Consider the following 71,741-nt stretch of genomic DNA (forward strand, 5'->3'; position numbering starts at 1 on the left):
AGTGGATAGTGAGAGAGAGAGACAGAGAGAAAGGTCTTCCTTTTTGCTGTTGGTTCACCCTCCAATGGCCGCTGCAGCTGGTGCATCTCGCTGATCTGAAGGCAGGAGCCAGGTGCTTCTCCTGGTCTCCCATGCGGGTGCAGGGCCCAAGCACTTGGGCCATCATCCTCCACTGCCTTCCTGGGCCATAGCAGAGAGCTGGCCTGGAAGAGGAGCAACTGGGACAGAATCCGGCGCCCCAACTGGGACTAGAACCCGGGTGCCGGCGCCGCAAGGCGGAGGATTAGCCTGTTAAGCCATGGCGCCGGCCAATATCCATTTCTTACAATGCATGGGCAAATGGTTTTAAAAATATTTTAAACTCTATGCAATATCACAATTTAATATATTTATCTTTAAGCACTTTTAAGAGTATGGAAAATGCAAGACCTAGAATAAGACATAGCCATTATTTCCATCATATTCAGATTAGAAGCTACTAGAATGAATAAGTTGCATAAAGATTTGCAATATTCTGCTTTTGTCCCTGTTATTACTTTGCTACCTATTTAGAATATGGGAAAGCTTAGCATAAGCTATTTTTAATGCAATAAAACTGTAGGTTTTGCTTTCCTTTTGCTCTTATTCAGTTGAGGGCAACTGGTAAATGTTTGCTGGTGCTCATGTTGCAGAAAGCTGGGGCATGGATGGAGGCAACCAGAGTGAGAACTTGGAGTTCCTCCTCCTGGGGATCTCGGAGGTCCCTGCACAGCAGCAGGTCCTGTTTTGGATGTTCCTGTCCATGTACCTGGTCACGGTGGTGGGAAATGCGCTCATCATCCTGGCCATCGTCTCCGACTCCCGCCTGCACACACCCATGTACTTCTTCCTGGCCAACCTCTCCTTCACCGACCTCTTCTTTGTCACCAACACGATCCCCAAGATGCTGGTGAACCTTCAGTCACAGAACAAAGCCATCTCCTACGCAGGGTGTCTGGTGCAGCTCTACTTCCTGGTGTCCTTGGTGGCCCTGGACAACCTCATCCTGGCCGTGATGGCCTATGACCGCTATGTGGCAATCTGCCGCCCCCTCCACTATGTCACAATCATGAACCCTAAGCTCTGCATCTTGCTCCTCACCTTGTGCTGGGTCCTGTCTATCCTCTACGGCCTCACCCACACCCTCCTCATGACCACAGTGACCTTCTGTGGGTCCCGCAAGATCCACTACATCTTCTGTGAGATGTACGTCCTGCTGAGGCTTGCATGTTCTGACATCCAGGTCAATCACACGGTGCTCATTGCCACTGGCTGCTTCATCTTCCTCATCCCCTTAGGGTTCATGATCATGTCCTACATCCGCATCGTCAGAGCCATCCTCAGAATACCTTCAGCCACAGGGAAGTACAAAGCCTTCTCCACCTGTGCTTCCCATTTGGCTGTGGTCTCCCTCTTCTATGGGACGCTTTGCATGGTTTATCTGCAGCCCCTCCACACCTACTCCATGAAGGACTCTGTGGCCACGGTGATGTATGCTGTGGTGACCCCCATGATGAACCCCTTCATCTACAGCCTGAGGAACAAGGACATGCACGGGGCTCTGGGAAGACTCCTCCTTGGAAAGGCCTTTCAGGGATTGAGATGAGGGTAAATTTGGGGTGTTGAAGCAGAGACTTGAAATTTCCTCCACCATGTACAAGGCCAGGGAGAGGATATTGAAGTGATGAGAACATAGATCCAGCTCAGAAGGAGTTTATTGATTGTGGTGAAGAAAAAAACATTTCTGTGTAACCCGATGTTTGCCAGTCATCACCTGCCTTGGCAATAAGTAGGTCTCACTAACATTTGGAATTGAGAACTATGTACTACAGAGGGTGACTGAGAGGATTAAGTGGGATAAGGACTAAGTGGCCTGTTGTAAGCACTGTTGTTATAAGTAGGACTAGTTGGGCAAAAGCAATGAGGCAGGAAACAGCCTAACTTTTATTAAACAAATAATAGAATTATATTTGAGAAATATTGGAAGAAGAAGTAAGCCAAAAACAATCATTTGTGTTTCTACCATTGAAAAACAACTATTATTTGCATTTGGTGCAAATTCTAAACTTTGATTTCTAATAAATATGTTTTTTTTCCAGAATGATTTCTAATTGTTTTGAAACTTGCCATCCAATGTATAATAATCTCTTTCTATGTTCGTATATATTCAGTTACATTGTTAGTTAATGCCTGCACAGTATTTCAGGGTTCAATTCAATGAATATAATATGATTCATTTTATCACAATATTTAGTTATTTCAGTTTTGCCCACTGCTTGCAACATGGCAATAAATGTTTCTGTATGTCTATCAATATCCACTTACCTATTATTTCCCTAGGGGAAATTGGTGAAATGGAATTGCTAGTCCAAAGGTTTTCATTTCCAGTGCCTCCACAAAGTCTGTATCAATCTGTGCCTTCACCCAGAGCCAACATAAGTCATCAGTTTTGCTTTGTTTGGGAATTGCAATAGGCTCAAGCCAAAGTAGCATTGTGCTCATCAGGAACACAGCATTGCTAGAACTGTACTAAAAATGGAGTAGGGCTAGGTTTCTAGTACTAAAAAAAGCAAAGACCCTTAAAAGTGAGCCCCTGTTTCTGACCTGCCAACCTCCGGAGAGCTATGCCTGTGAGAACCAAGCTTCATTCTCTACCCTGGATCTGAGGAAGGCCCTGGAAGGTAGGGGAATGGGCACAAGGTGGGCTCCTACAGTGCAGGGCATTGCTTGCTGTCTGGGTAGGGTGGTGGGATCCCACAGCAGCCAAGGCCCAGCCTACAGGGTCTCATTCCTCCACAACGTGCAGACCATGGGAGTACCTGCTGTGGACCAGGGAAGTGTGAGGATGGCACGGCAGCTGGTGCTTCTCTTTTCTTCTTTGTCTTGTCCCCTTGATGACTATGTCTTTTATTTAAAATTCTGAGTGTGAGTCATGCTTGACGTGGCCTTTTAAATCATGGCAAAGGAACTAGATTTAGTGTTTTTGATGAAAATCTAGCATTGCATTTAAGGTGTGCTAACAGTTTAAAACACACCTGAGATTTAAAAAGCAGTATGGAAAACCAGAATATAAATTGTTTCCTTTAGAATTTCTTGATATTGACTACATGTTGAAATGGTAATATTTTAGATTACTGGATGAAATAAAATAAATCACTAAAATTAATGTCATCTAATTCTTTCTCCTTTCACTGAAGTGGCTGCAGAAAACGTTACACTTGTGGCTCAGATTGAAGTTCTGTTGGATGACATTGCTCTGGGTGATAGCTTCTTCCTCCAGAGCTAATTTATTTTTGCTGTGGCAGGCAGGAAGGATCCGCTCCACGAGGGAGACGATGGAAGCTGGGTTTCATTCTTTGTAGAGGCTGCCTTACTCCCAGAGGGGGCACGTGGGAAGTTCCCATTGGAAGCCTTGTGTACACACTCTGCTTTTCCCTTGGCAGCATCCTAACTCCTGTTTTCTCTCCAGCCTCGTAAGCCTGCTAGAAACACAGCTCACTCTGAGCAGCTCAGCCCTCAGCTGGAATCAGCTAAAGCCTTTTGAGGGGAAGCAGCCTAATTGCCAGCAGCATTTCTTGGGAAATCCTTTCTGTTTTTGGGTTTTGTTCCATCAGGTCATACTTGATAGTTCTTTGGCTCCTATCAGACTTCTGAGGCTAGGTCATTTATCTGCTTGACTGTGAGTAAAAGTCTAGAATGTTCCTTTTCAATTAAGGTTCCTTGAGAGAATTAACCTAACGTCCTAAGAGTTCTAGTCTGTGCTACAGATTAACTTTGGTTCTATACATCTAGTTTCTGGCTAGGTATCCTTCGGAGAATGGAGAAAAGAGTGATTCAAATCATTTCGTGCAGAGGTTAATTCTGTCATGGAAATCCAGTTGAGACATGCTGGTATACTCAACCTTACTAAAGAGGCCTAGGCCACACGCCTTCCTGGATTGTCACTGTGGCCAGGGAAGTAGATATTCTGGTCCTGCACTCTGGAGTCATGGGTAGAACCACACTTCCTGGAATCATCTGGATGCCAAACAGAAATTGTCAGCTGTTAGAAAGGCAGAAATATAAAATACTTGAGTCAGGGCTCCTGGCTCTGGCCTGGTCCAGCCTTAGCTTTCGTGGGCATCTAGGGGAATGAATCCATGGAAAGGAGATTCTGTCTGTCTCTCTCTCCCTTTCTCTCTCTCCCTCTCTCCCCCTACCCCCAAATCATCTCTCAAATCAAAAGAAGATACATAAATGTTTAAAAAAGGAGAGAAAGAGGGAATTAGAAATAAGATCTTAAATGCTCACCCCAAGAAATTATCAAATACAAACAAAAGGTAGACTCCAGTCACTTTTTTTATTTGAAAGGCAGAGTGACAGAGAGATTGTTTACTGTGACATGTAAAGAGTTGGAAGTCATCATTGCCACTCTCATAACAAGAAAAAAGCTGAATAATCTGAAAATCAGGTCACAGGGCCGACTGCTGGCTTGAAAAGTGGAGGGAAAGGTACCGAAAGAATGACAGCTTATCTTGGGCAGAAGCCCACTGCTGTGTCCAGCATGGGAAGGAACATAAGGAATGTAATTGAAGAGTAGCTGGAGAATGAGATCTGTGCTCTGTGCTGTAGTGTAATGGATTAAGCTGACACCTGCAGCGCCTGTATCCCTTATGGATGCTGGTTCAAGTCCTGGCTGCACCACTTCTGATCCAGCATCACAGCTAACATGCCTGGGAAAGCAGTGGAAAGTGGACCAAGTGCTTGGGCCCCTGCACTTGCATGGGAGACCCAGATGAAGCTCCTGGCTCCTTGCTTCGGATGGGCACAGCTCTGGCACTGTGACCAAATGGGGAGTGAACCAGCAGATGGAAGACCTCTCTCTCTCTCTCTGCTCTCCTTTCTGTGTGTAACTGTTTCAAATAAATATTTAAATAAATCTTAAAAAAAAAAAAAGAATGGAAAGAACTGAAAGGCTCGGATCCTATTTGAAATGGAATCTCTAGGGAAACTCAAAGACAACAAGGAGCCAAAAACAAGGACACCAGTGGAACTTTTAGTCTCAGACATCTTCAGCAAACACAGCCTAACTCCTATTCAGAAAAACACAAAACTTCATGATAAAAACCAATTTACCACAGTTCCTTTGATTTAACACATTATGTATAACATCCACAGAGATTTTCAAGGCATGATAAAGGCAAAATAATCCATTCAAAGAGACAAAGTACGACCCAGAACCATTCTCAGATCTGATAGAGGATTTGAAATTATCAGACTGAAAAATTTTTAAAAAATGATTAACTTGATAAGACCTATAATGGAAAAATGTACATGTATGATGCATAATGGGAGCGGAGAGATGGAAACTTTTAAGAAATAATCAAGGGGCCGGTGTTGTGGCACAGTGAGTGAAAGCCCTGGCCTGAAGCACTGACATCCCATATGGGTGCTGGTTCAGGACCCAGCTGCTCCTCTTCCAATGCAGCTCTCTGCTATGGCCTGGGAAAGCAGTAGAAGATGGCCCAAGTCCTTAGGCCCCTGTACCCATGCGGAAAACCCGGAATAAGCTCCTAGCTCCTGCTTCGGATTGGCACAGCTCCAGCCGTTGTGACCATCTGGGGGAGTGAACCAGCAGATGGAAGACCTCTCTCTCTGTCTCTACCTCTCTCTGAAACTCTATCAAATAAATAAAAAATAAATCTTTTTAAAAAAAGAATCAAAAGTAAATTTTAGAACTAAAAATACTGTAACATAAATGAAGAATGCCTCTGATGAGTGTATAAATGGAAGATTTGTGTGCTCCCAAAATTTGCATGCTGAAGCCCAGCCTCCAATGTTGTAAGGAGGTTACTGACCTAATCACGAGTGGAGGAAGTACCCTTATAAAAGGGACTCCAGAAGGAGAGAGCTTCCTTGTTCCTTGGACGAGGTAAGATGCAGTAAAAAGACAGCCATCTATGAACCAAGAAATGGTCTTTAGTCCATGAGAGAGAGAGAGAGAGGCAGAGAGAAAGGTCTTCCTTTGCCGTTGGTTCACCCTCCAATGGCCGCCGTGGCCGGCGTGCTGCGGCTGGCGCACTGCGCTGATCCGAAGGCAGGAGCCAGGTGCTTCTCCTGGTCTCCCATGTGTGGGTACAGGGCCCAAGACTTGGGCCATCCTCCACTGCACTCCCGGACCGCAGCAGAGAGCTGGACTGGAAGAGAGCAACTGGGACAGAATCTGGCACCCCGACTAGGACTAGAACCTGGGGTACTGGTCTTTAGTCCATTTGTTTAGAGAAATTTTTTTATTTCTCTTTTGATTTCTTCATTGACCCACTGTTCGTTCAGGAACATGTTTTTCAGTCTCCATGGGTTTGCATATGTTCTGGTGATTCCTGAGTTGTTGATTACCAATTTCATTCCATTGTGCTCAGAGAAGTAGCATGGTATGATTTTGATTTTTTGCTTTATGGCTTAGCATATGGTCAGTCCTAGAGAAAGTTCCATGGAAAGCTCTGCAGATATCTGTTAGGTCCATTTGGTCTGTAGTATTGATTAACTCTGTTGTTCCCTTGCTGATTTTCTGTCTGGTTGATCTGTCCATTGGTGAAAGTAGGGTATTGAGGTCCCCCATTGTTATTTTATTTGAGTCTATGTCTCCCTTTAAATCCATTAACATTTTTTTAAATAGCTAGGTGCCCTGTGATCAGGTGCATATTTATTATTAGGTGACTATTTATAATCGTCACATCTTCCCATTGAATTGATCCCTTAATCATTATATAGTGTCCTTTGTCTCTTTTAACAGTTTTTTTGTTAAAGTCTATTTTGTCTGATATTAGGATGGCTACAATAGCTCTTTTTTCATTTCTGATAGCATGTATTATCTTTCTCCATCCTTTCATTTTCAGTCTGTATCATTGTTGATAGGATGTGTTTCTTGTAGGTAGCAAATAGATGGGTTTTATTTTTTAATCCATTCAGCCAGCCCGTTTCTTTTAAATGGAGTATTGAGGACATTTACATTCAGGGTGACTATTATTAAGTAACAACTTTGCCCTGCCATATTTCCATTGATATTCCTTTTTTTTTTTTTTAACTTTTGGTTTGCTTTGTACTTTTTTGGGTACATTTTTGGGTAATTTTCTGCCTTCACCTTTTTTTTTGTAGTGATGTTCCTGTTTCTGTGTGTGGCATATCCTTGAGCATCTTTTGTAGGGCTGGGCAAGTAGTAAAAAATTCTTTCAATTTCTGTTTTTTGTGGAAGATCTTTATTTCACCTTCATTCTTAAATAAGAGCTTTGCAGGGTACAATATTCTGTGTTGACAATTTTTTTTTCTGTTAAGACTTGGAATATATCTCGCCATTCTCTCTTAGCCTATGGAGTTTCTGATGAGAAGTGTGCTGTGATTCTAATCGGGGTTCCTCTGAATGTAATCTGGCATTTCTCTCATGTACATTTTAGAATATTTTCTTTATGTTTTACTATGTAGATTTTTACTACAATGTGTCATGGTGAAGATCTTTTCTAGCCATGTGTATAGCGAGTTTTGTGTACTTTCTGTACTTGGATGTCTCTTCCTCCAAATTAGGGAAGGTTTCTGTTACTATTTCATTAAAAAGGCCTTCTAATCCTTTCTCTTTTTCTATGCCTTCAGGAACTCCTAGAACCTGTATTTGGGTCATTTGATAGTATCTTTTAGATCTCCAACAGTGTTTTATAGTTTTCTAATTTATTCTTGTTATTTTTGGTCTGATTGCAAAATTTCCAGAGATTTGTCTTCTAGTTTGGATATTCTTTCACTGACTCTGTTGTTAAATTTTTCCACTGCATTTTTAATTTGATCTATTGAACTATTCATTCCTAGTATTTCATTCTGACTTTTTAATATCTCAATTTCTTGGGAGTGCTTTTCATTTAGATTGTGAATTTGCTTTTGGTTGCTTCTATGTAATCTGACGATTTATTTTCTGAATTCTGTTTCTGGCATATCCTCGATCTCTTCATCTTCACCTTCTATTATTGAGGAGTTGTAGTGTTCCTTTGGGGGACTCAGAGTGTCTTACTTAAATTTCTTCATTTGTTTTTCAGCATTTGTGTAGGTTTTTTTTTTTTTTAATCATCTGATGGCTTTTATCTTTGGTTTGTGTTTGTTGCTTAGTGGGACACCTTTACTTGCAGTGAGTACCAAAAGATGTGTGCTGGCTGTGGCCTGGGTGTTCTGTTCTGTATTCCAGGGTAGCATAAGTATCCAAGGCAAGATCCCCACTGGGCTTGGTAGCTCTCCTCTAGTTATCTGGATGGAGAAGGTTGGTCACTTCTGTTGGTGTGATCCACCCTTCTCCTCACAGCCATGGGTTGCCCTGGAGTTAGTCCCTGATGTGCTCAGTACTCATTCATACTGCTTAATGAACTGCACCTTTGATCTGTGGAGTCTTTTCTGTGAGCACGGTTCCCTCTGTTATGAGCTGCTATAGGTAACTGAGGAGCTGGGGGGTTCAGGGGAAGTGCTCTGTAGTTGCCCAGGGCTTAGCTTCACTTTGTCCTGGATGCAGCTCCCAAGGTGGGTTCTTTCCTCTGGTCAGATCTGTGGATTGCAAGCACACCAAGCCTTCGCCCACTACAACCTAGCTCACTTCTCATTGGTGGATAAGAGAGTCCCATATGCGGGGCTTCCCCTTCCATTGCCAGGAAGCTGGTATGGTATGGAGTGGGACAGAATTCTTCTGAATTGTTGTGGCCCCCACTGCTTGGGTTGGGGGTGAGGTGACCCCCTGTATTGCTGGGTGTGAGCACAGGAGGTGGGGGCAGTAGCCACCAGCCTACATCCAGAAAAAAATCATATGATCCTTGGGGGGGGGGAGGAGGGAAGAGAGGGGAGAGAGGTGTGGCACCTCCTTATTTATTTATTTATTATTTACTTACTCACTTACTGTGGGGAACCGCAGGCTGGCCACCTGTGAGAACCACCTCATCTGCATAGCTTGCAGCAATCCGTCGACCACAAGGCCTACGAAAACAGCCAGGTGAAACAGATGAAACAGAATGGACTCTGCATAAACTAGGAAGAACCAGGTGAAACTGATGAACTTTCAACCTGAGACTATACGCGCCCTTTCATCTGATTGGACGATATCCGCATAAAGGGACATTGGGATGTGGGCGGGCGGGCGCAGCCGCGGCCCCTTCTCTTTTCTCCTCTCCCCACTTTCCTTCTCTCCCCACAAGTAAAAGTTCCTTGAGAACCGATGAACAGTGACCGTGTCGTTGACTACGTTGGACCCTCGCTGGCGAGGGTCCGACAAATGGTGCCATGACTCGGATAGTCAGACTGGTCACTGGAAGCAGGAAAGAAAAAATTAGAACGTGTGGAAAACATGGGAATGTAGGCGGTAAAGTCTAGGATTGGTGCTGGGAAAAAATTAGAACGTGTGGAAAACACGGGAATGTAGGCGGTAAAGTCTAGGGTTGGTGCCGGGAAAAAATTAGAACGTGTGGAAAACACGGGAATGTAGGCGGTAAAGTCTAGGGTTGGTGCCGGGAAAAAATTAGAACGTGTGGAAAACACGGGAATGTAGGCGGTAAAGTCTAGGGTTGGTACCGGGAAAAAAATTAGAACGTGTGGAAAACATGGGAATGTAGGCGGTAAAGTCTAGGATTGGTGCCGGGAAAAAATTAGAACGTGTGGAAAACACGGGAATGTAGGCGGTAAAGTCTAGGGTTGGTACTGCAGAAAACAGGAATTCCTCGACAACCAAGTTGTCTTTTAAAAAAGTAGCGAGGACGCCGGTGAAAGCAGCCGCTGTAAAGCGGTGAGTTAGAACAGGAACAATGGCGTGGGGTCGGAAGACAATTGAGGGCAGCAGAGAAATCGCCTGAAGTCCTTAGGCTATGGCAACTAATCGACCAAGCTAGGAAATAGCAACCCTCTTAGATGAAGGGGCTGACTTACTAGAGGAAACGCAGAGAGAATCTCAATCTGGGAGCCTACACGGAGACAAAGAGGACGGAGACAGAGGACCAACATGGGTCGGGACAGAGATAGGGAGGATGAGAGACCCCTTCTTCACCCCCCTATTCGAACCAAGACTCTCCTCCCTCCGAAGGACTCCTCCATGAGAGAGACAAAAGGCGGGGGCTTCTCCCCGGAACCTCCTCGAGAAAAATTGGCAGGACGAGGCACTCCCCCTAAGTGGGAAGAATATCGCCACATAAATCAGGCTTTCCCTGTGATAGTGGACGCGCAGGGCAACCGGGGATGGGCCCCCCTGGACCATAAATTGTTGAAGGAATTACAACAATCAGTACAACTATGGACCACATGCTAACTTTACTAAAGTGGTCCTAGACAACATAGGCACCAATGGACTAGTCCCAGAGGACTGGAGGAACCTAGCTAAGGCAGTGCTTCGTGGGGGAAGACTTCCTCCTCTGGTCCGCGGCTTACAGAGAGCTCGCGAGGGCTCAGGTCCATGATAACGCTAGGAACGGTCAGCCAGCCTGGAATGAGGATAATGACGAACAGGCTCAGGCTAGTTGCCCTAATGAGGTTTTGATGCAAGTGAGAGAACTAGCTCGGAGGGCGTGGAAGGTCATTCCAAGGAAAAGGGAAATCGGACAGTTTATCCAAGATTACACAAGGCCAGACAGAGCCCTATGCTGATTTTGTGAACAGATTAATGGAGGCTGCTGGCAATATCTTTGAGACCATGGACGAGGCTATGCCTTTAGTCCGAAGGTTAGCCTGTGAACAAGCAAACAAAACCTGCCGTGAGGCTCTAAGACCCTGGCAGCACAAGGACATTCCCACCTTTCTAAAAATTTGTAGGGATGTCATGGATGAAGTAGCCTCAGGAGAGCACGCAGCAGTTGCCAGGGGCAAAATTATACGCGATAACGGGCTAGGACGAAAATGTTTTAAGTGTGGAAAAAAGTCACATGAAAAGGGAATGTACAGAACAGAGGCAATTGGGGCGCCAATCGGGACTGTGCCCTCTGCGGTAAAGGCAACCATTGGGCGAATGAGTGCTATTCTAAGCAAGATAAAGCAGGCAATCTGCTCCTATTGCCCACCAGATCAAGTGGCCAGAATAGTACATTCCAAAAAAAGAGTGGCGGGTCCCCACGCCCAGGGGCCCGAAAACTCAATGGGTGAGAGGACAAACCATGGGAGGAGTAGGACCGTCTCAAAAGGACTGGCAAGCGTTTACTGCACAGAGCTGTGAGCCACCAACTGTTTAGTATTAACACCTCAAATGGGAATCCAGGCAATAGATGTGGAACCTCGGGAGCCCATGGATGATATCCACGGTTTAGGCCTTACTATGGGAAGGGCTACAAATTCATTAAAGGGGTTAGTGGTTATAACGGGGCTTATTCAGTTGCCTTGTTCACAGCTCAAAGTATCGTTCCAATCTACTAAGGGGATAGTGCAGCTGTTGCCATTGCAGCCCATTGCTCAGCTGCTAATAATAAGTCCTGTAAAGGATACTAGAGGTAATCAAGGAAAGCATTTTGCAGCTCACTATGACTCTTGGCGAGCACCCACTATGGGCTAAGGCAATCAAGGAGATGTTAGATACAGGCACAGATCTCCAAACAAGACTGGCCTCCTTCATGGCCCCTCTAGGAAGGAGATAACACCTTGGTAGGATTAGGCACCGCTGTTGCCCAATCCCGAAGCACGCAAGTGCCAGATTGCCTGTGGTGCCTTCTTGATCTTTCCAAAGTACAACCTTATGTGTGTGCTTTCCCTGTAACTTTATGGGAGAAGGAGGTCTTAGAGCAACTTCATGTGCAGACCTGTTGGCAGCTGCGAGAGAAGACACCCTAGAAAGAGTGTTTACCATGCTAACTTCATGCTTGCAGACGGTGGGGTTACAAATTGCACCAGAAAAGATTCAAAAGGGCACGGTGGTCCAGTACCTAGCATTAAGGTTAACACCAACTACTGTGGCCCCTTTAGATTTTGTTATATTTACTGCAGGACTTAAAACCTTAAATGACTTCCAAAAATTATGTGGTAACTTAAACTGGATACGGCCTTATTGTAAACTAACCACTGATGAAATGCTCCCATTGTAAAACATTTTGGAAGGCGATTCACAGCTCGCCTCACCTCGTACAGCTGCAATCTTACAGAAGGTTGAAGAACGCCTTAAAATCACGCAGATGCAAAGACGCCAGAGCTGTTTGCACGAGTCGGTGGACACGTTCTCTGGAAGTGTCAGCCACGGCTCTAAACAAAGAAGGAACTCAACAGGTTATTCAACACTGTCTACAGTCCTTTGCCACTTGCGGGTGCCCAAAATTATCAAAACAGATAACGAGCCGGCGTACACTTCGGCCCGTTTTGCTACATTCTTAAAAGAATTCGGTATAAAGCACGTTACAGGTGTGCCCTACAATCCCCAAGGGCAGGCAATAATTGAACAGACTCAGCTGTACTTAAAAACTTTAATAAAAAGGGGGAATAGAATATGTGGTAGCTAATTGCGATGCATTGGCTATAGCTCTATATACTGTAAGTTTTTTGAATAGGAAAAAGTGTGGCAAAACTCCTGAGTTCATGGTGTTTAGTGACGTACTTGCAGTATTGTTTGAAGAATTGTTTTGTCTTAAGGAGAAAAAAAGACGTTGCATGAGACTTGTACTGCAGCAAATCGGCGAAGTGACCTGAGTTGGATATTTGAAGGTATTTTGAAAGTTATGCTCAAGGCTAACACCTAAGCTTTGTGTAATGTAAATAAGAATGTTTTTGTATGGTTTTCCTTTGTAAATGGCATTAACATTGTTACTTGAGGTCTTGCTTGATCACTTTTGTTGTCCTGAGGACTTGAATTTCAATTTTCCTTACACTTCTCATACAAAAATCATAAATATCTGTAGTGGTCCGACAGGCTATGCTTGCTATGTATCGCTCTGACCCTCAGCAGCAGATACTCCGCGCCATAAATAACAAAAAAGGGGGAGCTGTGGGGAACCGCAGGCTGGCCACCTGTGAGAACCACCTCATCTGCATAGCTTGCAGCAATCTGTCGACCACAAGGCCTACGAAAACAGCCAGGTGAAACAGATGAGACAGAATGGACTCTGCATAAACTAGGAAGAACCAGGTGAAGCTGATGAACTTTCAACCTGAGACTATACGCGCCCTTTCATCTGATTGGACGATATCCGCATAAAGGGACATTGGGATGTGGGCGGGCGGGCGCAGCCGCGGCCCCTCTTTTCTCTCCCTACTTTCCTTCTCTCCCCACAAGTAAAAGTTCCTTGAGAACCGATGAACAGTGACGGTGTCGTGACTACGTTGGACCCTCGCTGGCGAGGGTCTGACAACTTATTTTTTTCCTGCCTCTGCTATCCTGGGGGCTTGCATGGAAATTCAAAAGCAGTTCTCCAAGCTCTCCCTCCCATTGCTATCTTCATTGCCGAGGGCCTGCAGACTCCCCTCTCACCTGGAAGCTGGGGCTGGCATCCTCATCCCTGGGTCCAAGCCTCTGCTGCTTTTTTGATTCTTATTTGCTCTTTCAGCACAGACCTGGAAGTCTATTTTTCTCTCTGGATTTTTCACTGTGGTTTACCAGTGGCTTTATCTTAGATGTGTAGTTTCTCCCCTTTTTAAATATTAATCTTTCCCCACGTGAGTCAGACCATCCTAGTGCTAACCCACCATCTTGGATTACCACAAAAACTTTATATGTGAAGGTGACAGGAAATAACAAACACCTGGCAAGGGCTGGACATGGAATATTCCTTTTTGATCTCAGATGTATTTGTCTACGTTAAGGTGGTTTTTATTTAGGGGGTTCTTTCTCACTCCTAAACATCCCAAGGGATTCTTATGTGGCAGTGGAGAGAAGACACTAACTGACTTGGAGGTGAAGAGCTACCATTGAGTGAATCTTTTCTACCAAGCCCAGGTTTAAAAATTAGCTTTCCACTATCTTGTCTGGAAGGAGTCTCACATCCCCATTAGAAGGATGCATTGCAGTGACATTTTCAGTTACTTAGGCTGTAATTAACCAAATTGCTCTTCTACAAGGGACATTGCTTCCTGGGCAAACAGAGCTTCCAAGGCTGAACTGTACCCAGAAAGAGAACACAGCCAAAACCAGGGCCTGTGCTGTGGTGTAGCAGGTGAAGCAAGAAGCCTGCAGTGCCGGCATCCCATATGGGCTCTGGTTTCAGTCCTGGCTGCTCCTCTTCCAATCCAGCTCTCTGCTTTGGCCTGGGAAAACGGTGAAAGATGGCCCCAATTCCTCGAGACCCTGCACTTGTATGGAGACCCAGGCCCCTGGCTTTGGATCGGCATAGTTCTGGTCATAGCGGCCATTTGGGGGGTGAACCAACAGAAGGAAGATCTTTCTGTCTCTCTCACTGTCTAACTCTGTCAAATAAAAAGAAGAAAACAAAGTAGCCAACCCCAGGGAGCTTGCTCAGCAGCACCTGACTTCACATCCCTATAATTTCTCATTTCTCAATGGCACTTACCATCACGTCATACACTATCTAATGTTGCTTATTCATTTTGTCTACTTGTATAGCATGTGAGTTGCATGTGTGCAGAGACCTTTGCCTGTTTTGTCCACCAAAGCCCTGGAAGACTATTTGGATTATAGAAGTGAGTCAATAAACATTTGTTGAGTGAATAAATGAATGGTATAGGGTTTTCTCATAGGATAAACAAAATACTGGCCTTCTAGCAATAGAATATAGGAAAAAGGGTTATAGACCAGACCATTTTTAAACCACTTACTGTCTTCATGGGAAAATTTTCTCCATTAGGAAAGGCATAAAAGGAGGGACTTTATCACCTTTCAGATCAATGACTTCTTCCCACAAATACCCTCCTTAGAGTGGCCTGAACATCAGTTTCTGAGGCTATAGATTAGCGGGTTCAGCATGGGGTTGATGACAGTGTTGAAAATCCCAACCCCTTTATCCTTATCTGAAGCCACCTCTGAACCAAAGTGGGTGTAGTTGAAGATACCTGTCCCGTAGAAGAGGCAAACCACAGTGAGGTGGGAGCCACAGGTGGAGAAGGCTTTTTTCCTGCCCTCAGCAGAGCGGATTTGTAGGACTGCAACTGCCACGTGGAGGTAGGAGGTAGGAGGTGAGGATGAGAACCACAGGTACGCCTGCCATGAGGATACACATACTAAAGAGCAGCAGCTCGTTGAGTTGGGTGCTGGAGCAGGAGAGCTGAAGAGCTGTGGGAGGTCACAGTAGAAGTGGTTGACCTCTTTGGGACCACAGAAGTTGAGGGTACTTAGGGCCACAGTGTGGGTCAGTGCATTGGAGAAGGCACAAGCCCAGGACACAGCCGCCAACATCCTCTGGACTGTCTGGCTCATGCGGGTGCTGTAGGTGAGGGGCCGGCAGATGGCCAGGAACTGGTCATATGCCATGGCTGTCAACAGGAAGCAGTCCACACCAGCTAAAAAGTGGAAGAAGAGCTGGGAGAGGCAGGCATGGTAGGAAATTGTATGCTTGTGGGACACAAGGCAGCCCAGCATTGGAGGGATGGTGACTGTGATGCACCCAACATCCAGCACTGACAGGTTCCCCAGGAAGAAGTACATGGGGGAGTGGAGTTTGGGTTCCATCAAGATGGCAGCCAGGATGCTGAGGTTGCCCCCGACTGTGACCAGGTAGGCAAAGAGGAAGAAGACAAATAGCACAGACTCTAGCTTTCCAGTTTCCACCAGGCCCAGTAGAATGAACTCTGTAAGAGCTGTGCTATTGGTCCCAGTTTCCAGACCCATGAGTTCCCGTAAGGAAATGAGAGTGTATATAAATCCACTCATTCACTGATTCAAAATGCACATTTTTAGTCTTTGCATGATTTTAGATTCCTCATTGTGAATTCCCAGTATTTTCTTTATTTTTTAAGGAATACAAATTTCATAAATACAGCTTGGGAATACAGTAATTCTTCTCACCATAACAGCCTTTCCACCCAGATTTCCACCCCTCCTCCTCCTTCTCCCCGTGCCAGTCCCATTCTCCATTAAGATTCGTTTTCAGTTAACTTCGTACACAGAAGGCCAACTCTATACTATTTTGCATGCACACACACACACACACGGAGAACTAGTTTTACAGTTAATTCTCATAATGCAACTCACTGAGGACAGAGATCCTGCATGGGGAATTAGTATTCAGGGCCAAGGCTGGGCCGCATCAAAGCCAGTAGCCAGGAGTGTCTTTGGAGTCTCCTATGTCGGTGTAGGAGCCCAGACACTTGGGCCATCTTTGGGCACTGCTTTCTCAAGCTGTTACCAGGGAGCTGGATTGGAAGGAGCAGCTTGGGCTTGAATCAGCACCCACATGGGATGCTGCGCTGGAGGCAATGGCTGTAGCTGCTACACCACAGCACTGGCCACTCGCCTTGCCCTTTGTTAAAATGCCCAATGCCATCACCATCCCTTCCTTCCCATTGTCTCCTAGATAAATTAGAATATTCAGGAAAATAAGATAAAAGTAGACTTTCTCTTTGTAGTAAGATTTAGTTGGAAATTCTTCATTTTTCTCTGAAGATTCAGCTTAAAGCTGACATCAAGACAAAAATTCATATTGTCAGAAGCTAGAAAGTATTTAAATATGTAACTCAGATTTAAAGCTTTCTCGCAATAGTGAAGATCAAGTGCAGGTATGACAAGAATCAGAAATAGACTCAGGATTGTGATGTCGGAAAGGCCAGCCAAGTACAGCTCTCCGGGGTGAGAGGCCATACTACAGAATCCAAAATAAAAATCTCTCATCCAATAAATCCCTAGTATCCTTGCTGTTAACTAAGCTTTTACACTAGGATGTACTTGTTGTGTGTGTTCAAGCCATTGGTAAACAGCAATGAGACTCCATGGAGGAGAACTTGGATGTGGTGATCTCTAAGATGTCCTTAAAATTCAAGGACCATGTGATTTAGGGGAAGGCAGAAGTCATCCTCAGGCCTGCTTAGCACTGAAGAAATTGGTAGATGATGGAAGCTTTGCAAAAATAGCTCTTTACATGGTGTATTAAAGCATAATTGACGCTCCTCATTCTCCCTCTGGGGTCTGTTTTAACAACAGCATCGGATGGCAGCCCTGTGATTTTTCTACCTCCTTGCTCATGCTGTTTTTGCTCTTGCAGTAGCTTCCTTCCAACTCCACATGCCCAAGGATTGCAAGACTTGGCTCAAATGCTGGCAGCTGGATTGAATTTTCCTTGAAACTTTCCTGTCTAAAATAGATCTCTCTTCCCTCCTTTTTCTCTCATCTCCATCCCCCCAAACTCTGACAATACATTATTTGTTGGGAGTCCTCTCTCTAGAGAACTTATGGCCCCTTCTTTTCTGTGGCTTGAGGACAGAAGAAAGTTTGGTTCATTTTTCAGCAGCAGTACTTATCAGAGTACTTCACACACAGCAGTTACTTAGTATTTCTTAAATAAGTGGGTGGCTCAAACACCTGCAGGATTTTGTGGAGGAGCATCAGGGTGAGCTGGACTGGTCTTGGAAGACATTCTTGACACGGGAGCATGAAGTAGAGTTTATGGATTAGTTGATTCTAAGGAGGTGCGGGGTGAAGTGCAACGGCAAGGGTTGCAGGGATGCCTTTGTTTCTTGATGGGACAAGCATGTCATGTAGCAGTCCACATGTAAACTTTTCATGTAAATTATACAAAGGCTAATGCCCTTAGGAGGCCATTCCTCACAGATAGTGGAAGCCACTGCTGTCAAGCCTCAGATTGCCAGAGATGCATCATACTTAAAACCAGAGGTTTCTGGATTGACCACTGACTCCCCAGAGACATCCAGAGTGTCTGACAGGGTCCATGGAGGAGCCTCCTGCATGACCACTCTGAGGCTCTCCCTATGAGCTATGACTCCTCATGCTCTGGAACCCCAAAGGCTCAACAAAGCCTTCAATGCAGCGAAGGTTCCAGGCTCCTGTGAGTGAACTGGATTCAGCAAGTCCCTTCCTACTCGCCTCTGAAAGTAGCCGAGCATGCCTCATCCAAGAGAGAAAAGACCAGCAAAGGAGCCAGGACTTCAGGTTACAGTCTCAGTTCCTTCCCTTAAATGGGTTTTCTGTTTCTGGGGCATCTGTATGCAGTCATGTTTGAGCTGATGACAGTGAAGCCCCTTGGTCTGTTTTGTAGAAGCAGAGAATGGGTCTCTGAGCATACTCAGCCTGGAACGGACATGGAGGGCTGTGAAGTTTCTTCAGGAAACAAGATGAGCTGTGCAGACCCTGTTATCCACTCAGTAGTGAGGGGCTAAATATGTGAGGTGTAAGTGAGGGCAAACCAAGCTGTTATCTTCATTGCAGTGTTATCTCAGATGATTCAGAAATTAGCCCTAAAGCAGAGAGGGATGGGGAGAGAGACATGGCGAAGGGAATGCCACAAGCTCTTCATGCGATGACAACATCTGGTGTTTCGATTTCTCGAGCCCTGGCTCTGTGGGCAGGTAGTGAGAGTGGATGATACAAGCTCTGCTTTAGTGCTGGTGTGATGAGGCATAGAGGACTTGCACATATCCTGAAAGCCGTCTCAGAAGTGAGGTGCAGCTGGGACTAGATATTGGTGTCCTATTGGAGAGACTATCTTTCTCAGACATCAACTCAGGCTATTTGAGCAGAGAGAAGCCAATGTCCAGACTTGCTGTGGGCCTTGGGAGAAGGGCAGGCCCCAGATGGGAGGCAAGATGGAGATGTTTTCTTCATCAGCTTCCTAATGAGTCCTCAGGAACCTTGGTGCTTTCTCTCCTGGGGCCCTGTTAGTAGAAGCCACTGGGACTGTGTCTTGGGGATCCCATAATGACTCTGGAAATGGCAGTAGGAAATCTATGTCATGGTGTAGGATTCCTGGGATGCTGTCTACCAACACGGTTTTCCAAGTCAGGTCATAGAAATTAAGAGCCCCGGGGAAGGCTGAGTGAACAGAAGGTGTAGGGAAGTTGAGGAATGTGTTCCTCCAACTCCTATTCCCGTGAACAGCTAAGTCCCCAACATTCCCTCTCCAAAGAGTGTCCCCTCTTCTACTGCCGGGGAAGTCTGGTGTGGTAGGAAAAGCATCAAAGCATCAGAGACCTGCTCTTCTGATGGGCAAGCTCCTGGACCCCTTAGGGGTCTGTTTCCTTATCTATGCAATGAGCATATTCTCCACCATGGAGGACTGCTGTGAGCATTAAATGAAGTAATATTCATTATGCTATCAGTAAATGTTCCACCGTATATTAGCCTCCCCACTGATAACACTTATGAGTGTTTTTTGTGTCCATGATGATATGCTAAGCAAGCCAAATGACCCTATCAATCCTCACGACAACTCGTTCAAGTAGATGGTAGCAGACGTGGATGTTCTGAGTCTAAGCCTGCCTTCCTATTTCAGCCATGGCTGGAGTGGACACTTTCAGTGGGCTTTCGTAATGTAACAAGTGCAGCCTCTGGTGTCATGAATACTAGGGAAGTTAATTCCATCAGGTTACTAAAGTGAAGATGGCCACTTGACAGTGGAGAATGGGATCCTGTGGATAAAACTCCACCTCCTTTATTCACACAGTTCTGCGACTGTCCTGGGAGGCATTCTATCTGCTCCTGCAAATCGAGTCTTTGCACAGGAAGGACTTTAGTTATTCACTCCTCGGTGAGGGACCTACCTCCCTACTGTGTCTCCCTCTCTTCATAAATCATAGGATTTATAAACCAAAGGGTTCATAAATCCTTTGGACAACCTCCCTAATAAGGAAGCTGTTTCTTGCTCCGAGACAATTTCCTGATTAAAATGCATTCACACAATCTTGTCTCAGGTTCTGCTTTGGTAGGAACCCAGTTAAGACGGTACTGGGACTAGCCCTAGGAAGCATATCTGCCAGATGGAATTTTGAAATTGCACCGTTTACCACTGCTTGGAGTAAGTGGGTTCATGATAATCACTAGCATGTGATAGCATCATGGTTACTAAGACTTGCTAGTGGTAGATAAGGATCAGGTATAGGTGGAAGGCTGAACCCTGGGTTATGTGTTAGCTCTAGTACATTTATGTTATTAGAACCATGGTGATCATAAGAATTGTGAAGTTTCAAGAATAAGGAGAACTTTCTTAATCCTATTTCTTCCAATCTTCCAAAGAAGTTAAGAGGTCCAGAGGGCCAACTACCACTCAGGGTGTGTTGTGACCGCCAGAAAACTTCCATGGCAACATCTAATGAGACATTTGTCTCTTGTAGCCATTAGGCTCCAATTGTTGAGAATCGGGTCAGGGGCTTCATTGTAAGGGTGAGAAAGCTACAGGGAGTCTGAGTATGTAGCTTGGGCGTATTTCCTCTGCTAAACTCGGGGCTCTGATAAGGAAGGAGTGAGGTCCTAAGTCCTGAGATGTGGACGTTTGAGCTGATGAGCATAAGAATCGTAAGTCCCCAGACTCCGCTGTACCTATGGGCAGAGGCATCCCCTCCCCTTGCTACTGGAGAACAATCTCCTTTTGCCTGGGGATCATGACCTCGCCTCACTTGAAGCAGAGTCTCACAAATGATTCCTGTCCACCTTAAGAACTTCCACCTCCCTCAGTGCCTCCAAAATAATTAGGCTCAGTTCTCGGTATAGTCTGGGAAAGGAAATCCCATTCACTTACCAAGAAGCAATTTGTTTACTGCTAAGAGTTCCTTTAACTTGCTGTGCTGAGTAGAACTGTAGACCCCAATTATAATAATGTGTGTGTGTGTGTAAACATATCTAGATTGTTGATCTTTCATGATGTATTCATGTGTAAAAAGCATCACATGTACACTGTAAATACAATCTTTTTTTAATACAACTTTCTAAAATATGTATTTATTATAAAGGCGCAGGTACACAGAGAAAGAATAGGCAGAGAGAGAGAGGGAGAAAGAGAGGTCTTCCATCCGCTGGTTCACACCCCAGTTGGCCACAATGGCCAGAGCTGCGCCTATCTGAAGCCAGGAGCCAGGAGCTTCTTCCAGGTCTCCCATGTGGGTGCAGGGGCCCAAAGGCTTGGGCCATCTTCCACTGCTTTCCCAGGCCATAGCAGAGAGCTGGATTGGAAGTGGAGCAGCTGTGACTCGAATTGGCGCCCATATGGAATGCCGGCACTGCAGGTGTCAGCTTTACCCTTTATGCCACAGCGCCAGCCCCAATAAATACAATTTTTATTTTAAATTTTAGCTCACTAAAGCTGGTAAAAATTCAGTAAAAACACTACAGTTTCTCAACCTGTAGGTTGTAACAAGGTATTTATTTATAACAACCCTTAATAGCAAAGATGTGGGTAAACAGACACTATCATAACTCAGTAAATGCATAAATTAGTGCAAAAGTTTTAGAAAGCAGTAAATGTATGTGGTATATGTATATAACTATCTCAAAATTTATATTTAAATTTTCTTTAACTTATTAAGGTTATTTATAGGAATGTACTATAGGGAGAAAATTACATAGCTTTGGAAAGACAGTTTTGTAAGGGGATTCATCATAACCTTATTTATTACAAAACGCTTGGAAACAATCCAAGTTATGCTGATAGAGGTTTTGGTAAATAAGTTAGTATTTATAATTTTTTAAAGATTTATTTATTTGAAAGAGGGGGAGGGAGGAGAGGGAGAGAAAGGTCTTCCATCTGCTGGTTCACTCCCCAGCAGCCGCAATGGCTGAAGCTGCACAGATCCAAAGCCAGGAGCCAGGAGCTTCCTCTGGGTCTCCCACATGGGTGCAAGGGCCTAAGGACTTGGGCCATCTTCTACTGCTTTCCCAGGCCATAGCAGAGAGCTGGATCAGAAGTGGAGCAGCTGGGTCCTGAACCGGTGCCCATATGGGATGCCAGCGCTTCAGGCCAGGAAGTCAACCCACTGCGCCACAGCGCTGGCCCCAGCATTTATAATTTTAGTGGTATATTGTACCACACTTAGATAAAGCAGAATGTTAGCCTTTGTCATGTAAAATATTGTATAGTGTGTAGAAAAAACTAGATTATATCAGGAGAACCATCCTGCTTTGTAAAGTGTCATAGATATAAAAAAACCTCAGGAACAGATCTGGAGTTCTTAGGAAATGTTCATTTAATAATGGGATTTTGGGTGCAGGGAAGGGATACTGGGTTTTTATTTTATACTTGACAAAACAATGCCTGAATGTTTCTCCTACCAAGTACGACACTTGTGAATACTTTAAGAATGTCTGTATTTGCATTTAGGAGCACAGAGAGGGCGATCCTAATGGAAACACAACCCACCCACTTGCTGAAGAAGCGCTCTGCTCTTGGAGGACAGGGAGAACTCGGGAAGGTGAGTGCTCACAAGTGAGCAAGGCCAAGGAGCTGTGACCTTTTGCGGGGAGTGGGCATTTTTAGTTGTTGGCAGTGTGGTGTGCTCCTCAGGTAGACGGAGTGGTGGAGAGCATAGTGTTCCTGCTCCCAAAGTGCTTTCTTCTGTGTTCAGAGTTGGGACTGGGTCAGACTATTACAAACAGACGTCACTGAATGTGAGGAGCTGTGGGGAGACGCTCTCATCTCAGTCCCTCCTGGCACAGTGGGAACAAGCCCCTCCCCGGTCAGGCATTCTCTAAGATCACAGAGCAGCCTGTGAGTGGGGATGCTGCCTCTGCCACTCACAGCCTTGGTTTTTGTTCGCAAGGAGTCTGCCCTTTGAGGGAAGTGCATTTCCTGTAACCCTGAGACCCCAGAGTGTCAGGAAGGAGACCTCAGGCAGAGCCCCAAAGGCAGGAGTCTGAGGACTCCGGTGACCAATGGGCTGTGAAGAGGGACTCACAGCACGCACATCCCCCTCTCTTCTACTGGTTCTGGGGACTTTCTCCCCTCCCATCATCCCCTAGACAAAGGAAATGGAGGAATCCTTAGATCCCTTCACCTCATGGCACCTTCAGGAAAACAAACTCCATTTTTCCCTTGGTAGGATGGGTGAGGCCCCACAACAGCCACGCACTGATGGGCAGTGACCCCGTGCATGAATTTCACTCTTCTCCCACCCATGCTCATTCAATGCCATTCCACACCCAGTTTTATAACGTTATCGGCATTCCTGAGGCATGCTGTTTGAAACCCCTAATTCTCCCACCTTTCTCATGTCTCTTCCTCTCGTCTTGTATTTTCCTTCACTTCTGTGTGTCCTGTTTACTCCTTTTGCTTACCATCCTGTCCCTTGCATCCCTATAAGCTCATATTTTCTTTCATTGCTCCAATCCAATCCCCTCCCACTCTCATATCTTTGCTTTGCATCCTCATCTCAGCCCATCCTTCCAGACCCTTGGCCCCAAGAGGAAATCTCGGAGAAGCCAAGCTCTAGGTGCAGCCATGGGGCAATTACAGGAATAGCACGGTGGAGTTGCCAGGACACAGGAAGCAGCCTTCCCCAGGTAGGCTGGAGAGATCAAATCAGGACCTGAAGTCTGCATAAACATCAAGATGAAAACATGCTCTGGGTTGGAGCTGTACTCCTGTATTTATAAAGAGGCATTGCCAAAGGCTGAGTGTTTAGAAATAGGACAATGAAAAAGAGAAGAATAGTGAAAGGAGAAAAGAGATTATGGTGTATACTTGGTAAACACATTAGGAAAAGAATGGAAATTCAAGTACATATTACAAAACTTATTTAAAGAAAACTTTATGTGTACAACACCTTTATATACCTGAAGTTAATTAGTATATAGAAGGAAGGAAAGAGGGAGGGAAAGGAGGGGAGAAAGGAGGAGAAAAGATGAGAGAGAGAAGGGTCAGAAATCACTTTCAGGGTCCACATTTATGGGTTTATATTATCTGAGCAAGGATGCATGGGAGAGAAAGGTAAACATCTGAAAGGGAAGGTTATGTGGATTCTCTACATAGAAAATTCTAAGGAGCCAGTTGGAGTACAAATACTTTCAAAGGCTTTATCATGTGTAATGGGAGTGACGCCACCTAAGACAAGAGGACATGGCAGGGGATGGATCCCCTCTGATGTTAAGATGTGACCTAAGCATTAAGGTACTTTTATTTAGTGGGCTCTTTCTCCTAAACATTCCATGGGATTCTTGTGTGGAAGCAGAGAACGATACTAATTGTCTTGGAAATGAAAGGTGAACAGTTGAACGAAATAATCCTACCACACCCATGGCTTAAAAATGAACTTTCCAGGGTTCATTTATGCAGTGCTGTGGCATAGCGAGTAAGCTATTGCCTGCAATGCTGGCATCTCAAATGGATGCCAGTTCAATTCCCGGCTACTCCACTTCCCATTCCGCTCCCTGTTAATGCACCTAGAAATCAGTGGAAAATGTCCCAAGCACTTGGGCCCCTGTACCCACGTTGGAGACCCAGATGGAGTTACAGGCTCATAACTTCAGCTTGGCCCAGCCCCGGCAGTTACGACCACTTGGGAGGTGAACCAGTGGATGGAAGATCTTCCTCTATTGTCTCCCCCTCTCTGATTTTCAAAAGCAAACAAATATTTTTTAAAAAATGAACTTTCCACACTCTGGTCTGGAAGGAATCTCACACCCTCACCAGAAGGAAATCTTGCAGTGATGTTTTTAGCTACTTAGGCTTTGGCTAACCAAATTGCCCCTCTCCTAGGGACACTGGTTCCCAGGGATATAGGGCTGCCAAGGCTGCAACTGTACCCAGAAAGGGGACATAGCCAAAACCAAAGTAGCCACTGGCCTAGACAGCTTTCTCAGCAGCACCTGACTTCACAACCCTCTTTCTGGACTTCTTAATAGCGCTTACCATCACGTCACATACTATCAAATGTTGCTTTTTTTACTAATCCACATTTGTAGCATATGAGCTGCAAGAGACCTTTGTCTATTTTGTCCACCAATGCCATAGAAGGCTACCTGGATCATAGAAGTGACACAATAAATATTTTTTGGGTGAATAAATGAATGAATGCTATAGGGTTTTCTTGCAGGACAAACATAACACTGGCTTTCAGGAATCAGAATATAGGGAAAGTGATTCCAGACCATGTTTTACTGGTTACTGCCTTCATAGGAAATTATCCTCAATTCAGAAAGACATAAAGGAAGGGACCCTTTCACTGCCTCGACACAAATACCCTCCTTAGAGTGGCCTGAACATCAGAGTTTCTGAGGCTGTAGATCAGTGGGTTCAGCATGGGGTTGATGACAGTGTTGAAAATCCCAACCCCTTTATCCTTATCTGAAGCCTCCTCTGAACCAAAGCGGGTGTAGTTGAAGATACCTGTCCCGTAGAAGAGGCAAACCACAGTGAGGTGGGAGCCACACGTGGAGAAGGCTTTTTTCCTGCCCTCAGCAGAGCGGATTTGTAGGACTGCAACTGCCACGTGGAGGTAGGAGGTGAGGATGAGAACCACGGGTACGCCTGCCATGAGGATACACATACTAAAGAGCAGCAGCTCGTTGAGTTGGGTGCTGGAGCAGGAGAGCTGGAAGAGCTGTGGGAGGTCACAGTAGAAGTGGTTGACCTCTTTGGGACCACAGAAGTTGAGGGTGCTTAGGGCCACAGTGTGGGTAAGTGCATTGGAGAAGGCACAAGCCCAGGACACAGCCGCCAACGTCCTCTGGACTGTCTGGCTCATGCGGGTGCTGTAGGTGAGGGGCTGGCAGATGGCCAGGAACCGGTCATATGCCATGGCTGTCAACAGGAAGCAGTCCACACCAGCTAAAAAGTGGAAGAAGAAGAGCTGGGAGAGGCAGGCATGGTAGGAAATTGTACGCTTGTGGGACACAAGGCGGCCCAGCATTGGCGGGACGGTGACTGTGATGCACCCAACATCCAGCACTGACAGGTTCCCCAGGAAGAAGTACATGGGGGAGTGGAGTTTGGGTTCCATCAAGATGGCAGCCAGGATGCTGAGGTTGCCCCCGACTGTGACCAGGTAGGCAAAGAGGAAGAAGACAAATAGCACAGACTCTAGCTTTCCAGTTTCCACCAGGCCCAGTAGAATGAACTCTGTAAGAGCTGTGCCATTGGTCCCAGTTTCCAGACCCATGAGTTCCCGTAAGGAAATGTCCCAGGAGGAGATGTATCAGTTGTCTCATTCACTGATCATTTTCAGTCATTTGTGTTCAAAGCCCTGTTGTGAACGCACAGGTTTCTAGGCAACTGTTTTTCCACTCTCTACGTCACACTTGACTCTTTGACCTCTTCCACCACCTCAGTGTCTCCACCGTGCTCTTAGCCGAAATGTCCGATGCCGTCACCATCCCCTCCCTCTCATCGTCTCTCCTCATCTGCTAGCTAAAAGGTTCAGAATGCTGGGGAAAAGAAAATAAGATAAAAGCCGAGTTTCTCTTTGTAGTAAGATTTAGATGGACTTTCCCCATTTTTCTCTGAGAAACCAACTCAAACTAATCAAGCTTTAAGATAGAAAATTAGTATTTCCAGATAAACTAGAAGGCATTAAAAATATAACCCTGGTTTAAAGGCTTCTAAGAAATAGTGATGGTCAACTAAAGGTATGACAAGAATCGGAAAGATGCCCATGTTCTGATATTAGAAACGCCAGCCAGATACATTTCTCCAAGGCCAGGAGCCATTTCCCAGCATAAAAATAAAAAATCTCATGTTTAGTAAATTGCTAGTGTTCTTGTTGATATTAAGTCATTATGCTAGGATTTCAATAGTAGCTTAATTGAAAGGTATTTATTTTGTTTATATTGTCTGCTACCTCTCTCTAAAGTCAAAGCTGTAAGCATGGCCAGTGTGATGGTTGCTGCTTCGTGCAGGTAGATTCTTCATGGCACCATGACGGGTCTTCCATTCATCCTTGCTCATCAGTAAGATTGACCAATGAGAATCAATTTAAGACACATATTAGATTAAACTAACTCTCTCAGATTTTATATTAATGCCAGATAAACATAACTTATATTTTTATTGCCTGTAGAAGAAGAGAGGTTAGAGCTTTATTAAGAGTAATGTAATGTAGGGAATGGGTGTTTAACCTAGCAGTTAAGACATACAGGTCCCAGTCATGGTACCTGGATTTGATTCCTGGCTTCATCTCCTGGTTCCAGCTTCCTGCCAATGCAGATGCTGGAGGGCAGCAAGTGATGGCTTAAGTAATTGGTTTTTGCCACCCACGTGGAAGACCAGGATTACTTGGACAGCTGCTAGCTTTGGTCCCATCCATATGGACGTCTGGGAAGTGAACCAGCAGATACAAGTGCTCGTTCACTCATTTGCTCTCAAATTAAATAAAAAATAATTTGAAGCATTAGTGTTCTTGTGGAACTATGATCTTCTACATTTTACTTGTTGAGTATTATGATTAGTGAAAAATTAAGCCTGTGAATATTGAATAGATTAAAATTTTATCCTTAAAAAACTGAAGAGGGGAGGGAGGGAAAGGGGTGGGGTAGGGGTGGGGGGTTGTCTTCCTGGAACTGTAGCTATGGAATGGATAAAATCTGTTCTCATTAAACTAATACAAATTTAAAATAAAATAAAATAATGCAAGCAATTTTTAAAAAGATTAATGTAATGGGGAGGTGAGGGGAGAGGCTGTTAAATATATACCATGCTACAGTTAGGAGGAATAAATTCTGGTGTTTATTGCATAGTAGGGTGACTGTATTTAGCAGTCTTGTAGTGTATACAGGGGTACTGCAGAAAGTTTGTGAAAACATGGATTTAAAAGATAAGTTTATCATAATTTACATTTCAAAAACTTTTTGAAGATTCTTTGCACGGATTTTTTGTAGCAAAATAAACTTCCAGTTGTATTTTCCACATACTTTCTGATATACTCTTGTATTTCAAAAAAGGCAAAGGGGAAGATTTTAAATGTTTCTACCAGAGAGAAATGGTAAATGCTTAAGGTAATAGATAATTACTGATTTGGTCATTACATATTTTACACATATATTGAAATATAATATTGTATCCTATAAAATGGATTATTATGTCATTCAGAAATAAAGTATGACTTTAAAAAGAGTAATGCTGAGCCGGCGCCATGGCTCACTAGGCTAATCCTCTGCCTAGCGGCACCGGCACACCGGGTTCTAGTCCCGGTTGGTGCGCCAGATTCTGTCCCAGTTGCCCCTCTTCCAGGCCAGCTCTCTGCTGTGGCCCGGGAATGCAGTGGAGGATGGCCTAGGTCCTTGGGCCCTGCACCCACACCTGGGAGACCAGGAGAAGCACCTGTCCCTGGCTTCGGATCAGCACGATGCACCGGCCAAGGCGGCCATTGGAGGGTGAACCAACAGCAAAAGGAAGACCTTTCTCTGTCTCTCTCTCTCACTGTCCACTCTGCCTGTCAGGAAAAAAAAAAGTAATGCCATTCCTTTGCATATAACAGACTGAAATCAGAAGGTGGAGGCTGGAGTGTGGTAACCAGCAGAAGGGCACAGGTGGTCAGCACTTGAGTTGAGACAGTGAGAGTCGTGGGCAAGAGTGATTAAGAAGATCCCAGAAATCAGGATGCTGTCATTGATGACTGGTACTGCTCTCAGGGAGGCAGGGCCACCAAAAGGTCTTTAAGTCTCCTGTTAATAAAAAGGGAACGTGAGTGCACAGGTCAAGGGCATGGACTTCTCAGGGGTCATTTTGCATCTGAGAAGCAAAGGAGGCAGGACTGAATGGGAAGTCCCAGGCAAGTTGCTCGTGTGATTTGTAGGGAGGCTGTACCAACAGGAGAGCATTGTCTGTAATGTCACAGTGGCCCATCATGGACTACAGAGAAGCAAGAGTCACTCACGCCACCCAGGAATCACACGTGTATCAGTGAGTTTCAGACTTAGTTGTGCATTAAAATTATGGGAACCTAAAAAAATATTGATGCCCAGACACTACTCCTAGGCCCATTAAATCAGAACCTCTGAAGGTGTGCCAGGGCCTTGGTACTTCTCAAAGTACCCACCTACCTACCACAGTCTGAGCTCTACTGAATGAGCACTTCCAACTGCCAGCTCTTTCTTGCTAGTCCCTCAAGTTTAAGGCATCATCTCTGCTCATTGTACCTTTACCCCTAATCTTGAAGGGATAAGACACAAGAGTTTTAAAGATGGCATACAGATATGCTATAGAAATTACAGTTCCAGCTGTAACTCTTGACGCTCTGTTATGTTTTCCATGCCCACAATTATTGGACTCGCCTGGGAAGTACTAAGAAAATGCTGATTCCCAGGTCTCAACAAGAACTCTGACTTAGTTGGTGGCACACAGGGATGAGTGCTTCGTTGCAGCTTCTGGGGGTGGTTCTGATGTCCAGCCAGAAGAAAGCCTTGGTATATCTACAAACTGAGTTACAACAGTGACTTTTTGTTTCCCTAATCGTTGCTCCCCTCCTCAGAGGACATCAAAGGCCATCAGCACTGCTAGGATATGTAGACCCCTTCCACAAAGACTTCTCCATCTATGCTTGCAGTCAAGGCAGCGACTCCAGGCGGACTTGGAGGCTGCAGCATGCAGCATGCATCTCTTTGGACCTTTAGTTACAGCAGGAGGGTGTCTGCAATTGAGCCTGTCTCAAGGACCCAGTGAGGTCTCTGTGATGGGAAACGACCGATTAAGCTGGCCTCAATTCACCAGAGCCGTTAGAGTGAGCAGAGCTAGGGTGATTGAACATGCTGCAGGGAGGCAGTGGGCAGGCAGGAGAGCTGGAGGCTGGGCTGCTGCTCTGAGATGTACCAGAGAGCTGTACTTGTGCCTGCGGCATCTTCTAGTTTGGATGAGTTTTCCTGTGGCACAGTGGGTTTTCCTAGGAAGGTAAATTTGCCTTTCTGGGTGGAACTGGGGACTTTGCACTGCCCTTACTTAGAGACTTTCCCATTCGGTCTGGTACCCTGGGATGACCCTCCACAGTCTCTGTTGTGTGTGTTCAGGCCATTGGGAAGCTGCAGTGGGGAGACTTCCTGGAAGAGAACTTGGATGTGGTGATTTCCAAGATGTCCTAAAAATTCAAGGACCATGTGATTTAGGGGAAGGCAGAAATCATCCTCGGGCCTGATTAGCACTGATGAAAGTGATAACTGATGAACACTTTACAAATTGACAAATCGAAGGCAACACGAGCTCTTCCCATGTTATTCTAAAACATTGCTAGGACTCCCCGTTTTCCCTCTCAGGTAATGTTAACAACACGAGATGGAAATCCGCTGATTTTCTACTTGCAGTAGCTTCCCTCCAACTCTATACACCCAAGTACTTCAAGACTTGGCTCAAATGCTGGCTGCTGAGTTGATTCAAATTTCCTTAAAACTTTCCTAACATAGATCTCCCTCCCTCTCCTTCTGCCTGCCTTCTTTTCTCCATCCCAGGGCCCCACAATGCATTATTTGTTAACATATGACTGTTTATCTTCTACCTGGGTCTAGAGAGTCTTACCTCCCCTGCTTCTCTATGGATTGAGGACGGAATACATGTTTGATTCATTTAAAAATTTTTAAAATTCATTTTAAATTGCTACTTAGAAAGCACCATATACATAGTGAGTACTTAATATTTTGCAAATAAGTAGGTGGTTCAAACATCTGTAGGGTTTTGAGGGAAAGCATCAGTGTGAGCCAGACTGGTCCTGAAGAGATTCAGGATACATAGGAGTATTATGGGCTGGAGTGTATGGAGGAGTGTGATTTAAAAGAGGTGGGGGTAGGTGCAAGGTCTGCAGGGATGTTTTTGTCTGTTGATGGGACAAGCCCATCATGGAGCAGTCCACATGACGACAGACTTCTTTTCACATAAATTTCTCAGAAGAATAAGTGTGTTCCTTACAGACAAGGAGTTCTACAGAGACAAGAGTAGAAGCCACTTCTCCCAATACTCGATTGCCAGAGATGCATCATACTTAAAAACCAGAGACATCCAGAGTCGCTACAGGGCCTGTGGAGGAGTCTTCGTGCATGACCACCCTGAGGCTCCCCCTACCCATCCCTTTTTGTGTCAACGATGAAAAGGCTCAACATGACATTCAATGAAGGGAACGCTTCAGGCTGCCTGATGCAGGGGCTTTTGTGCAGTGAATTGGACTCATCAGGTTCCTCCTGCTCACCCATGACAGTAACAGAGCAGGCCTCGTCCAAGAGAGAGAGACTTGGGCAAAAGAGACTACAAAAGGATCCAGGACTTCTAGGTTATGGTCCCAGCCCATTCCGTTATGTGGTTTTCCCCTTTCTGGGCATCTGTGTAAAATGTTTGAGCTGATAGCAATGAAGCCCCTTCTCTGCTTTGTAAGAGCAGAGGAACGGCCCGTTGTGGTACTCACCTAGGAGTGGACATGGAAGGCAGTGACGTTCCATCGGGAAAGAAGACGGGGAGCTGGACAGACCTAGTTATCCACCCAGAAAGCAGTGAGGGGCTGCATGGCTAAATATAAGGGATATAAGTGAGAGCAAGCCAAGCTGCTATCTCCATTGCAGCGTTCTTCCCTGGGAACTCAGATATTAGCCATCCCAGGAAGGAAGAGAGGGGTGGGGAGAGAAACATGGCAAAGGAAACGTCGCTGGCTCTTCATGCAGATGCCGCAACGTCTGGTGTTTAGATTTCTCCACTGGCTCTGTGGGCAGGTAGTGAGGGCAGATGATACAAGTTCTGCTTTAGTGGCGGCATCACTGAGGCATAGAAGACTTGTCCATATCCTTAAAGCCCTCTCAGATGTAGGAGGTGCAGTGGGACTAGATACCGATGCCCTAGTGGAGAGGTTTTCTTTCTCAGATGTCAACTCGGGGCATTTGAGTGGAGATAAGCCAATTTCTGGACTTGCTGCAGGCCTGGGGAGAAGGGCAGGCCCCAGATGGGAGGGAAGATGGAGATGTTTTCTTCAGGCTCAGCCTCCCAATGAGTCCTCAGGGATGTGGTTCTGGCTCTCTGGATGCCTTGTTAGTAGAAGCCACTGGGACTGTGTCTTGGGGATCCCATAATGACTCTGGGAGTCACAATAGGAAACTTGTGTTATGATGGAGGATTCCTGGGATGCTGTCTACCAACACGACTTTCTAAGTCGGGTCATAGAAACTGAGAGCCCCGGGGAAGGTCACAGCTGAGTGAACAGATGTGGAGCAGTTGAGGAATGTGTTCCTCCAACTCCTATTCCCGTGAACAGCTAAGTCCCCAACATTCCCTCTCCAAAGAGTGTCCCCCTTCTACTGCCAGGGAAGTCTGCTGCAGTAGGAAGAACATCATAGACCTGCTCTTCTGATGGGCAAGCTCCTGGGTCCTTTGGGGCCTCAGTTTCTTTGGTTATGAAATGAACATGTCATCCATCGTGGAGAATTGCTGTTAACATAATATTCATTAAGCTGGAGATGGAGCTGTGGCATAGCAGGTAAAGCCTCTCTCTGCAGCTCTAGCATCCCATATGGGCACTGGTTCAAGTCCCGGCTGCTCCACTTCCGATCCAGTTCCCTGCTAATGTGCCTGAGGAAGCAGTGGAAGATGGCCCATGTACTTGGGCCCCTGCACTCATGTGAAAGACCTGGAAGAAGCTCCTGGCTTCTGGCTTTGGATCTGCACAGCTCTGGCCATTGCAGCCATTTGGGGAGTGGACCAGCATAGGGAAGACCTCTCTCTCTACTTTTGCCTCACTGTAACTCTGCCTTTCAAATAAATAGATCTTTTGAAAAAAAAAAAAGATTGATTAAGCTGTTAGTAAAGATTCAACAAAGTATTAGCCTATCCATTGATAATACTTATGAGTACTTTTAGTGTATGGTGACATGCTAAGTATTTTACAAGCTGAAGGCCCCATCAATCCTCACAACAATTCTATCAGGTAGATTGTAGCAGACATAGATGTTCTCAGGCTGAGCCTGTCTTCTGATTTTAGCCATGACTGGAGTGGATACTTCTCTGTGGGCTCATTGCAAGATAACAAAGTATAGCCTCTTCTCCAGGATCATCTGATGTCATTAATAATAGGGGAATTATTCCATTGGATTCTGTTGAACTACTAAAGTGAAGATGGCAACTTGACAATGGGAGATGGGATGAAGTGGATAAAAGTTCATCTCCTTTCTTCACACAGTACTGGGTGGCATTCTATATGAACTCACACAGTCAAGTCTCTGCAAAGGAAGAAATTAGTAATTCACCCAGACAATCTCCCTTCTTCACCTCACTCTTCATAAATCATTCTTTCTCTAAAATAAGTAACTTCATTCTTTCTCCCTGAGATGACTTCCTGATTAAACCACATACACACAACCTTTGTCTCAGATTCTCCTTTGGTAGAAAACCAGCTAGGGCACTTAGTGCTTGAATCGGCCCTAGGAAGATAGAAAATTCTGAAACTGGATCAATTACCACTGCTTGAAGTAAGTGGGTTGGTGATAACAACTAGCACGTGATAGCATCATGATTACTAAGACTTGCTAGTGGTAGATAAGCATTAGGTATACATGGAAGGTATAACACTGGGTGATGTGTTAACTCTAGTACCTTAATATGAGAACCATGGTCAGTATAAGAATTGTGAACTTTGGGTAGGTCAACCAGACAAATCAACGAAGAAACAACAGAGCTAATCTACATTATTGACTAAAACGATCTAATTGATATTTAAGGAACATTTCATCCCACAGCTGCTGAATACACATTTTCTTCCATCAATGCGTGGAACATTCTGTAGGACAGATAAGCTAGGCCATAAAACAAGTCTCAACAAATTAAAAAAAAAATTAAGTACATCCCATGTATCTTTTCTGATTTCAGTGGAATGAAGCTGGAAATTAACATAAGGAACTCTAGGAAGTACCCAAACACATGCAGACTGAACAGATGCTTCTGAATGAACACTGGATCATAGCAGAAATAAAGAGGGAAATAAAAAAGTTCCTTGAAATGAATAAAAATGGCAACACAACATATCAAAATTTATGGGGTACAGCAAAAGCAATGTTAAGAGGAAAGTTTACAACAATCAGTTCCTACATCAAGCACTTGGAAAGGTATCAATCAGAGGATCTAACCATGCATCTTAATGACCTAGAAAAACATGAACAAACAAAACCCCAAATTAGTAAGAGGAAAGAAATAATAAAAACCAGAGAAGAACTAAACAAAATTGAATTTAAAAATATACAAAAAATTAGTGAAGAGGTGATTTTTGAAAAAATAAGCAAAATTGATAATCATTGGCCCAACTAGCAAAAAAGAGTAGATTATTCAAATTATTAAAATCAAAGATATTACAACTTATACCACAGAAAAGAATCATCAGGAATTATGACAAACAGCTATATGCCAACAAATTGGATGATCTAAAAATATGTGATTAAAAAATGTAGAAAAACACTTCTGACAAATATTTATACAGAATTTAAATAGAAAAGTTCTGTATCTTAAACATAGTTAAAGACAAGTGATAAAGTAGGGAATATATTTTCAACATACATGGCAAGAAGTCATTATCTTAAAACACAGGAGTTTTGGCCGGCGCTGCGGCTCACTAGGCTAATCCTCCACCTGCACCCCAGGTTCTAGTCCCGGTTGGGGCGCCGGATTCTATCCCGGTTGCTCCTCTTCCAGGCCAGCTCTCTGCTGTGGCCCGGGAAGGCAGTGGAGGATGGCCCAAGTCCTTGGGCCCTGCACCCGCATGGGAGACCAGGAGAAGTGCCTGGCTCCTGGCTTCGGATCAGCGAGATGCACCAGCCGCAGCGGCCATTGGAGGGTGAACCAACAGTAAAAGGAAGACCTTTCTCCCTGTCTGTCTCTCTCACTGTCCACTCTGCCTGTCAAAAACAAACAAACAAAAAAAAAACAGGAGTTTCTATCAATCATTAAAAGAAATCTATTTCCATAGGTTAAAAAAAAAAAAAGTTGATCTACAGGAAATTTGCAAAAAAGAAATACAACAAATATATAAAAACAGATCCAATCATGTCCATAAAGAAAAATACCAATTTAAATATAAAATATTTTTAAAATAACTTTTTATTTATATAAGGTGAAGAAAGTTCATGTATTTCCTATATGCATGTATTTCCTATTTCCCTCTTGCCCAAACTCCCACTCTCTCCCCCGATTTCCTTTCCTAATTTTTACAATGACATACTTTCTTTAATTTGACAGGTAGAGTTACAGTGTGTGAAAGAGACAGAGAGAGAAAGGTCTTCCATCCAATGGTTCACCCCAAAATGGCCCCAAAGACTGGAGCAACGCTGATCTGAAGCCAGGAGCCAAGTGCCTCTCCCTGGTTTCCCACGTGGGTAAAGGGGCCAAAGCACTTGGGCCATCCTCCACTGCCCTCCCGGGCCACAGCAGGGAGCTGGACTGGAAGAAGAGCAACCAGGACAGAATCCGGAGCCCATATGGGATGCTGGCACCACAGGTGGAGGATTAACCTAGTGCACCACGGCGTTGGCCCCCAATGACATACTTTCAGTTTATTTTATAATCATAAGCTTAACCCTCTACCGACTGAAGAATTCAAAAAACAGTGTGTGTGTGTGGGGGGGGGGGGGCGGGGGGGAACGCTGTTCCTCAATAGTAAAGACAAGGGCTGTAAACAATAATCAAATCTCAAAATGTCAATTTTGTTCGTACATATTTTTCTTTGTACTCTTAATAGATCAGGGTAGATCTATTTTCAGCTTTCTGAGGTATCTCCATACTGTCTTCCACAATAGCTGTACTAGTTTACATGCTTACCAACAGTGTATTAGGGTACTGTTTTCCCTACATCCTCACCAGCATTTATTTTTTTATTCTTATTGAAAAATTTATTTATTTGAAAGGCAGAGTTACAGAGGAAGAAAGGGAGAGACAGAAATCTTCCATCTGCTGGTTCACTCCCCAAATGGCTACAATGGCCAGAGCTGGGCCTATCTGAAGCCAGGAGCCAGGAGCTTCTTCCAGGTCTCCCATGTGGGTGCAGGAGGCTAAGCACTTGGGCCATCTTCTGCTGCTTTCCCAGGCACATTAGCAGGGAGCTGGAAGTGGAGTAGCAGGGACTCAAACCGGTGCCCATATGAGATGCCTGCACTGCAGGTGGAGGCTTAACCTGCTATGCTACAGTGCCAGCCTCTGTTTTTTGATTTTTGATTTCTGTATAAGAGCCATTCTAACTAGGGTAAAGTGAAACCTAAAAAACAGTTACTTTTAAAGGATGAGATTATTGTGGATATGGTACAGAAAGGTGGTGATGGCATTCTGTACTTTTTTGAAGTTTTACAACATGATGCATTACATGTATAATGAACTTCGAAATAATAGAAGAACATACAGTTTGGATTACAAAGAGAGGGGACAAATTTCGTAGGAAAAACATCAAATTGTTAAAGAATCCCCATGATCCTGGAGGTTGAACAGAGAACTGGTAATCGATGTTCTTGGTCCTTCTCGGTGATGCTGAACCCATTGCTCCATTCTGCCCCTGTGATGATGCAAGACAAAGCCATTCCTTAAGGTCTGAGCTGAGTGGCCAGAGGGATGCCAGGGGCACAGGGATCTTTGGAGGTCAACAAGCTCCATTTTGCTGCAGTGCTACATGCTGGTGTGAGGAAGAAGTGATGGAAGATGTGGTTAAGTCTCTTGGAAAAACCAGGGTTGGGCATTCTTTCCATTCATTCAGACTAGGAGAACCGGAGAACATTAGCAGTGGAAGAGCACTGATGATTGCCTTTTGTCTTCCACCAGGTACAGGCCCAGAGAAGGTAGAGTTTACTGAAGGTCAGAAACAGCGTGGGTGACAGAAGTGATGAGGTGAGAACCACATCACATCGCAGGTCTTCCTCAGTAGTTTTCTTGACTTTGGACCAAACTCATTCTTTGCATTCTTGAAGTTTTTCTGGTGATTCGGAATCAGAAAAGACCCCCCCCCCCCCCCCCCCCGTATATCTTTTGTCACTGTTAGCAGGCATGACACAAAAGGCAGAGTGTAGATTGAACGGTTGGTCATAAACTTCAGTGTAATTTTTAGGTACGTAGCTGTATAAAATACCCAGAAGTCTTTTCCTCTCTTTTGCCCTGTGATGAACTTCCTTCCTGGTATTGCAGGAGCACCTCTGCTTAGAGAAACAGAAAACAAGCACCCTGTGCACTTTTTAGTACTTTAAGAAAAACTTCAAATACTGCTTTCAATAGAGTACATGGACTACAATGATGGCAAAACTGGTCATTACTGGTTGCACAACTGGCTACACTGGTCATTATTACTAGTTACACAGTGGCAAGTCCACACATTGCATGCTTGATCCACTAATTTTATTCCCCGACTCTCCTCCTCTGTTATTTTAAGTGTTAATGCATCTTATCCAGTTCACCCAAGCTTTCTCATTTCCCAACCTGTCCCCATTTCGTCTTCTCTAATATGTCCATCCTTCTCTTTCAACACCTTTGATTGCGATTTTCAGTGTCTCCCTTTTTCCCATCTTTCATTTTCCCACAAATTCTGATCTTTTTTCATTTTCCTCTTTCATATACTTTCTCTTTATCTCTGTCTTACCTCATTATTCCAATATTTTTCATTCCTATAAAATATTATGGATAAGTCAAGTCACAGGTGCAGATCAAAGAACAGTTTTAGGGAAATTCATCAGGAAATATTAATGGCACATTTGAATGGGCAATTAGTCCTAACGGGGAGGCTTGAAGGGAGATGCAAATAGTGAGGACTGGACTAAAGGCTGGTAAATAACAAGCAAGATAAGGCAATGTTCTAAGTCAGGGCCATCTTCTCTTAACTGTTATAGGAAGTTTAGGATAAGACACCACATGTGACAAAATTATAGTTATTTTCTCATTTGTCTACTAAGAGTAAGAACTTAGCGGGATAGTTCATAGTGAGTAAGTAGTCTGGAACTTTCTGAACCATTTAATGTCTGGGTTATAAAGTCTTATCTTTTCAAAAGATTTGAAGCATCTGAGGAATGATTGAGGGAAACTCATTTTTTGTGTCATCAGACACATCGTACGTGTTCGTGGGGTTTTACCATTTAGAACAGGTCTCTGAGCTGAATCTAAGTATCATGATCTCCAGAATTAGAAGACAATACACAATCATACAGCTTCCCATCTGGCCCTACTCCATCCTATGGGATCTTTGTATGATGGGAAGGGATAGAGCTACCTGATTTGATGTTGTTTTGTGCTGCTTTATTGTTAGTCTATAGATGGAAAAATGAAACAATCCTGATTTCTAGACCTGTGTTTTATAAACTGACCAACCATACCTGAACTTGAGGAAAAACATGACCTCTGATAGGGTGGGTTTTCTGGGAGTACTTTTGGGAAAGCAGGTTATAACTAACCAAAGATTCATTCCCTTTGGAACATGATCCTGTAAGCATTCAGATCCCCAGGTCTCACTTACATCCAGAAATGAGAGGACATGTGAAATTGAAGTGTGTCAAAAGGGCTGGCCTACTAGAACCTATCTACCCATTGTTTATAATTGTGCGTGGTATCTTTGGGAAACAGTAACTGTTACCCCTATAAAAGTCCCCATAGTCAAGGAGATGAAAGCAGTTCTGGGCCATCTGTCCTAGTACTTGGCTTTGGAGAATTTTTCCTTTAGTCTAAAAAGACACAGGGAGGAAGGGCCACTTGACACATCCTCAAGTCATTGAGCGCCTCCCCATGAGCACCTTCCAGAGGGCAGCCTGCACGTCGGGGTTCCTGAGGCTGTAGATGAGCGGGTTCAGCATGGGGTTGACGACAGTGTTAAAAATCCCAACAGCTTTATCCTTATCTGAAAGCTTGGTTGAACCTAGTCTCATGTAGTTAAAGATGCCTGAGCCATAGAATATGGCCACTACAGTGAGGTGGGAGCCACACGTAGAGAAGGCCTTCTTCCTGCCCTCAGCAGAGCGGATTCGCAGGACTGCAGCTGCCACATGGACATAGGAGGTGACAATGAGAGCCATAGGGGAACCTGCCATTATGAAACCCACAGCAAAGAGCAGCAACTCATTGAATCGGGTGCTGGAGCAAGAGAGCTGGAAGAGCTGTGGGAGGTCACAGTAGAAGTGGTTGATCACATTGGGACCACAGAAGTTGAGGGTGGATATGGCCACGGTGTGGGTCAGTGCATTGGTGAAGGCACAAGCCCAGGACACAGCCACCAACGTCCTCTGGACTGTCTGGCTCATGCGGGTGCTGTAGGTGAGGGGCCGACAGATGGCCAGGAACCGGTCATATGCCATGGCTGTCAACAGGAAGCAGTCCACACCAACCAGCAGATGGAAGAAGAAGAGCTGGGAGAGGCAGGCTCCGTAGGGGACTGTGCGCTTGTGGGACAGGAGGCGAGCCAACATTGAGGGAACAGTGACGCTGATGCACCCGACATCCAGCACTGACAGGTTCCCCAGGAAGAAGTACATGGGGGTGTGGAGTTTGGGATCCACCAGGACGGCAGCCAGGATGCTGAGGTTGCCCCCAACTGTAATTAGGTAGGCAAAGAGGAAGAGAACAAAGACAACTGGCCACAGCTCTGGAGTCTCCACCAAGCCCAGCAGAATGAACTCAGTAACAGCTGTTCCATTGGCCCCAGATTTTGGCTGCATGAATTCCTTCCAGGAAACATCCAAGGAAGAAAGTGATAAGTTCTGTTAATTTATTTAATCAAAAAGAAAAAATAGGTCTCCTTCTATATGCCCAACCCTCTGCTAATTTGGGTAATGAATTTTCCACTCCTCAGGCCACACTATACTTGTTAAGCCACTTGCTACACTTACCTCAATACCTCTACTTTATTCTCAAGTATAAGGACAAATTTCATAACCATACTGGGACTTCCTCCCTGTTTCCTATCTAAAGAACCATTGTAGATATCATGAAAGACAAAACTCTAGGGAAAAATAAATAAGCAAAAGGTATACTCTGGTTTGTTCACAACACAGGCTGTGAAGTTTCTCTTTTCAATATTCATCCCTTCCCTAGACAGGCAGAACAGTAACCATATGAATTATTTCCTCAAAAGAACTTGAGGCTGTTGTTGTAGTGCAGTGGGTTAAGCCTGCATCCCGTATCAGAGCATAGGTTCAAGCCCCAGCTGCTTTGCTTCTGATCCAGCTCCCTGCTAATGCTCTTGGGGAAGAAGCAGAAGACAGCCCAAGTGCTTGGGCCCCTGCTACCCATGTGGCAGACCCATATGGAATTCCAGGATCCTGGCTTTGGCCTAGCCCAGCACCAGCTGTTGTGGCCATCTGAGGAGTGAACCATCAGATGGAAGACATCTTTCTGTCTCTGAATCGCCCTCTGTCGCTGTGCCTTTAAAACTTGTAAATATCCAAAATCTCTATTATAGATCAGAGGGAGTCAAGAACAGCAGAGAGGGACCGGCACTGTGGCGTAGCAGGACCAGCATTCCATGTGGGCACTGGTTCAAGTCCTGGCTATTCCGCTTCTCCAGTTTTGCAATGAACAAAACTGGTGCTACTTCATATGCAAACAAATATAGAGAAAATGCTTAACAGTTTCTTTCTTACATCAATGCTTTATGATGGTTTTTAATACAATTATATATTATACCTCCATGAAGATGTTCACAAAAGAAATAAAGAGGTTTAATCAGGCTGTTTTTTCATTACCTGATTTGTTATAGGAGTTTAACTTGAAAGTTCTATACAAGTAAAACACACTTTTCTAGCTTTGCTTTTTGTGGCCATTGCTAGAGAGACACTGGCCAAAATGAAGTTCAATCGCTTTGTGACTTCTGACTGAAGCAAGAGTTAAAAAAGGCATCTCAATGCCCCTTTCCACATTGGCACAGGAAGATTTTGTCTTCCCCCTTCTCCAAAGAGCTGAGACAGAACTACAATGTGTGATCCACACCTGTCTGGGAGGATGATGAAGTGCAAGTTGTGTGAGGATACTATAAAGGTCGGCAAATTGACAAAGTAGTCCAGATCTGCCGGAAGAAATATGTCATCTACAGTGAGCAGATGCAACGAAGAAAGGCTAATGGCATAGCTGTCCACAAAGGCATCCACCCCAGCAAAGTGGTTATCACTAGGCTAAAGCCGGACAAAGACCACAGAAAGATCCTCAGACAACCAGATCTCACCAAGCAGGAAAGGAGAGGGGCAAGTTCCAGTTCCCTGCTAATAAGCCTGGGAAAGCAGCAGAAAATGAACCAAGTGCTTGGGCCCCTGCACCCATGTGAGAGACCCAGATGAAGCTCCTGGCTCCCAGCTTTGGTCTGGTCCAGCCCTAGCTGTTGCAGGCCATTTGGGGAGTGAATCAGTAGATGGAAGATCGATCGCTCTAACTCTGCCTTTCAAATAATAATAATAATAGAACAGTGATCAAAGAGGAGGATGCAAGAAGCAAAGAGGAAAACTATGAATATAGAAGAGCTAGACAATGTAATTCTCTAAAGAAAAGGAGCATCTAGTAAGAAAACCAAAAGCCTTTGGTTGCAATGAGGAGACTATGGTACAAAGTGACGCCAAGTTCTGTGATCCCCCAACTGTAACCAAGTAGGCAAAGAGGAATAGAACACAGACAACTGGCCACAGCTCTAGAGTCCCCACTAAGCCCAACAGGATGAACTCGGTAACAGCAGTTCCAGTGGCCCCAGATTTTGGTTGCATGAGTCCCTTCAAAGATCAGAAATGGATAAATGAACAATCAGATATACAGGTATTAGGATTTGCAGGATGTGGATAAGGCATGGAGGTGAGATATAAGGAAAATACACCATAACAGTTACACGGTTACCTGTCTACATTAATTACAGACAAATAAAGGCTAGAGAAATTCATTTCAGATCTCACATCAGTCAGTTTGATTTTATTCTCTTTTAAAATAATGTGCTGGGAATTTTCTTGAAATTGAATCTACTTTTAAAGGATGTATCTATTTGAAAGGCAGAGTGACAGGGAGAAAGAGAAAGCAAGAGTGTTGTGTGTGTGTGTGTGAGAGAGAGAGCGAGCGAGCGAGCTCCCACTTGCTGGTTTACTCCCCAAATGGGCACAAAGGCCAGGGACTGGGCCAGATCAAAGTCTGGAGCCAGGAACTCTACCCGGATCTGCCATGGGAGTATCAGGGGCCCAAGTCCTTGGGCCATCATCTGCTGCTTTCCCAGGTGCATTAGCAGGAAGCTGAATAGAAAGTGGAGCAGCTGGGAGTCTGATTGGGATGCCAACTTTGCAAGTAGCGACCTAACCCGCTGTAACACAATGTCAGCCCTTCTCCTTCCTTAAAGTTGGTATCTTGCTAATATCTAGTTCAGCAAAGACACTTGATTCAAATGTTCAAAAACAAACAACAGGTAACATGGTTATACACCAATAGTAAATTATCTGAAAAATAAGGAAAGTAAACCTATTTCCAGTTGTTACAAAGAATAAATTTAACTACAGAGGTGAAAGACATCTGCAATGAAAACTCTACAACCCTAATGAAAGAAATTGAAGAGAACACAAAGAAATGGAAAGACAGCATGCATTTAAAAGAATAATTAATACTGTTAAAGTACCTATATCACCCAAAGTGACATGGAGTCGATGTAAACCCTACCAAAATACCAAGGACATTTTCCATAGAGTTAGAGAAAACATTGTTCCATTTGTATGGAATCACAAAATCCCCTGAATAACCAAAGAAATCTTGAGCAAAAAGAACAAAGCTAGAGACATTATACTGACTTAAACATTATACTGACTTGAAACAACATGGTGATGCCATAAAAATAGACACACAGGAATTAAAGAGAATAGAGTCCCTGGAAGTAAATCCACACATCTATAGACAACTGTAAAATTTACTTAAAAAATAGGCTGGAAACAGAGAGTACTTGAATCTAAAACAGGGCACACCTGTGCTAGGGAACATTCAAACAGAGTGGCAGTCCTGTAACCCATCCCTGTCACATCAGCAGATATCAATGATCTGCAAAGCAGAACAGGTCACCAGGCCAAAAAACAACAAAAAAACCCCTTCAGTTCTAAAGGAAATAAGTTAAGAACTAACACAGTCTCTCCTTTCTCCACAGTAGCATTCCTGACTGGAATATAATGGAAAATAATGCTTTCAATGCCTCAAAGGAAAGACAATGTGACCCCAAAACATTATCTGGAGTATAAAAACTTCTCAACACAGAATTCCAAAGATATTTTTAATTTCAGCATTGTTGAGATAAGCAGGCATTAGGTTTTGGTTTTTTACAAAAGCTTTTTTTTTCCCTTAGGGAAAATTCATTGTTATCCCTGATCTAGGGTAACTAACAGAGTACCTAAGTTGTAATGTATTGGAGTGATGTGGATTTTTTGAGATTCAATGAATGTTTACAGTCCTTGTCTCTACTGCTGAGGAACAGTGTGGGGTTTTTTTTTTTTTTTTTATTCATACTATTTGTTGAACTCTTTACTTAGTATAGGCTAACATTGAGTATGAAGTAAACTGAAAAGACAGTAAAGGAGAAAAAACATTTTGTAATAATAAAAGGTATAAGAAGCTATATTAGTCATAAAAATTAGTGCCTTAAATAGCATAGATAAATAAAGCAAAAAGTATGGAATATTCAGAGAAATAGCCAGAAACAGTAACAGTAGATTTTAGTGACTTTCATCATAGTTAAGTTGACAGAAAAAGTGATTCTATACAAAACCCTCAATATAATTACTCATGATGTAGAATTGATAGATACACACTCCTCTACCTATTCCCATGGAGCATTCACCCTCAAAAAAGAGCATTTTAGAAACCAGAAAATCAGCAAATCTCAAAGTAAATTATACTTTGTATAATTTATTATAAGTTATTATAAATTATACTCTATATAATTTACTTTTTTGTATTTTATTAAATCTAATTTAAATAAAAATGAATTTAGATGTACAACATGATATTTTTTAAATTCCTAAGAAACAATTAAACATCTATTTAATACATTATTTTAAAAATTGTTTTAAGATGGGAATAAATGGAGATTTACTTACAGTGAATCATAGTGGTAATTCAACTCCAAAGGTACCGTGGTACTTTTTAGGATAAAAGAAATATTCCCATTAACAAGGAAGAACACCTAATTACTTCTGTTATTTAACATAGTTCAGGAAATATTGGCCAAGGCAGTTATATAATAAAAGGAATTTAGCCATCCTCACTTTTTTTTTTCACTGTTTCTATATTAACTTCCATATGATGGAAAACATCTGTGTTCTGTGTCTGGCTTATTTTACTTAGCATAATGATCTCCAGTTCCATCTCTTTTGTTGCAAAAAAATCAGGATTTCATTCCTTTTATTGCCATTATTATTTGGTATAAAGACATTTATGAGTTTTCACTGAATTGTACCCCTTACATAATAATATACTATTCTTTCCTCATTTTGTGATTTCTATCATGAACCCCATATTATGTGATATTAATATATCCACCTACTCCTTTCACGGAAACAAATATGGTAAATGTTATAATTTTTTAAATAATTGAGCTCTTCATTATACTTTCTTGTAGTATTTGAAATATTTTTAAATAAAAAGATAAAAACCCCTAAATAAATAACTTTTAAAGAGGAAATATTTAAAGCAGATAAAAATATCAAGTATTATATCCCACAAAAAATTGGGGAAATAGACTGCAAAGAAAGAAATTCTAATTATTTGTAGATAATTTAATTGTATACCTGGAACACCAAGAATCAGATAAGAAAAACAATTAAAATCAATAGAATTCAGTAAGGCTGCTGGAATAAAAATATTGTACATATTTCAATAGTTTATATATAAAAACTGCTTTTTAAAAAAAGTATAATGGAAGAAAAAAGTATGCTTACAATAATAATAAAGATAAGTTTAATGCCAATGAATTAACAGTGTGAAATAACTTCAAAAGAAAACTTAATACATATTGAAAGACATAAGAGTTGAGTAAATGGAAAAATATGTCAAGTTGTTGGACCAGAAGATTCTGTATCATTAGGATTTCATTTATTCTTACTGAATAAAAGCTATAGCAATTCCCAACAAAAATGCTGCAGGATATTTAAAAATTTACTTTTTCTGGGTGGAACTGAGCATCCTTTCAGTTGACTATTGCTTAGAGCTCTGGCCTATTCTCCCACTCAGCCATGGCCCTTTTACTTTTTATTTGTTGAACTCTTTATTTAGTGGAGCATTAAGCTTTGACTGTAATGTAATTAAAGTTATGTTACCTCAAAGATAATAAATGAAATATTAAGTTAAAAATCAGGCTGGCTTTAAAGTTCATATCAAAAAGCAAGAATAGCATTTAGGAAAATTTGTGAGAATGGACTATGCCTTCCAGGTCTAAATACATTATAAAGCCATAGCAATGTAAGCACTTTGGTTTTGACTCAAGAGCAGCAAGACAGAACAATGGGATGAAATTAAAAGTCTAGGGATAGACCTAAAATAATATAGGAATTTAATACATGATACCAGCAGTACCTTAAATGAATAGGAAAATGTGTTATTAAATCAAATATGTGAGAAATATTACATAGCAACCTGGAAAAAAGTTGTGCACATACTTATGTCTTGCAAAAATATATTTTAATGGGTTAAATATTTAAATATAAAAATTAAACCATAAATTTATTAGAAAAATCAGAGGATTGGGAACTGGCATTGTGGCATAGCAGGTTGAGCAGACTCCTGCGATGTTGGCATCCCACATGTGCACCAGTTAGAGTCCTGGCTGTTCCACTTTTGATCCAACTCTCTGCTAATGCACCTGGGAAAGCAGCAGAAGATGGCCGGAATGCCTGGGACCCTGCCACCCATGTTAGACACCAGAATGAAGTTCTGGGCTCCTGGCTTCATCTTGCCTAGCCCTGGCCATTGTCACCTTTTGGGGTGTGAATCAATGGATGGAAGATCTCTCTCTCTCTCTCTCTCTCTCTCTCTCTCTCTCTAACTCTTCCTTTCAAATAAATATATACATCTTTTTTTTAAACTTGAAGACTGGAAACAGTATGACTACTAGAAGGAAACATATGAAAGGTCTATGACATTGGTCAAGGCAACAATTTCTGGAATATGACCTCAAAAGTTCAGGCAACAAAAGCAAAAATAAATAAATGGGATTGCAAAGGAAGCAATCAACAGAGTGAAGGAATAATTTACAGATTGAGAGACAACATCTGCAACTGTACATCTGTTAAAGGGCTAATATCCAAATAAGGATTCAAATAGTTCCATAGCAAGGAGAAATGCAGACATATGAAAAAATGCTCATCATCATTGTAATTATGAGGAAGATTCAAGTTAAAATCACAATGTTTTATCACTCACACCTGTTAGAATGGTTGCTATAAAAAACGCAAAATATAACAAATATTGGCCAGGTTATGGAGAAAAGTGAACCCGTGCATACTGCTGATGGGAATGAAAGTGAGTACCACCATTATGGAAATCGGCATGGAGGTGCCTCCAAAAGCTGAGACTAGAATTGCTATAGAATCCAGGAATCCCACTGTATGTATCCCAGGAATTGACATAAGTATGCTAAAGGGATAGCCCTTGCCTGTTCATTGCAGCAGGAGTCACAAGAGCTAAGATACAGAAACAACTGGGTTGTCCATCATTCTTTGAATGAATAAAGAAAATGTGGTATATGTACACAACAGAATACTATTAAAGCTTTAAAAGAAGCAGGAAATGATGCCATATGTGGCAACATCCAGAACCCGGAAGACATTATGCCAAGTGAAATAAGCGAGGTACAGAAAAACAAGTACTGAATGATCTCACGTATAAGTGTAATCTAAGAGTTCAACTCACAGAAGTAGAGAAGTAGGATGGTGGTAGCCAGAGGCTGGCACAGGGAGGTGGGTGGGAAAAGGAGAGATGCTGATCAATTGGTACGAAGTGTCTCTTAGACAGGAGGAACAAGCTTTAGTGACTTATTATACCCAATAGTCAACATAATAAATAAGAATGCATTGTATATTTCAAAATTGCTGGGGTAGATTTTAAATGTTTTCATCACAAATTAAATGGTGGATTTCTTAATCAGCTTGATATAACCATCTCACAATATAAGCATACATCAAAACATCACGTATCACATAAATACATACAACTACTGGTTGTCATTTAGAAATAAAATAAGGAAATGATCCTAGTAGCACAGAAGTATGGAGAAAAATTTTGTTAAATTTAATGAAAATAACATTCTCATACCATATGTACTTTCCTGTAGCACAAGGAAAGATATAAGAATCCTAAATATATTTTATGGAGTTAGCATACATATGATACTAAAATCTAAAAACTTTAGGAAGAAAAATAGAGAACAACTTTAGTTAGGACTATTGAGACAAAAGGTGAAATATAACTATAGGAAAATTTTCATAATCAGAATATTTCAGAGTGGGTACCAAGTGATGACTGCGGTAGGACCACAGAGGAGCCCTGGGTGGGCGGGGTTGGGCAGCGGGCACCTTCCTGGGGCGGGACGGGAGACAGCACCGGGAAACTGATGGAAGTTCTATAAGTCAATATATTGATAAAAGATATCTGATCAGTTGCCTAAAACCTACCTTTTATGGGTCAAATTCTTTTTTTTTTTTTTTTTTTTTTGACAGGCAGAGTGGACAGTGAGAGAGAGACAGAGAGAAAGGTCTTCCTTTGCCGTTGGTTCACCCTCCAATGGCCGCTGCGGCTGGCGCATCTCGCTGATCCGAAGGCAGGAGCCAGGTGCTTCTCCTGGTCTCCCATGGGGTGCAGGACCCAAGCACTTGGGCCATCCTCCACTGCCTTCCCGGGCCATAGCAGAGAGCTGGCCTGGAAGAGGGGCAACCGGGACAGAATCTGGCGCCCCAACCGGGACTAGAACCTGGTATGCCAACACCACAAGGCGGAGGATTAGCCTGTTAAGCCACTGCACCGGCCGAGATTCTTTTTTATTCTAAAGAAAAAGCATCCAGCCTTAGTCACTCAGGAATAGAAGAATATTGCCATATCCTTCCTAGTAGAGATTAACACATTATCCTATGGAATCGGGAGCAGGAGATGGCATGTATTTTTTAATAGTTGTCCTAGAGACATTGGCAAAATTAATGTCAAGAAGGAGAAAATTAAGTTTATATGTTGGAAAACAGAAAAAGGTTATTTGATTATCTGAGAAAAGAGCTATTAAAGTAGCAAGGTAAAAAGCAAATATACAAAAATCTGTATTTTTTATATACCATCACTATATACTGATGAGAAACATGAAAGATAACTTCAAAATGTATTTTTAAAATAAAATTTTTTCTAATGCTATGATTAAAGATGCAAAATTATTTATATTATACCTGATTTATATTAAAAAGCAGATACATATACATCAAAACAGGATTAGAAGGAAATGCCAAACATTAATCAGTTATTTGAGTGGTAATACAGGTGGTTTTTTATTTTCTTCCTTCTATTTTTTCTACTATACCAATTATTATTAGCAGTAGTTTATTGGAGAGGGAGAAGGGAGAGTGAAAGGGGGGAGGGGGAGAGAGAGAGAGAATCATCTTATCCACTGGTTCTCAAGTGACCACAATACACAATGGCTGGGGATGCACTGGAGCCAGGCTGGGGCCAGAGCCAGGAGCTGGGGACGCAATCCAGGTTTCCCATGTTGGTGGCAATTATTTGAACCATCCCAGGGTCTGCATTGGTGGGAAGTTGAAATCAGAAACTAGAGGCAGGACTCTAACCTAAGCATTCAAATATGGGAATGGGCATCTTAACCATTAGACTAACTTCTCATTGCCACAGCTATTTTTTGTAAAATTTAGAACCACCTCCTAGCGCTGGTCATGACACACCTACTCCATCCCACATTACAATAAAGTAACTGAACAAAAGAAGTCCCTTCCTCTACAGTATCCACTATTTAGGCTATTGCATTATCTTTGATACTGCCTGAATTTTTTGTGTGCAATTCCTTTTTTTTTTTTTTGACAGGCAGAATTAGACAGTGAGAGAGACATGTCTTTCTTCCGTTGATTCACCCCCCAAATGGTTGTTACGGCCAGCGCGTTGCACAGATCCGAAGGCAGGAACCAGGTGCTTCCTCCTGGTCTCCCATGAGGATGCAGGGCCCAAGGACCTGGGCCATCCTCCACTGCACTCCTGGGCCACAGCAGAGAGCTGGGCTGGAAGAGGAGCGACCAGGACAGAACTAGCATCCCAACCAGGACTAGAACCCGGAGTGCCGGCGCCGCAGGCAGAGGATTAGCCTAGTGAGCTGTTGCGCCGGCCAATGTGCAATTCCTGATAATACAGCCAGCGGTTATTGGGAGCCATCCTCTGAGTGAGGCACTGGCTCTGTTCTGAGTACTTACACGTATTGTCTTGTTTATTCCTCCCAGCTTCCATATGATGAAAGTACTATTGTAATCCCTATTTTACAGAAAGAGCACTGCATTTGTACCTGAAGCAAGTGGCACAGGCAGGATTTTTTTATTGGCAAGACAGAGTTTCAGAGAGGGAGAGGGAGAGAGAGGTGTCTTCCATCTGCTGGTTCACTCCCCAAATGGCTGCAATAGCCAGAGCTGAGCTGATCTGAAGCCAGGAGCCAGGGGCTTCTTCCGAGTCTCTCCCATGGGTACAGGGGCCCAAGGACTTGGGCCATCCTCCTCTGCTTTCCCAGGTGCATTAACCAGGAGCTAGATTGGAAGTGGAGCAGTCAAGGCTTGAACTGGTACCCATATGGGATGCTGGCGCTGCGCCACAAGGCTGGCCCCACAGGCAGTCTGAATTCGGAGTCCCTGCTCTTAACCCCTATACAAGCTGTCACTCTGGGTAACCTAGGGCATCTCAGGGCTAATAAAGTTTCTCTCTCCCCCTTCAGTTCTCTTTGGATCTATTTGTGATCCCCTTTCAAGACTCAATGATCTACTCCTACATTCTGTGCTCTTGTAGATATGCAAATCTTGGCTGTTGGCTGTAATAAATCAAATCCAAGACAGGGCTTTGGGTGGGTCATGGCCACAGTCAGTCCCTGATTTGCCTCTTTATTTTAACCCATCAAATTGCAAACACTGTGTTTTCCTATGTCCCTACTTTTGCTTGTGTTATTTTCTCCATGTAGAGTATCCTTCAAATGTCACAAGACTCAGTCTTCAAAACTCAGCTCAAATGCTGCCTTCTCCTGAAATACTTCTCTGATCTGTGCCCTTTTAAAAATGATATTTATGTCTTCAACATGCCCAACGCACTGTAATTATATTCTACATGGCTGCTACCACTGTATTTCCTATCACAACCATTTAGCTATTTAGCCTAGTTCTCCTGGTTCAATGTAGGGACAAGATTCATTTCTGATTCATATGGGTAAATCCATTTTATTTATGTACAACTTCATGAATAAATGACTGCATTGGTTGACAACATTACTCACCAATTAGTCTAATTAGTCACTAATAGGGCATTAGTGTGGCCAATAGTAATGAGGAAAGGGTTTGTAAGTAAGTTGGAACTTGTGCTGGTCTTTGAAGGACTGATACCATTTGAAACGGTAGAGTCTAGTGCCACATACTAGCTTACTGCAATGTAGCTGTCCCTTCCCTTTGTTCAGATGGGGCACAGAGCAATGCACACATCGACACACTGCTCTTTATATAAGCTTCACTAATGTCTTTCAATTAGAAGAAATAATACATAAAAACAGGTTAATCATGGTCAGAAAGCCATGCTTCCCTAGTAGCTGCTGTCTCGCCGTTGACCAATGAGAGACAAAGCTTGTGTAAGATTCCCTAAATTCTGAGTAATTCCCTGGGCTCTCCATCCCAGTTGTTCCTTGTGTGATGGAAACACAGGAGTGATTACTGGCGAGGAGGCCCTGGGGGTCCAGAAGAGTCTTGGGCTTCTGTCATTACACTGTGGCTACCCTGCCCTGAGGTCTCACCAGGGTCGATGGGGGGGAGTCTGGCCAAGCTGCCTTGTAAGGACGGGGTTCTGGATGGGGAAGTTGAACACTGAAACTCCTTCCATTCACCTCTAACAGAATCAGAAAACAAATTTTGCCTTAAAAGGGGAGGGCGGTTGTGAGGAGCCTCAGTCCCTAGGTTATGATCTCCCCCCCTTCCTCTCACTTGACAAGTCGCTCTGAACAATCTCTAATTTTTGCTTTCGAGACTTTGATCACCACATCTGTAAAAGCAGGACACTTGACTCACGGGGTAACAGCTAAAGTCCCTTTCCTATTACACAGGAGTAGAGGGAGAGCCATGATGGGACTCACCTTTTTGTACCACAGAGGCCAGCAAAGTTTCTTGGTAAGAGATGGAAGGGAAGATGCTGCACAAGCCAGGTTGTCTACTCTGGAAGCAAGAAGGGACTCTATATGCAAAGCGAGCAAAGACAGGCTGAGACCACCTCTGTCATGGGACTTTTCCATGGAGTGTTACCCTCTTGGGAGCTTGAAATTAGTCCCAAGAGGTGTGTGTGTATGTGTGTGTGTGGTTGCGAGTGTGAGGGTGCAGTGAGTGGAGAGAGCCAAGGACAAATAACAAACCCTAACAAATACCATAGGGTGAAACGCTGGGCTCTCACGCCTCACATGGTGTCACATTTCTCCAGTGTCTTCATCTCCATCCCCATATTTATCTGGGGGGAGAGTGAGGGGGAGATATGTAACAATTCTGTTTTGTAGACAAAGAGGAGCTGTCTGCTTTCCCAAAGTCACCAGAGAGCTATTGGTGAAGCCAGGTTTGAATCTGAGTCCCCAGATTGGGTGGTTTTTCTCTCCCAGATGCCTGCTTCAAGCAGGAGGCAAAAGTCAGACTCCTAAACCTGAGGATGTGGAGGACACCACTGTCGGGTCTGGGGAGGGGGATGCAGACTGTGAGCAGCACCCTCCAACTTCAAAGTCTTAGGGATGCATTAAGAACAAAAGTGCTTTCCACCCAGACCCTTGTTAGTGGAGGCCACAGGGACTGTGTTTTGGGAGTCCCATGGTGATGGTAGGTGCACAGTGCTGTGCTAGCAAGAACCAGGAGGGCAGGGCTGCTTATTGCCCCCTACCAGGATTTGTCCGTGGTTCTCGAGAGAAGTCTAGTGATGGAGATGATGAAAGAATGGAAATTGGAGTGGTTGTGTAGTGTAACCCTCACACTTGGGTGTCTTCCTGAGACAATGAATTACCCACCCAACCTCAAGGGATAGCATATTCTCTGTGGGAAGCCTGCGGGCCTTGTACATGGATATGTCTTCTGTTCCATTTGTTAGCAACAGCCAAACTCCATCAGGCTTCAGTCTTCTCATGTGTCCGAGGAGCATAATATCCCATCTTCTGGGATAATTAAATGAAGTACAGATAAAGTTCCTAGTGGGGGCCTGTCAATAATGTCATGAATATAATAATAATGATATGATGATATTTATCATGTGCTTGCTATGCACTTAACACTACACCTTGAGCTTTAAATGCATGAAACCCTAATCAACCCTTACAACAATTCTGTGACATATGTAGCTTTACTACTCCCACTTTATAGATAGATAAACTGAAGTTCAAAGTGATTCAATAATTTGCCTAAAACTAAAATAGGAATTTGAGATGTACAGGGTCAAACTTGGATTTGTTTGAGTCTAAGCAACATAAGCCCAGCAACTACGCTATATGACTTACTCTCCCTCACCTTTCCAATTAGCCTCTTTGCTCCAAACAGTATGCTCTTAGCTTCCAATTTTTGTTTGTGATGACACAGCTTCCAGTGTCCCATGGACTGTGTTCTAGGGGTAAGCACAGGATATCCACATCTCAGTAGCAGCAACCTCTGCCCCATTCTTCATAGCCCAGTTCATGGTGTTAAAACCAGCTGCGTCTACAACCTCTGCTGTAATTCTCTTGCTCTTCCATTTTATCTGCCACTTGCTGTCACTGCAAAGAATTCTAACCCTGGCTCTGTGGGAAGCTGGCCCTCGGCCCTCAATGTTAGTCTTACATTAGTGGCCCAGGACTCCCACTTAAGGAAATAATATTTGAATGTTCAAGCTTCTCATTGTTCAGTAACATTTTAAAATATGAAACTTTAAAACTATATAATTAAAATGGTAAATGATAGCAGAATCTAAAACATCAGTAAAACCCAGCGCTAATTTCTGCTATCTTTTGGGATTGAGGGTTTTAATGAAAAGCTAGAAGTTGTTCAATGAACAGAGGAGAGAGATTTACTAAAGCAGTAACTCAGGCCCACCCAGCCCAGTCCCATGGAGCCTGGGGACTAGTCCTTCCTTCCTTCATTTTATCTGCCTAGCATAGGAAAGGAGACAATGTTGTATTACCTTTGGCTTTTACAATTCTTTTATAATAAAGTATAGTGAGGCCGGCGCCGTAGCTCAACAGGCTAATCCTCCACCTAGCGGCGCCAGCACACAAGGTTCTAGTCCCGGTCGGGGTGCCAGATTCTGTCCTGGTTGCCCCTCTTCCAGGCCAGCTCTCTGCTATGGCCAGGGAGTGCAGTGGAGGATGGCCCAAGTGCTTGGGCCCTGCACCCCATGGGAGACCAGGAGAAGCACCTGGCTCCTGCCTTCAGATCAGCGCGGTGCGCCGGCCGCAGCTCACCGGCTGCGGTGGCCATTGGAGGGTGAACCAACGGCAAAGGAAGATCTTTCTCTCCGTCTCTCTCTCTCACTGTCCACTCTGCCTGTCAAAAAATAAATATAGTACATAATGAGTACACTCACTTAGGCATACAGACAGGCAAGAAAATATGACTAATTATCAAGAGGGAAAAGTAGGCAATAGAAACTTAATCCTGATCCAGTTATTGGTTTAAGATGACAAAGATTTTTAATTATTTTTTTAAAAGATTTATTTATTTGAAAGTCAGGGTTACACAGAGAGAGAGAGAGATCTTCCATCCACTGGTTCACTCCCCAATTGGCCACAACAGCTGGAGCTGCGCTGATCTGAAGCCAGGAGCTTCTTCCTGGTCTCCCAAGTGGGTGCAGGGGCCCAAGGTCTTGGGCCATCTTCCACTGCTTTCCCAGGCCATAGCAGAGAGCTGGATTGGAAGTGGAGCAGCCAGGACCTGCACTGGCGCCCATATGGGATGCCGGCACTGCAGGTGGCGGCTTTACCCTCTACACCAGTGCCGACCCCGATGACAAGATTTTCAAACAACTATAATTAGCTTGTTAAAGAAAATAGAGAAAAAGGTAGATAAATAAATGGGAAGATAAATAATTTCAGCAGTGGATGAGAATAAATAAATACTTGGGCATTCTGGGACTAAAAAATACAATACATAAATGTGGATTGAACAAGATATTGGTTAATGAACTGGATAATAGATCGATAGGAAACATCCAAAGTGAAATTGATGGCAAAAGAAACATGTAAGGATAAAGAATAGTGTGTGTAAGCCTATGTGTGACATGCTGAAATGGCCTAACATATACATAATTAAAGTCCCAGAATCAGAGAAGACCAAAATGAGATAGGTTTATCTTTTCCAATAGCTTCTAAGAGTTTTTCACAATTGAAGAAATTCATTCATTCACAGACCTAAAAAGTACTGCAAAGCCCAAGCAGCCTTAGCAGAGAAAGTCACACCTCAGTACATCGCAGTCACATGCTAAAAACAAAGGCAAAGAGAATAGCTTAAAATCAGCCAGAAGCAAAGACTCATCCCCTCCAAAGAAGCAACAAGTAATAATAATATAAGTTTTAAAAAAAACTGAATGATGATCTCAAAGTTGAAAGAAAATACTTGTCAATCTAAAATTTTATACCCAATGAAAATATCCTTCACAAAAATTTAAGAATTTGTTACTAGCAGGCATATACATACAAGTTTTTCATGAAGAAAAAAGGCCTAATATACATATCATTTCCCTGAAGGAAAATGAAAATAAGAAAGAGCATCAAGGCCGGCGCCGCGGCTCACTAGGCTAATCCTCCGCCTTGCGGCGCCGGCACACCGGGTTCTAATCCCGGTTGGGGCACCGGTCCTGTCCCGGATGCTCCTCTTCCAGGCCAGCTCTCTGCTGTGGCCAGGGAGTGCAGTGGAGGATGGCCCAAGTACTTGGGCCCTGCACCCCATGGGAGACCAGGAGAAGCACCTGGCTCCTGCCATCGGATCAGCGCGGCGCGCCGGCCGCAGCGCGCCAACCGCGGCGGCCATTGGAGGGTGAACCAACGGCAAAAGGAAGACCTTTCTGTCTGTCTCTCTCTCTCTCACTGTCCACTCTGCCTGTCAAAAAAAAAAAAAAGAGCATCAAATGAATATACAGGAAGAAAAGATAAATTATGGGTACATATAAATAATTGTATGAGAACTATAATATCTTAATAAACATAGGACATGGGTATGGCAGTGTTCCTATTCTCTGCCTAATATAGATTTCAAATAGTTTCTTGTCAGTCTCTAGAACATTATACTAATCCACAGTGTTTAATGACATCATGCTGATTGCTTCTGATTAGTAGAAAACAGCAGGTATTTCAGACCCCTTAGTAAGAACTAGATGAACCAGAGAGCATGTGATAAACTGAAAATTTGGAGGCCCACAACCTCAGTGAAGTTTCTAGACGTACAATGGTCTGGAGCTTGTTGAGATAGCCACTCCACTGGATATCTCAGCTCTACATCTCGTGCCACCTAAAATTAAAAAGAAGAGTGACATTTACAGGGCCTTTTTGGGTTTTGAAGGCAACACATTATTCTGAACCACTTATTGAGTAACCTGAAAGGCTACCAGTTTTAAGTGAGGGTCCAAATCAAGAAAAGATTTTACAGTTACTACAGGCTGCAGTACAAGCCACTCTTGTACCTAGATCTTATGACCCAGAGGACACAATGATACTCAGAATATCTGTGGCAATTAGGAATGCCAATCAAACTGCCACCCAAACCTCCTGCAAGCATCAAAAGAATAAAAATGCATTTCTTGTGTTTTTGAAGCAAATCTATGCAGTCTTCTGTACACAAGAATTCGAGAAACAGCTCCTGTCTACCATTGTGCATTGGTACATAAAATACCTTACCATGGGGCCTGAAGTATCCGTGCATCCTGAACCTGAAGTACACATAATGACCTGGGTGCTCTCTGACTCATCAAGCCGTAATATTTGTGTGTGTAGTGACACACTATCATCAAATGGAAATGGCATATAAAAGATTATCTTGGGCAGCTTTGGAAAGCATAAGAAGGTTACATGAGTGGGTAGCTCGAGCCGCTTACCTTAATACCTACTCCTTCTGAGTGGACTCTCCTTCTCAATCAGTGCCTCAGGCCTCATGGAGAACTCCTTAGAGGAAAAGTCCCTGGGCCTGGTTTTCACATTGTTTTATTCAATATATCAACATCAACTGGCAGTAGACAACTGCAGTATCTCAGCCCAAGGAAGGAAGGCCCTGAAGGACAGCCACAAAAGCAATCCATCCTCCACATGGGCTGAACTCTAGACACCACCTGTGAGCACTTCTTCTGAACCAAGAAGAGGGGAGAAGTTTGATTCTTCACTGATTCAAGGGTAGTTGCTAAAGGTTTGGTTGAACTTGGGAAGAATAGCAGATTCAATAGCAGTGTCAATAGCTCACAGCTCCTACATATAAATTTTAGGGTAAATACAGTACTGTCCCTATCACAGATAATTAACATTTGAAAATATATTCACCATAAGAGACCATCGATGAAATACATACTAAAATAATTAGTAATGTTCAACCATTATATTGTCAAAAATCAGAAGAATTTATTTGTACTTGTCATGGTTATCAATGGCTTGAGGAATAAGCAGTTCCATTCAACAATGGAATAAAATCCTGAAACATTTGATAAGAGGAAAATATATATATTAAAAATATGAATGTAAATTTTTGTTTAGTTTACCCCAGGCATCTTATCAGAACTTATGGAGATGTTTGCATAATAATAGACATGTCACTTTTATTGATTTTAATTACAGAAAATCTAAAAACATTAAAATTTCCATCAAAAGGAATACAGTTATTAAATGACACATTACTCACAAATTAATGTTTGGCAGCCATTAAAATAGATATAGGGGGTGACATTGTGACATAGCAAGAAAAGCCGCCACCTGCAAAGCTAGCATCCCATGTGAGCACCAGTTCATGTCCCAGCTGCTCCACTTCCGATCCAGCTCCCTGCTAATATGTCTTGGAAAAGAAGCAGAAGATGGCCCAAATGTTTGGGCCCTGCATCCACATGGGAGACCCTGAAGAAGCTCTTGGCTCCTGGCTTCAGCCTGACCCAGACCAGATCATTGTGGCTATCTGGGGAGTGAACCAGCAGATGAAGATCTCTCTCTCTCTCTCTCTCCCAACTCTGACTTTCAAATAAATAAATCTTTTAGAAAATGGATAAGTTTTTAGATACTTGACAGAGGCTACCATGTATTGCGTGAACAAAAACCATGATATAACATACTCTTGTTGATATGAAATATTCATAGGCATGTTTATATTGACACATTAATTTTATGAGTAATATGGAAAACAATATAACATATTAATTTATATATGAAAAGCTAGAAGGTCAAACTACAAATTCTTAACAGTGGTTATTTCTGGAGAAGTTAATTATGAAGAATGAGAGAGCAAGGATGAAAGTTTGACTTAACTTTTCACTGGTAAAATTTTGTTTTTCATTTTTATAAACATAATTTATAATGAAAAAGTATAAAATGAATATTTTCATACTGGAAATAGAGAAGATGAGGAGGGATTGTAGCTCAGTAGGTTGACCTTGGGACTCCCACATCCCATATTGGAGTGCCAAATATGAGTGCCAGCTACTCTGCTTCTGATACTGCTTCCTGCTAATGCCCATTTTGGGAGGCAGCAGATGATGGCTCAGATACTTGAGTCCCTGTCACCCAGGTAGAAGACCCAGATAGAATTCTGGGGTCCTGACTTTCACCTGGCCCATCCCCAGATATTGCAAGCATTTGGGAAGTGAACCAGTGGGTAGAAGATCTCTCTCTCCCTTTTTCTTGCTCTTGCTCTCTCTCTCTCTCTCCTTCTTTCTTGCCTTCAAAGAAATAAAAATAAGTATAAAAAAGAGAAAGGATAAATCTCAAAGGAAATATAAACTCTCCATTGTTAAAATCTAGAGTCTTGCAATGTAGACAGGGTACTACAGATTAGTGTCTCATACTATATGAAATCTGGATTCTTGTGTGGGATCTTGAAAGACAGCAGGTGGGGGGGGATAATGCTTTTAGGGGGATCATAAATGCAGAATGTGCTAATACTCGGTGCCTGGCCATGACTTTCCACATTCCAGTTTAGAGAAAATATTTGCTGGTCTTAGGGGTCCCTGATAGAAAAATAAAGAAGAGGTTCTTTAGGACCATGAACATTTCCGGGATACATAACCTCAAGGGTTTCACCTTCATCTGGACTGGGAAGTATTCCTAAGACCAAATGGCAACTAGCCAAAGGTTCTGCCTATGGAATGTGCACATCTATGATCATGTAGAACCTCCATGGGGAACAAAGTCTCTTTGCTCAAGGATCTAGGTGAGATGGGGACCACTTGCTATGGTGTTTCCCTTCCTCATGCTAGCACTGTCAAGCTAGTGCTCGCTTCCCTATAAGCACCCTCCGCAGGGCTCCCTGCACATCAGGGTTCCTAAGGCTGTAGATGAGTGGGTTTAGCATGGGACTGATGACAGTGTTGAGGATGCCAATCCCCTTGTCCTTGTCTGAAGCCTCCACTGAGCCCAGTCTCATGTAGTTGAAGACGCCTGTTCCATAGAAGATGCCCACCACGGTGAGGTGGGAGCCACACGTGGAGAAGGCCTTCTTCCTGCCCTCAGCAGAGCGGATTCGCAGGACAGCAGCTGCCACGTGGACATAGGAGGTGACAATGAGAATTACAGGTGCACCTGCCATGAGGATTCCCAGACCAAAAAGCAGCAGCTCGTTGAGTTGGGTGCTGGAGCAAGAGAGCTGGAAGAGCTGTGGGAGGTCACAGTAGAAGTGGTTGATCACATTGGGACCACAGAAGTTGAGGGTGGATATGGCCACGGTGTGGGTCAGTGCATTGGTGAAGGCACAAGCCCAGGACACAGCCACCAACGTCCTCTGGACTGTCTGGCTCATGCGGGTGCTGTAGGTGAGGGGCCGACAGATGGCCAGGAACCGGTCATATGCCATGGCTGTCAACAGGAAGCAGTCCACACCAGCCAACTGATGAAAGAAGAAGAGCTGAGTGAGACAGGCTCCGTAGGGGACTGTGCGCTTGTGGGACAGGAGACGGCCCAACATTGAGGGAACAGTGACGCTGATGCACCCGACATCCAGCACTGACAGGTTCCCCAGGAAGAAGTACATGGGGGTGTGGAGTTTGGGCTCCGCCAGGATGGCAGCCAGGATGCTGAGGTTGCCCCCAACTGTAATTAGGTAGGCAAAGAGGAAGAGAACAACTACAAGTGGTCGGAGCCTCAGTGTCTCCACCAAGCCCAGCAGAATGAACTCAGTAACAGCTGTTCCATTGGCCCCAGATTCTGGCTCCATGAGTCCCTGTAATGAAACATCCCAGAGGGGAGAGGATCAGCTTTCCTAAGTTTGTTATTCAGTGACATATACTGACCCACCTTCACATACCACACCCCTGGGTAAATTCTTAAATGCCCTAGTAGGTTATTTCCAGCTACACCTCCTCACTTTAAACTCCATCTCTGCTTTTGCCTCAGTATCCTTCACCATCTCCCATGTGAGTTGCTTGATGTCACCAGTACCTTTGAGATTCCCCTCTCCTTGTGAAAGGCACATAAATCTTTTTTTCCCTCACTCCCTAGCATCAACAAATGAGATCCTCCCAGCAAGGCCCTCTATGTGTGGATTTGAGGACAAAGTAATGCTAACAGTGAAAACGGAGAGTCAAATAGAAAGGAGTACAAGAGTTGATAGTACTTCCTTACAAGTGTACTCCAAAGAGACAGGTTCAGGAAAAAGTGTCCCCCACCATGAATAATTAGGCAAATGCACATTAAAGCTGATAATACTATTCAGACAGATGTGCAGTGATATGTACTGTCAAAAAGACCAAAGATAGTAAGTGTTGGTGAGGATGTGGAGAAAAGGGGATAGTTGTACATTGTTATAGGGATACAAATTAGTGCAGTCTTTATGGAAAACCATTTGGAGGGTCCTCCAAACACCAAAAATACAATTACTACTAAAATTACTACATGACCCAGCCATCACCTCTCTGGAGGTTTACCCAAGAGAACTGAAATCATTCTGTTGAGATGCCTGAGCTCCCATGTTCATTGAAACACTATTCACAAGAGCCAAGTTATGAAATCAACTCAAGTGCCAGTGATAGATGAAAAAGGTAAAGACAAAGTGATATGCAGACACAAGGGAGCACCCTTCGACTTTGAAAGAAAAGAGATTTATCGCTTCTCGGCCTTTTGGCTAAGATCAAGTGAAAGAAAAGAGATTTGTCATTGTCGACAACATGGGTGAAACTGAAGGACATGATACGAAGTGAAATAAGCCAAGCACAGGAAGACAAACAGCACCTCTTACATGTGGGGTCATAAACAGTCAAACTCATGGAGGCAGAGGGCAGAATGATGGGTGGTAGAGGCTGAGGCGGTGGTGGGGAGGGGAGAAATGATGAGTTAAAATGCAAAGTTTCAGTTAGATGGGAGGAATATGGTCATTTTTCCTGTGAAATAAAGCAAATCTCTGGCAAGTCTAAGGAAGAATAATGTAAAGATCCACAAAATTAGGACTGCTAACCTACCTACAAAATTAAATCCACCTAATCACAGAATACTACCTGTTCCCAAGTTTGAACAACTGACTCAAGAACCATCCTCAGAGCTTTTTCTAGTATAGACGTGGGGAGAAGAGGAAAAGGAAAAACCCTCTGAGAAATGTCCTTCCATGTGTAGGCTCAAGGCTTATTCTTCTAATATAGAAATTACTTAAACTCAGTTTAAAAATAATTTCCATGCCATACAAACATTCCCTAGCTTAGAGAAACTAAAAGCATTCCCATTCATTTTTACAAGTTAGCAGATCCTGATATTAAATGTTAACACCTTTGGTGAGAAAGGAATTATTGTATAATACCCTCATTGGACAATATGTATGCAAAAATTCTAGTTATAGTAAATAAAACCCATTTTGATTATTTTATAGGAGAGGATGATTTAACATTTGTAAAATGTTCTTAAAGTTTTAAGCAAAGAGAAATAAGATGCCTAAGGAATAGAAAGGAAAAAGAAGAGAGTAATTTGGAGACAATAAAGTCATCTAAATAAAAAGTCAAAGGGAAGGAAAAAAGAAACTCAGAATTATTTCTATTATTAGGAAATTAGCAGGTTAGGTAAAAAGTAGTTATACACAAGTCAATAGATTTCTTATAATCACAGCAATTAATTACAAAACCCCAGAATCCAAATTCTCAACAGGTGAAATCATATACAATCATACAAATTTAAGAGGGAGCAGAAATAAATTTGTACCTGAAGGTGCAGATATCTAAAAAAAATGGTTACAGGGGAAACTCACTGTTTCATTGAGTAGTAGGAGTATGGGAGATTGTGAATTCCCATTTTTCCACTTTTCTTTTGCTTTCAATTGATTTACAGTGAATTAGATTACATTTGTAGCTATTACTTTTATAACCATTTCATAATTACATATAATTAAATATTCATATTCTGGTTCCTTAGTGTTTCAGGGATAAGACCAGGGTTAGTGGCTCAATGGCTCCCTCTGTTCTGTTTCTAGCACATGGGAAGTGGTACTTCCTTCTAACAGATTAAATGAAGGTTTAGCCATGGGACTATATTGTTCATGATCAAGTCTCTGGATCACTATTGCAAATATTCCTTATAAACCAATATATATATCTTGTTGGGTTACAGATTATAAATGTATTTCCTTTCTTAAGTAATGCTACCTTGTTTTCTAAAATGGTTGTACCAGTTTCTATATCTCCCAGAACATATGAAAGCTCTGTTGCCCCACATCCTTGTCCATAATTGGAATTGTAAGACTTAAACTTCAAATCGCCGAGAAGTTGCCATTGTAGTTTTTAACTTGAATTTCTGATTTCTTTTTTTAATTTTATTTGTTATAAAAGTTTCATATATACAGATTTAGGAGCGTAGTGGCATTTTCTGCCCCCCTCCCTCCCACTCATGCTCCAACATTCTTCCCCCTTTCTCTCGGATTTCCACTCTTATTTTTTACAATGATCTATTTCCAGTATACTTAATGATCATATAGTAAAATCATATAGTAATGATCATAAGTAACGGAGAGAAGTATGGAGAGAAGAAAAAACACTAAAGGACTTGATTATCATTTCGTAGTTCCTTGTCCACGCCAGTTTCCTTCTTTGGGGAAGTGACTGTTCAAGTCTTTTTCCATCTGGGATTGGATTCCTTTATGTATTGATTCATGATGTTTTTGGTATACTGTTAGCAGTATCCTGTGTTATATACATGGCAAATATCTTCTTAAAAATAGAGGCTTAGAATGCTAAACATCCCACAGTTTACCTCTCTGCTCTATGAAGAACTAACACTGGCTCTGTTGGGTCTCCCTAGAACAAAATGCTTCTAGTTACAAATGGCCCCAACTTGCTTTGTACTTTCTAAGAGGTTTCTCTTGTATCCATCTGCGGAAGCACACAGCTGGGCTCTATGTGAGGGAGATGTATGGGAGGGAGGTGGGTATTTTCAGGGTGTGTTTAGCTCCACAGCACACTAATTGTTTTCTTTAGCATTTTTCTCTTTTTGACAGATCTTTTTAAAATACAGTAACCAGATAACATTATTGGTAATTGGAATATTTGGATTTTTAAAAAGCATATAATTAAATGCATCACACATAATAATAAGCAAAAGTTATGATCTCTGGAACTGAATTTGCAGCAATCTAAGAATAAGGACATATATTCCTAAGTAATGAAAAATACTTTAAATCCAAGACAGATTGCCAATTTGCTATCCAGAACGTAGACCCTGAGTCACAGGGAAATACCCACCTGGAATCCATCGATACAGAGTAAGCCTGGTACCTGTTAAATATTTGATTGTCACACCAGGGGCCTCTCTCTGCTCATAAATGCTCATAGGCATTTAGCACACCATGAAGACAGTGTCACTGAGCCAAAGAAGGACCGAGTTTCTTGGGATCTTGGAGAGGATCTCCTTCATTTTACTAATGGGGACACTATGGTGGAGCATTGTTGGGGTTAGAGTAGGTACTAAATATACTTAAAACATACTTGGTCCTCCCATCCCCGCCACCTTTTTTTAAATGTCTGCTGCTAAGGCAAGCTGATTGCATGCTTGCTAATTTCCAAATTACCATCAGGTCATCAAAGGATTTCTCCAAGGACACCAGAAATTTATCCATTTGTCCAGCCAGCCTAAGCTGACTGCTTCTAGCCAAATACCCACAGAGCTCTTCTGGACACCCAAGGAGGAATTATAAAGCCAGCCGCCTGCAATGCCAGCATCCCATAGAGGTGCCAGTGAGAGTCCCAGCTGCTCCCCTTGTGATCCAGCTCCCTGTTAATGAGCCTGGGAAGGAACTGGGTGATGGCCCAGGTTCTTGGGCCCCTGCCACCCATGTGGGAGACGTGGCTGGAGTTTCATGCTCCTGGCTTTGTTCCAGCTTTGCTCTGGTGGTTGTGGTCATTTGGGGAATGAACTGACAGAAGAAGGGTTTCTCTCTCTCTCTCTCTCTTCCTTTCAGATAAATAAAAAAATAGATTAAAAACAGAAAGCAAGCTCCTGTCCTTCTGCAGTCCTCTCTGGAGCTGTTCTGGGTGCTCTCTGAGGAGATACCTTGGTGGCTGTGCATTGCAAACCACGTGCTCGCTTGCTCACTGGCCTGCCTTCAGTGACTCCACTTGTGAACAAGCAGGCTCTTTGCAGAGGTCACGGTTACAACTGCTACCTGCAGCCCTTTGCTCTGCCTCCCAACAGTCAGGGTTTACTCTGAGGCTCTCCTCCCTCACCCAACCTATGAGAGCCTTTCCTCTGTATGCCGGCTTGATTCAGGTTTGCTGAATATCACAGAACCGCAGGTCCCTGAAGGCACTTCTCAGTGTTTCAGGCCCATTGCCTTTCTTTTCGCCACATGAAGTCAGCCTGCCTCTCATGGCCTTCCTCTGGCTGACATTAAGCTATAGTGCCCTCTTCCTCCCTTCCTCCCCACTGCCATCAGAATCATCACCCTTCTTACTCATCTCTCGAAATCAGAACCTAGGTCCTTCTCATGTCAAAAGCTTTTCTCATAATTGCAGAGTATGCACAAAACAGTGTCGAATATGGAAAAGTTACAGGATTTCAGGCTATCTTCCAAAATTCTTGGCATGAATGTCCTGTTGCCCTGTTTAGATTGTCCTTGGAAGCCACCACGGTGGTCTCTGGCTCTCTCCTTCAATCCCTGCTCTCTCAGCCCACACTTAACCGCTCTGTTTCGTGCAGAAGCCCCTTTTCCTGCTCAGGTTCATGTTCCAGATGAAAGCTACAGACATGCAGGGATAGTTGGTGAGTGCCTCAGTGCCAGAATTACAAGTTAGGTCCCTGTAAAGTGGAGCTATGTGCTGTGCAGCAGATTCCTTGTGGGTCTCTCCTAAGAGTTCTGACATCAATGATTTCTGCTGTGTCATCCTCTGGGTTTAATCATAGACATTCAACAAGTAAACACCATGTCAATTTACATATAAATAAGGGTAAAATGGCTCCCTGTGTATTACAAATAACTGCTGAATAATGAAACTACACTTACTTCCTCTCTCCAACCCACACTAACTGAAATGCTAAAGTTTCACATTCTTTTGTTTTATACCTTCCTGGCTGCTCACACTGGTTATTTTCTCTGCAAAATCCTCTCACTGACTTCAAGTGCTTAAACCCTTCAAGACGCACCTGAAGTATTCTTCCTCTGTGAAGACTTTCCTGTCCTGGATCTCAAACTCCTTCTTGCTAAGGTCTCACAGCAATTTGGTGTCGTGCTGCCCTGCTTTTATTAGGTTAGCCTCTGCACGTTCGGTTCTCTATAGCGCAGCCTCCTGGCTTCAGGACAATTATGCACATTCAGTTTTGCACTCTCAATGCCTGTCATCACAATTTGCATACAGTAATTTAATAATATTTCTGAAATTATAAAGTGAACTTGAGGGGCTGGCACTGTGGTGTAGCAGGTAAAGCCACTGCCTGCAGTGCCAGCATCCCATATGGGCACCGATTCGAGTCCCGGCTGCTCCACTTCTGATCCAGCTCTCTGCTGTGGCCTGGGAAAGCAGTAGAGGAAGTCCTTGGGATCCTGCACCCATGTGGGGGACCTGGAGGGAGCTTCTGGCTCCTGGCTTTGGATCAGCAACAGCTTCAGTTGTTGTGGCCAGTTGGGAGAGTAAACCAGTGTATGAAAGACCTCTCTCTCTCTCTCTCTGCTTCTCCATCTCTCTCTGTATGACTCTGACTTTCAAATAAATAATTTAAAAAAAAAATGAAACTAGGATTGCAAGAGCAGAAACAAGATTTCAATGAAAAGCAGCATCATGTTGAGCTGCAGGCATTGGGAAAGATTTTTTGGATGAACTAGAATTGATGGCAAGAAGATGAGGAGTGATATGACTTGGGGGAGGCATGAATTTTAGGAAAAGGTAGAAGAACTACCATGGGGATCTCTGCTCCCACAGTCTAAATGGAGCAGTTCCGAGAATTCATTTGGGAACAGTTAAGACACCAATTAAAACAATTCATTCTCTGACCTGTCTTCACAAACGGCTCAAAAGAATTTTTCAACTAGAATGGGTAGGCCCTATGAATAAGTAGGTCTGGGAAGAAAAGTACACCCCCCCCCCCCCCCAGAGTATATAACCCTTGCTCTGTAGAAGTAAAGACACTTATCACCACCAAGGATGAGTACTGGTCCATGCAGCCAAGAAGTATGTCTTACACAAGGTCATGATGATGACCTTAACTGAAGAGGCTGTCCTCAGAGACCGCTCTCAGGTATCCAGTGTGAGCCCCAGGCTGCCCTGAGTGTTCAGTAGCTCTTTGTTCCAGAATTCCAGGGAATTCTGAATTCCCTTATGAATCTGGTAACGAAGACCCAGCCAGGCCCTCTGCTTTAGGAGTCTGGCTCAAGGTTGGAAGGCTAGATTCTGTGAATGCCCTCACACTTGCTCTAATGGAAAGAGAAAGCAGTCTTCATGTAGGAAAGACAGCAGTTAGTGATATAGGAAGGTCCCAGCTCTTGCTGTCACTTGATGTGTTACCTTGAGTAAGATTCTCTTTCCCTAGTGAATCCGCTGAAATAGGAGGTTGGACTCACCTGATAACCTTAAGTGCCTGCTCCGTGATCAGGGAGCAGAAAGGGGGCCCGTGAGCGCTCACCTTGCTCCAGGCACAGAAGTCAGCAAGGTTTCTGTCGAAGAGAATTGAAGTGGGGGAGGCACTGCGCAGGCCCTAGCCCTGGAGAGCAAGGGACCGAGATATAAGAGAACGAGAGAGATGAGGTCATCCTGCTGTGGGGCTCTACCCACTGCGGCATCATCCCCTGGGGACCTCAGATTAACCCTCTAAGGGCTAGGGGTTTGGGGAGTCACAAACCATGAACACAAGCCTTCACTTTAATGAGCTCAGTGATAATGCGAGGCTTTGTGATGCTCTCCATTTTCTCAGAAGGCCTCACATCCAACTCCTTACTACACTACTGCCTGAGTCCCATCAGGGTAACTAGGGGAAGTTATTAATCCCACTTATCACATGAGGATAACAAAGTCCAGAGGTTATTAACCTTTTCAGACTGCCCTTGAAGCTAATGGTGGTATTGAGGCTAGCTGGGAATCTCCAAACTCACTGCCTTGTTATTCCATATTCCTGGACTGAACAAGAGTTTTTTTTTTTAATTATTTATTTGAAAGTCAGAGTTACACAGAGAGAAGGAGTGGCAGGGAGAGAGAGAGAGAGAGAGGATCTTCCATCTGCTGGTTCACTCCCCAACTGGCCACAATGGCCAGAGCTGTGCTGAACCAAAGCCAGGAGCCAGGAGCTTCCTCCAGGTCTCCCATGCAGGTGCAGGGGCCAAGCACTTGGGCCATCTTCCACTGCTTTCCCAGGCCAGAGCAAAGAGCTGGATCGGAAGTGGAGCAGCTGGGACTCAAACTGGTGCCCACATGTGATGCTGGCATCGCAGGTGGCAGCCCCACCTGTTACACCACAGCACAGAGAGGAGCTGACACCCAGGCTTGCCCTGGCTTTGAGGTGAGAAGAAAGCACAAATACAGAGGCAAAGTGAGAAGCTTTCCCCAAACTCATTTCCCAATGAGGCCTCAGGAATGTAAAATTTTCCCCTCAGGTACTGGTTCGTGGGAGCTACTGAGGTTGCCTCTTTTAGTCCTATAATGGTTCTGGAAGAGGCAGAAGAGCTGAGTTGAGTTGGGAGGGCCGATGGAGTCCCTGGGGCTGTCACCCCACACTGTGATTTTCTAGGCCAGGCCCTTAGACACGGAGAGTCCTAGTGATGAGATTCATGTCCAGAGCGCAGAGAGGTTGTCTAGCCCTTGCTCTGCATCCTACTCCTACTTAATCCATAACTGCCCGATGTGGACTTCGCACTTCCTTCCCTGTAGGATCCCAGCTACTCAGTTTCTTCATAGGAGGCCTGGTACACTACGAAGAACATGGACATGGCCCAGAGCCACATGCACTTCTCCAATCATTGTGGATGTGACTCAGGACCGGCAGCTCAGCAACTCTGGGCTTGAACTGCCTCTTGTGTGAAGACACCTAGAGTTGGCCTGAGAATTAAATAACACAATTAAAGTACATGTTGGGGGATCAACAAATACTAATAGTGATCAAGTAGCGATCACTAATTATACTGTATTTTTTGGTACATTATCTTAGTCTTGACAACTCTCCGATGTACCTTTGTTGTTTGTTTCACTTTTCAGAGGAGTAAACTGGGCCTCAGAGTTTAGAAAGTCAGTTGGTGGTAATACATCCAGGATGTGGCAGAGCTGGAACTCAACCGCGCAGACATAGCTTTAACATCTTTTTTACGAGGCTTTTCCTTCTGTCTCCTTGCAGCTGCTTCAGAGAGCAGTTGCCATCGTCTGACCGCAGTGACTGTCTCCTCTCCAGTGTCTTCCCCATCATCGCCTGCTGCCCCAGCCGCCCCAGCTCTGCACGCGGCGTCTTCTCCTCTCGGAAGACCACTAGGCTCTTTGTGCTCTCTTCTGTCCTGTGAAGAGACTGGCAACACACCTGGCATCTGTAGGGCTCACACAAGCACAAGGATGAGGAGCCATCGCCCCGCCTGACGTGCTGACCAGGGTCGAAACAGCCGTGCTCTCTTCGTTCCGCTGGGTTTCCTAATTGTTTAAAGTGAGAAGGGAAATCTGGTCCCTGTTTTTCCATCATGGCCAAAGTAAGGAGCTTTCTAAGACAATTGTGATTTCCCAGAAGTGCTTATGAAGATATAGAAGGTCAAAATAGAGCAATTATGACTGAAAAAATAGCCAGAAGTACTGCCAGATATATGCCCTCACTCCCCCCAAAAAATTCATGTCGATATGATTTCAAAGGATAATTCTACTAATTATTTAAAAACAAAGTAGGGATATATGAATTTATATGAACTTTAAAAATTTCATAGAAAAAATGCACATCATAAAAAATGGATTTCAAAAAATTTTTGTACCAAAATATTTTTGAAGGTTTATTGTTTATTTGAAAGGCAGAGTTAGAGAAAGAGACAGAGGAGAGAGACTGAGAGACAGAGATCTTGCTTCCACTGGGGTTGGGCCAGGCCAAAGTCAGAAGCCAGGAACTCCAGCTTGGTCCCCCATATGGGTCCAGGGGCCCAGCACTTAGCCCATCCTTTGCTGCCTTTCCAGACACATTAGCAGGGAGCTGGATTGGAAGTGGAGAACTTGGAATGTGAACTGGCACTTATATGGGATGCCAGAATCACATACCGGCATTCCAGCCAATGACTTAACCCTTGATGCCACAACACCAGCCCCCAAGATACTTTAAATTCCATTTCCTACAGACTTTTAGAAGTATTCTTATGTTCACACCATGCAATGTTCACAGAAGTGAAGGAATCAACTACCAATACATACCACAAATGAGTCACTCTAAAAATGATTATGTTGAATAAAGGAAGCTTTGCATAAAAGAATACATATTGTATGACATCACTTATATAAAGTTCTAGAACAGGCAAAATTAATCTGTGGTGTAAACATTGGAATGATAGTTGTTGCTAGGTAGTGACTTTTTAACTGGGAAAAGGTACAAAGGTCTACTCTGGAGTATTGGTAATATTCTGTATTTTGACACATGCATGCATTTGTCAAAACTTAGTAAATGTATACTTGAAAGTTATGTTTTATTGCATGCTAAGTTTGAATAAATGAGCTGCAAGCAAATGTTGAAGTCATGCTAATTATGTGCATGCTTAAGTATTTAATGGGAAATGTGTGATGTCTACAATTTTATTTTAGGTTCATCAAAGAATAAGATGGAGTGATGGCAAGAGGGATTGACAGACGGATAGATATGAGATAAAATATAGACAATAAAATTGTAATGGTGAAATCCTGAGGTGATGAACATGGGCTATTCACTGTGAAATTATTTTAACTCTACAGCATACTTGAAAAATTTTACAATGAAATGTTAAGATAAGTAGTTATCATTAAGTAGAGAACCTCACCAAACACCTTGCTATCAAATACACCAGTCTTCATAACCTTTGAAACCACTCCTGGGCATCTGTGGTAAATGCAGAAGAGCCATGCATATAAGGGATTTTATAAGTAATTTATATATCTTCTAATAAGGGAATACTCAGGTAAGCTCCATAGTTACTACCTCTTTTCCTTGGGGCTAGAGGGAAATGGCACCAGAAGATGATCTTCCTCTGATATTTAGTTGGAAAACATTAAAGCTCCCTTGAAACTAGGGTATAACCGAGAATGTGAAGGTTATAGACAAGAGATATGAAGACTACATGCTTCTCCTGCCTTTATATAAAAATTACTGATTAAGTGATTTTTTTTTTTCTTTTGTCATACGGTAACAAGGACTCTAGTCTTGAGAAGGTAGAATGTTGATAGATGAGACAAGGCCCTCGCACAGAGTAGGGGGAAAACTACTCAGGACACAGAACAAACTTCACAGATGCAAAGACTTCATTACATTATTATTTATAATAGTGAAAAATCAGAAACTGAATATCCAGTGGCTAAGTAAATTTTTGTACATGTGAGTGACTGCATATGAGTGATAATACATTACATGAACTTCAAATATACATATAGTTTTAAAAAACTTGAAACAAAAAAATTGGTAAATGTGTGTGTGTGTGTGCATGCGCACATGCATGAGCAGTTTCATAAGTGCAATGATTAGGTGATAACTACTTGGTTAATACCTAACTTGTTTGTTTGATAGTTGCTAAATAAATGGGTGGCCTTTTATGCTAATTTTCCCACCCTACACCACGTGATTCCACTGGTTTTACGTGTGTTTGTGGGTACTAAAAGAAGAAACGGGATGTACTTGGGGTTTTGCACATATTGAGATTCCAGTGGGGTGTTTGGGTAGAAATGGCCAACACACAGCAGTGTCAACAACTTAGTGTCTGAAATGAATGTAAAAACTGAGGGTCATCTCCATGCGTTGCCTGCAGATTGCTGTGGGAGTTAGAGAAAGGTACTTAACTCCGTCCCATGAGCTCGTGGACAGTTTCCTGGGAAAGAGAAGACCTGCAATGTGCCTTCAAGGATGCAGCTTCTAGGTGAACCTCGTGTGAGAAAAGGGGGCTCCCCAGGGAGAGAACACAGCCTTTGTTGTGTCAGGAGGGAGAGGCCCGTGATGGGTTTGATTCTGGCTCAACAACTTACAGGTTTCCTTTCAAGGACAGCTGTCACCAGAAATCCTAACTCGTCCCAAGTCTCTGCCAACTCTGCCTTGGCCCATGACACCCTGATGCCATTATGAGTCTCCTCAATTGCTCTTGCTAGGTGCTTCTCTCAAACTGGCTAGCAAGAGTTAGTGGGAAAGCTTCAGTAATGGACATGGAATTGTTACAAATTGTACATGATGCCCAAGGCCACCTTCAGGTATTAGTAAAAAAAAAAAAAAAAGCAGTGTGGTCCTGGTTAGAAGCTACTCTAAAATCTTACCTTATGGTGTTGGAAGCATGAGGCTGGCAGACATTCAGTCAGGGTATGACAGGGTCTGGATTGGGAAAGGCATGTATGTGACTCTCCATAGAAAAGAAGCCAGGTGTGACGATGGCCAGAGAGAGCTGTGATGTGAGCGGGGCATGCAAGAGGTTGGAAAGGGCAGTATCCCGGGTGAGACAGGAGCACCTTCTACCCCAGACCCCATCCTCTCTGGGTCTCGTGCTCCAGGCAAGGGCAGAAAGACAGTCACTGCTCCTCCTCTCTTTCTTCCTTCCTAAGATGATGGGTTAGACTGAACTAGAGGCCAGATCTCAATGTCAGCCCCAGCACTGTCTGACTTTCTGGGCTTTAGTATTTTTGAGATTAATTTTAACTACAAAATGCTAATGAGTTCTAGTTCATGATTTGTGCTCTTAAGACACTATTTTGTTGAATATATGAGTAAATTTTTCCCATGTCCATGGAGGTCATATTTGCAAAACTTGGGAAAAAATCCAAACATTTCAAAAGTTCTAGAGATCATTACCTGACAAAGGCAAGTGCTTATCTGGCTCTGGCCCCTAGTGGAAGGTGCTAATTTCTGGGCCTCCAGGGGTAGCAATGGGGAGAAGAAATCCCAATGTGAAAATGATGTCATGTGTTTTTCCCTTTGTCTATCTGTCCTTTATAGGCCAACCCATCTGTGAGGGCCACTGGGCCGGCGTGACTGTCCCTTCTCTTTGTCTAAGACGTGCCCATCCCCCGGGTGAGTGCTGTCCTAAGACC

General features: G+C 43.4%; 4 protein-coding genes and 2 pseudogenes across 4 annotated transcripts; 2 read left to right on the forward strand and 4 right to left on the reverse strand.

Annotated features, from left to right (window-relative positions):
• Positions 1–635: 635 nt before the first annotated feature.
• Positions 636–1,624, forward strand: LOC133777277 (olfactory receptor 1D2). Its single transcript, XM_062216783.1, has one exon. The coding sequence runs from the start codon at positions 647–649 to the stop codon at positions 1,622–1,624; it is 978 nt and encodes a 325-aa protein (XP_062072767.1). The 5' UTR covers positions 636–646.
• A 13,230-nt stretch (positions 1,625–14,854) lies between these two features.
• On the reverse strand, positions 14,855–15,763 carry LOC133777101 (olfactory receptor 3A2-like; annotated as a pseudogene).
• Positions 15,764–25,017: 9,254 nt separating this feature from the next.
• LOC133746859 (olfactory receptor 3A2-like) lies at positions 25,018–25,968 on the reverse strand. Its single transcript, XM_062175100.1, has one exon. The coding sequence runs from the start codon at positions 25,954–25,956 to the stop codon at positions 25,018–25,020; it is 939 nt and encodes a 312-aa protein (XP_062031084.1). The 5' UTR covers positions 25,957–25,968.
• A 12,493-nt stretch (positions 25,969–38,461) lies between these two features.
• LOC133777116 (olfactory receptor 3A1) lies at positions 38,462–39,421 on the reverse strand. Its single transcript, XM_062216556.1, has one exon. It carries the CDS (start codon positions 39,407–39,409, stop codon positions 38,462–38,464), a length of 948 nt encoding a protein of 315 aa, XP_062072540.1. The 5' UTR covers positions 39,410–39,421.
• Positions 39,422–40,535: 1,114 nt separating this feature from the next.
• LOC133777301 (large ribosomal subunit protein uL24-like) lies at positions 40,536–40,935 on the forward strand (annotated as a pseudogene).
• Positions 40,936–58,348: 17,413 nt separating this feature from the next.
• On the reverse strand, positions 58,349–59,308 carry LOC133777117 (olfactory receptor 3A2-like). The gene has a single exon (XM_062216557.1). The coding sequence runs from the start codon at positions 59,294–59,296 to the stop codon at positions 58,349–58,351; it is 948 nt and encodes a 315-aa protein (XP_062072541.1). The 5' UTR covers positions 59,297–59,308.
• Between the last annotated feature and the right edge of the window lie 12,433 nt (positions 59,309–71,741).

The sequence above is a fragment of the Lepus europaeus genome, chromosome 18, assembly GCF_033115175.1.
Source record: "Lepus europaeus isolate LE1 chromosome 18, mLepTim1.pri, whole genome shotgun sequence".
Lineage (NCBI taxonomy): Eukaryota > Metazoa > Chordata > Mammalia > Lagomorpha > Leporidae > Lepus > Lepus europaeus.

Excerpts from the sequence above, each read along its gene's own strand:
- LOC133777277 (XM_062216783.1), top strand. The coding sequence starts at position 647 with ATGTTTGCTGGTGCTCATGTTGCAGAAAGCTGGGGCATGGATGGAGGC.
- LOC133746859 (XM_062175100.1), bottom strand. The coding sequence starts at position 25,956 with ATGGGTCTGGAAACTGGGACCAATGGCACAGCTCTTACAGAGTTCATT.
- LOC133777116 (XM_062216556.1), bottom strand. The coding sequence starts at position 39,409 with ATGCAGCCAAAATCTGGGGCCAATGGAACAGCTGTTACTGAGTTCATT.
- LOC133777117 (XM_062216557.1), bottom strand. The coding sequence starts at position 59,296 with ATGGAGCCAGAATCTGGGGCCAATGGAACAGCTGTTACTGAGTTCATT.